We start from the raw sequence: 58,796 nt of genomic DNA, 5'->3' as shown, positions 1-58,796 counted from the left end.
AGCCTCATGCCAATGATGCCATTGTCACACTCAACTTCAAACATTAATATATACACCAATAATAGGCTTGGACCATTGTGATTCATCGAAAGCATTGTGTTGTGAGACCATACCCAACCATGATCAATTCATGTAAAACAGCCAAATGATATCAGTGCTTTCACTTTTGCTTCCCAAGTTCACTTCTTATAGCATGCTTGATGTGAAGTTACTTTTAAAAGACACAACAATAATGTGTTTTAAAAGATTAACTTTAAGCACGTTCTTGTTCATTTGGGTCAAATAAGGAAGTTTCTTCAATAATAAACGATCGAGATGGATCGCTATGGCTTTGTCGGTTGAGTAAATTCATGAGCCATTTTCAACAAAATATTAATTATTTAAATAATAAGTTTTCGATCATGATATTATCGAATCTAATAAACCAGTATGTGATTAATTTAAGTGAAACATGTTCAACTTTTTTTAAGTAATGTTTTATATTTGAATCATACATATGACAAAAAATAATTTATTGGAAAAAATATTGAATCTAGAGGATGAGAGAGAGCGCAATGTGCTCGTATTTTCATTAATTAGAAAAATTGAATGAAAAATTATAGAGTAACTCATATATCAATCCTTGATAATGATATAACTGTATAACAACAGTATAGTTGTTATAACTGACAAACTGGTCTTAATAAAAAATAATCACACGATACAATGAAACATTGAATGTTTTCAGGTCGAAACAAAAGTTATACCTTTCATGATATCTATAGTCTAATGCTAAAAGTTATATCAAATTTAATAAGACTAGACTCAATAAATTACTAATGATCAAGGTTTTTTCAAAATGTGGGTTCTTAAATGTTTACTGACAAAGGCATAGGTCAATCTTTGTGATTCCACCATCTTGATGGACAACAGAATGCTCACGTAGAATGTAAATTTTGTAATTTTTGCTTAACAAAAATAATAAATCATATATTTGCTGCAGTAAAAAAATCCAATATTTGTTGGAATTTTGATAAGCGTTGTTGATAGTTTTAAATAAAGACAAGATTTGGATACAATATAATAATAAAAAAATCATGTTATTTTCGGTCAAAATTAGAATTTTATTTCAATAATTTACTTAATAATAAAGAATGTAAGTTTTTTTTTTTGAGGGGATAAAGAATGTAAGTTATTGATATGAAACTTTAATTTTAATTAAATAACAATACATATCTATAATATTATATGTTTTATTCTTTCAAGAGAACTCGAACTTCCATAAGCATTTCTTGAAATCGTATATAAAAAAATAAATAAAGGTTTAATTAAGAATCTTAGCTGAAACTCATACTTAGCATCTCTAGCCAACAAAAAATTAAGCCCATTCTACATGCTTCAAATTGGACATGGCTTTAGAGTGGGCCAAGCCCTAAGCACTTACTCAACTATGTTTCATGATATATACACCTCCTCTTTTTTCTTTTTCTTTTTTTTTTCTTTCTTTTTTTTCTTCTTTTATAATTATACCTTCTTTTTTTAAAAATAATAATTAAATTTTAAAATATTCTTAATTTTGATAATTTTTAACCTTTTAATTTTACACCACAACATTTAATGTAACACTTTTTTCTCTTTTTTTTTTTCACACACCTCATTTCCTCTTTTTATCAATTTTTACATGCATCGCCTTATCTTTCTTCTCTCATACTTATTTTGGTAAGTAATTTTAATTTTTTTGATTTTACATTACTCTCTTCTGCCTCTTCTTTCAGTTTTCTCATTATTATGTTCTCCCCTCTCTCGCTTTTGGTTTTCACACGCACCCATAAAGTATAACTAGTTTTCGACAATATTATAGATGCGTGTGACTTTCTCAATAGCGTCAAAAGTGTCAAGTCAAATTACATTTTTTCTCTGAACACTTATCCCATTTATAGTTTAGAAAACACAACATCAAATAATTTTAGTATTTCAAAAAACATTTTTTGAAATAGTAAAATTAATGTTATCAAAAAGCATGTTTCGAAATTGAGTTTTTAACACATTTTCAAAAAGTACTTTCTGGAACACTAAATTTATTGTTTTGTAAAGTACTTTCTAGAATCTTGTAAAATAACATTTTTGAAAAGTACTTTTCGGAAAATTAATTTTACTATTCTAGAAAATACTTTACAAAAATGTGTTATTTTACATAATTTTGAAAAGTTCTTTCCAAAATAGTAAATTTAATGTACCAGAAAGTACTTTTGGGAATCATATAAAACAATATACTTCCATAAAGTATTTTTCGGAACACTAAATTTATTATTTCAAAAAATACTTTTTTGAAATATATAAAAAACACAATTCTAGAAAGTTTTTTTAACACTAATTTCACTATCCTGCACAATACTCCAGAATAGTAAAAATGTCTTATGTGTCTAATTCAGTAGAAACTGCCGAGAAAGTTACATATACCTACAATGCTGTCACATACTAGTTCTAGGGTCTGAGTGCATGTGAAAAAGTGAAAAAGGTGGGGAAAGAAAAGAATAATATAAAAATCGAAAGAATTAAAACTATCAACCGAAATAGATGAGAAATTGAAGAAAGGTAAGAAGATGCGCATGTGAAAACTGAAAGAAAGAATGAAAGGGGTGTGTGAAAAGGAAGAAGAAAATAATAAATTTAAAATTAGAGGTATAAAATTAAAAATAAAAAATAAAAAACTATGAATATTTAAAAAAATTCTTTTAAAAAAAATAAAAGAGATGTACTTATAAATAAATAAATAAATAAATATATATATATATATATATATATATATATATATATATATATATCACGAGTTACTAATTTTCTATAAGTATGACCCAATGGACAAAAAATAAAATATTGACCCAATAAAAATATCTCTACAGATTTGAGGCCGTGTCCATAGAAGTGTTGCTCCACTTCTATCGAGTCTCTTCTTTTTTGTCGGAAGTGTTTCAAAAGTTCAATATTTTAAAGTACAATGCGTAAAATAACCTAAATTATACTTTTGATTTTTATTTATTTTTATATTTATTTTTTATTGCTTAAAATGTTTAATTTAATCTTCTATCATTGATGTTTAGATGGATTTAACCTTTAAAAATAATTATTTTTTATTTTACAATATGATACTAATTTTATATGTGAAATTTATAACATTAGATTCACTTACATAAAAACTATAAAATTTAGTGGAGGTTCAAATTTAAAAGTTCTATAAATATAATAAAAATGTTATGAAAAATATTTCTTACAAACAATTAAAAATAATATTAATTTTTTTTTAAAAAATTTGTTTATTTTTTATACTTATTTTGTGCGAGTTTCATCTTATATAAGAAAATTTTGGTTTAAACTTCAATTGCGTTTAATAGATTTTATATAAATCAATATAATGAGACAAATTTAAAATCTTGAATCAGTTAATTATGATTCATAATTATATTTTAAAATTAAAAACATTCATTATTTCAAAAACACTAAATCAGCTCAAATTTAAAAGATAAAATTAAAATAAATATTTTAAAAGATAAAAAACCAAAATTAATTTTAAAAAGTAAAATAAATGACCAAAAATATACTTTGACCTTTAAGAAAAGAACCCTTAAAGAGTATAAGACTTAATATTAAAACTTTCATGCAAAAATTCAAGTTTGCAATGGATTTTCCTACCACTTGTTAAATATTTTGGATAGTCAATTAACTATACATAGATATCAAGTATCTATTGTCGAAAGTAGTAACTAATTCCACAAAGTCTGAATTCTAACTTTAGATAACTTAGTTAACAAAATGAATATTATTGTTCTCTCTATTTAGGCCAAAATTAGTCCAACACATCATTAAATATAAATCAAATCTTAAAGTGAATTTTTTTAAAATTATTAATAATATTTTTAATAAAAAAAAAAAAGTTTGAATATAAAACTTTAAAAAAATAATTATATTTATATATCTTTTACAACATAACATTTTAGAATGAATTTTTAAGAATATAATAAGTAACTTAAATTATAAGTATTAAAAAATTGTAAATATTAATAAAAAATAATAAATAAATAAGACTCAAAACAAGAGTTTTATTGACCTTGTGTTTGAGATGCACTTGACTCAAACTGTTGAGATACAAACAAGTCTCACATCGATAAAATAAGACAAGAAATAATAATTTATATAACACAAAATATACTTCAATGATTAAGAGACCTTTTGGGTGATAACTAAAAAGTAAAATTGTGAGAATTTAGGCCAAAAGCGGACAGGACAATATCTCATCATTGTAGAGTATATTTTTATAAAAATAACCCCCAACAGTGGTATTAGAGCTGTCTGGTTGGACGCGATAACAACCCTCGTAACCCCTCATAACATATAATGTGAGGTCCCTTGTTTGAAGGGAGGATAAAATAAGATAAGAAATAATAACTTATATAACACAAAACATACTTCAATGATTAAGAAGTCTTTTAAGTGATGACCAAAAACAAAACCGTGAGGGCTTATGCCCAAAGCGGACAATATCTCATCATTATGGAATACGCTTGTATAATAACCTTAAAAAAACAATCTTATAAAATATTCCCTCAAACAAATACCATACAATAACCCCAACACAAACTATATAACAAAATTGATAATTTGATCTTTGTATATTTGAGATATTCTTTTTGTTTTTGATAAGTAAAAATCGTTCTCATTAGACAAACTTTTATAAAAATAAATTATTACTCATGCTCAAAATGAATAGTCAAACCGTAATATTCTAAGGGGGTGTATTGGTTTAGGATTTCATAGGATTTTAAAAGACTTTTTTTTAGTAAAAAAGTTTATTGGTATTCAATCAAGACTTTATGTCACTTAAAAACAATCCAGTGGTATTTAATCAGGATTTTTAAGATTTTTTAAAGAGTCCATTAAAATTCATTGGTATATTTGAGACTTTTTACAACTTAAAAACAATCCATTGGTATTCAAAAATATAGGGATTTTAAAGGATTGTTGTATTAGAGGGATTTTGGTGGACTTTTTAGTGGTATCTATAAATACCAAATTCATAAAACAATCCCATCCAAACCCATAAGATTTTGGAGGATTGTTTGAAGTGACTTTTCAAGTGTTTCAAGAATTTTCAAGTGGGCTTTTCATCTATTTTTTTTTCTATGCTCATGTCTTCTCCATTTTTTTTCTCTTGTTAATAATACTGCACTACTACTTATATATAATACTGTATTACTGTTCTCATTCCATTCTCCTGTTTGATAAAATTTTTATACGTAAATGATAGTGTCATTAACTTGCTCTATTTTTCTCTCTATTCTCTTTAATTGACTTGCTCTATTTTGGTCTATTTAGATTATTCCTCAGTTATATAACACAAATAACACTTGAAATTTTAACTTTTAAGTAGTAATTTCTTTTATAACACGCGTCAAGAAAAAGGAAAGGTGAAAACTAAAATTGATATCATTATCTCTATAATCAACTATAGATCTTCATGACCTTGTAATCAATTTAGATTTATTAGAACAATATATATATATATATATATATATATATATATATATATATATATATATACATGTAAAAGATGAATTTGAGTTAGAGTTTTTGTAAATAGAATGAGATAAGAATGGATCTGAAGAACCTTCTCAACATAAAAACTATGATCTCTCTCCCTCTCTTGAATTTGTTATTGTTATCATTCCCCTTTTATGACTCAACAATTATTTTATTTCTTTTTTTTACTATGAATTTTTTTTATTTTTTATTTTTATATTATAAAATTAAGATTTTTATATTTTAAAAAAGAAAATTAACATAAGATATTGCAGTATCCTAGAATTCAATACTAAAAATATTTCTTCACGAGTAAATAATTGAAAGCAATTAAAAATTAAAAAAATTATTTTGTACCTGTAACAAATTTTAGATTTTTTTTTCTCCCAATTGATGTTTGTAAATTTCTACTTTAGTACTGATATAAAATGAAGGGACATATTTAGTTATAAGAGAGTAGGGTAGTTGTCCCACTATTTTTTTTAATCATTTATAAATAAAATATTTTAAATCATATTATAAAAAAAATTGAAATGTTGTTTAGAATAATTTTTAGCATGTGTGGGACTACATAACTTTCTTCGTAAAGAATGTCATTGTGATGAATTTTCAATTGAAGTGATGGACGAACCTTCATCTTTAACATTATTGGTTAATGAAAATCATAATTTTGAGCCTATTATTAAAACATAGGAGCAAGAGCAAAAAAATACTAATGTTTGGAGGACTAGTATAGCTATGAATATGTGAGTAAATTCTATTTAAAACGACATGATATTACAAAAAATTATTATTATTTATCCAAAAATTATTATTATTTTTATTTTTTATATTTGACTCTTTTTAAATTTGAATGTATGAAAAAAATCTTGAATTCTTATCTTATGTCAAAAATTTATGAAATTCTGCAAAGTCCCACAGAATCTATTAAAATCCTAACTTAAAAGTCTTCCATAATTCATTAAAATCCTGATTGAAAATCTTATGAAATCCTAAAAGTCATGAAAATCTTGCAAAGTCTTTTAAAATCTACAAGACTTTTATCAACTAAAAAAGTCCTTTAAAATCCTAATCCAATACACCCCCTAAAATATATATTCTTTTATAACTAAACCAATCCAAATATTTGATTGAATCCAATTCAAATCCATCCCAATCACAAAGTTTATTTAATGGATATCAATATAACACATTCATACCTATCATGATGATTACAACCTATTACATAGATGACCAAAAACACAATTATTGAATAGTATAATACAATGTTTTGGTTTCATCACAAGCATTGTTAATTTCCCCATACACGTGCACCTTTGAAACAAACTTCTAGATTTTATTCGTATAGATTCAGAGCCCCAATTAATGTGTGGAATTGGAAGACTGCTTTCCTTTAACCACCGTGACGGGGCAAGAAGCATTTGTCATGACATGCTTGCTTACACTGCCCAACAACACCCTGTTATAGAAAATATAAAGTATGAATAATATTCTCCTGTAATAATATATATAATATAGAGGGTGCTCGGTAACTAATGGTAATGGTACCTTTTAATGGGACCTAAACCCCTGCTTCCAACAACCAAAGAGTCGAGGTGAAGATCTTCCACAGCATTACACAATTTCTCCCTTGGATCTCCCCAGTACACCTTTGCCACTGCCTTTGCCTGTTCCAAACACACAAAGGTTCACCATTTTTATTATGCTAATTTCATTTACACCACACTTTATTCCCTTAGAAAAAATATCAGAAACAGCATAAATACCCCTTTAGTCCTGGAGGCAGTGTCTAGGATATCTATGACCTCAGGATCCCTAGCAATCCCATATTGCTTAGTGAAGTTCAACTCTCTCAATTCCTCCAAAGGCACCAAAGCTGCAAACCCATTAAGTATTAACCAATCAAACACAAAATGTCAACCACAAGCTTGGTGTGTGAATAATATGAATATATATATGATAGAGTATTTAGTTAATTTATTTGTAGTGGATATGTGGAACTTACGTGAACCAGTGTCCTCAAAAAGCTCCTTTCGGGTGTGATGAGATTGGGGAGGTTGAACGTTGATCAAGATGATTTGATCACCTCTGTTGATGAGATTATCAACGGCCCAACGAAGGGCTAATTTGCTGGTGGCAGAGAAGTCCACAGCTACGCCAACAGTGCGTGTCTTTCCCATATTTGATTGATGCTGCCAAAAATCTCAAGGTTGAGTTCCGTTTTATAGTTAGTGTGTGTTTGGTATTCAGGGGGTTTAGTTAGTTTGTTGATTAAGCTCCTGGTTTTGAAAAGTACTACATAAGAGAAGAATGTTCCTGAAAGCGCTGGAATAAGATGGGGTGTGCTTTGTTCCTTAAAGATAAGTGTTGTGTTATTGACAAATTAAGATGGTGTGGAATATGGCATAAAGGTGACATGCACTCAGACAGTGAATTCTTGTTTTCCCACACACAAGTCCACAGAAAAACACAAGCTTCTGCCATATGTCGTATCTTATTCTGCCAATTCAACTATGGTTGTCTTTTACTTAATTAATTGACCGATTAAAAAGACATTACTAGAAAACAGCATTGAAAATGAATGTGCTTAATATATATCACTATTCTTTTCTAGCTTAAAAAGGAAACTGGAATAACGAATAAAAGGAGGAGATAGGATCCTTATGCCTCTGAAATCTACTTTGTAAAAGATTTTGCTACTATAAATAAAGAAGCCAGAAAAATCTATTTACAACTTGCCTGCCTATTACACTTGTTCAAAATCTTTAGATTTTAAAGATAACTCACAATTATATATATATATATATATATATATATATATATATATATATATATATTAATAAATAATTAAAATGATATTTTATATAAGTAAAAAAGTTTCAAGAGGATGAATGATTTGTTGTGAAGTTAATTGGAATAAGTTTAGATAATTTATGTATATAATCGTGTATGCCTTCTTATTAAAAAAAAAGTCTAGACAATTTAATAGCATTGTTTATGTGGCTATTTACTTATAATGTATATGTATAATCACTCTCAACAGTAAAATATGTGTTTTAATATAAAAAATAAAAAGTTTGTTAATTTTTTTAAACTTCAATTATATTCAACTCAACTAATTTTTAAACATACTTATAATTGTGTATTCGGTAACATCTTTGTACTTATAACAGAGAAGTATTACATTATACTGTAGAGATGGCGCAAATAAAGTTCTAATAAATTTGTGAAAACCAAGAAATTTATATTATTAGATTAATATGTTATATACTAATAGTTATTGTGCAAATAAGTTAAATGCGATCAGCTAAATATAGTTTATTGTGAAAAAGATAATACTGTAAATTTGGCGTAAGTTGAATTTTAAAAGTGATCTTGATTCTACACACAAAGGTGAGGTGGAATTCCAGAAGGGTATGACCAACGCAATGCCAATGGATAGTCAAAACTAAATAAAGAATGGATTTGAGTATGGGTGTTAGCCAAGGAGATATATAAATGAAGGAGAATTTTAAAGATGAAGGTGGATCATGTATAACTCTAATTTAGTTTTTTTAAAATAAGTTATTTTATTGTAATTTAGTGTTTTACATTTTTTTTTTTGTATTAACTTTTTTTAAAAAAAATCTCTGAAATTTAAACATTTCAATTTTAGTTTTTTTTTGTTATAATAATAATAACTTACTGACCTCATCATGTATCATGTTATTAAAAAAATGACATCATCACTTGTGATGTCAGGATAAATTTTTTTCTTTTAGTTACTACATAAATATGGCATGTTATATTGTCATGACATTAATAATATGAAACTATATTAAATGCGACATAAATGATATGTTATTAAATTGACATGATACATGATGATATCATTAAGACATCAATAAATTAATATTTTTATAATGATGTTTTTAAAAATAATAATTAAAAATGAGATATTTTGTATTATTATAATTGGTCTAATGGTAGAGAATTAGAATAGTATATTAAGAGTTTTAAATTTAAACCTTAATAATGTTATTGTAATTCGATAATTCATAGAAGAAGAAAAAAAGAGACATTTTGATATTATAGGAATTATTTCAATATATATATATATATATATATATATATATATATATATATATATATATATATATATATATATATATATGAGAAAAAAAATTATAAATTTACATGGATCAAAATCATATTTAAATTTATGATATTATATGATGAGAAGGAAACATTATATTTGTTAGTGATTTTTTTGGTTTGCATTGGTGTTAATGATTTGCAAAAGTATCAAATTCACAAGTAATGAGTTCAACAAATCGTATCCGTAAATACTTATGCAATAATTAATCAATTAAAATTCAAAGCTAATTAAGAAAATATGAATTTTAGTATTTAGTTAGATAAAAAAAAATTGGTTTCTCATGATTTCAATTTCAGAAAGCAATTTAAGAATATTTGTAATTTGAATATTAAAAATGTTACAAATTAATTTCACTGAATTTTTTCACATGTATTATCCAACAGTAAATTAAAGTCTTAATTCTTATTAACCTAACAACCAACAATTGTATTTTAATATAATTTCATAGGTAAGAAATTTTAAATTCCTTAATTAAAATTTAATTCTTTAACAAAATTAGTTAAACAATTTATATTAAGATATGAGGTTTTAACCTTGACTAATAAATCTTATATTATTTCTAGTAATAAGTTTTATTAGAATTATTTTTTAGATCATAATTGTAAGAGTATTTTTTAATAATATTTAATTCTATGAATTTATGTAATGAGTGATCCAGTCAAAATAAATATTAAGTGATTAAAAAAATAATTAACTAAATTAAAACATTTTAATAAATAATATGAAAGAGTACATGAATTTAGGGTTAATTCCCAAAAATATTTTTAAAATTAATGAATTTTATGACTTTTTTTGTATTTAAGTCATTTTAAGAGATCGTTTGATTTAAATGATGGGAAATTTTTATTAGACATTTTGTTTAATTAAAAAGAGGGGAGGATAAGTGATACAACAAAGTGATAAAATATTCTTAGCTTATCTAACAATGGATTACCATATTAGTTAGACTGATATTTCCTTTAAAAATAACGATCTCAATTTTTTTAAAATTTAATTATGTATATCATTTTTTCAGTTTTAACTGTTAAATTATATTGTAATCTTATTATCTATTAACTTGTAATATATACTATGTAAAATAAACGCTATAAATATTTATTTAACATAATTAAAATTTATAATAAATAAATATTTTTAATATATATGATATTATAATTAAAATTTATAATAAAATATTTTTGAATATATAAACTATATTTTAACTTTATAATAAATAATTTACATTATAATACAAGGTTATTTTTAATTATTGATAATTTCAAAAAGAATAAATTTAAAGCAAAGATAAATTTAAAGAGAGACTAAGATAGAAAAAAAAATCCTAATCTCTAGTTAAAGATTAAATTGTGAAATCGTTTTATCAAAAGTTCGTTAGTCTGGTTAGTTTATACAAGACGAGTGTGTGAATTTTAGAGGTTAAACTAATTCATTTGAGTTGCAAAAAGAGAGAGTCACACTCCCATCTTACTCAATAGCTTTTCTTCTAATTTTCTCACCTCCATGGATCATGATCAGTTGGACATTGGAGCCACTCACACAGAGCCTGCACTTGGTACTGTGTGTTATATAATAATAAGTGTATTTTCATTTTTAATATTCTTCTGCTTCTTTCGTTAATTCTACTCTGTGGTATTAACATGCTTAATTATGCCTACTGCAGAATCTTTGATTGATCAGTATGATACATCTAAATCTAATGGCTATCTTGGAGATGTCATCGTACTCGCATGCATTAGACCAAAGTTATCATCATCCTCTCAATACCAAAATAAGGTTATATTAATTATATGCACACGCTCTCTATATGTAATTTGCTTGTGTTATTCTCAGCACAAGTTGTAATCCACAAATTCTTGTTACTAAATTGGGATTGCTCCTGAATTGATTTGAATCTGTTTAATTTGAAGTATCAAATCTTATTCAATTCAAGAAAATAAAATTATTGTGAGTTGGAGATTTTTAATTCTTTCAACTGTTATAAAAATAAAGTAAAATTTTTAATCACAGATTCATACAACTCTTGTAAAAATAAAGTAATATTTTCAATAGCATTCCAGTGTTTCATAAAAGAATACAAATAACAAATTATTTGCTTCAATAACCTTTTTTTGATATTGGCATGTAATATTTTGTATCTATATATATTTAATTACGAGTAGAAGCATAATGAAATGTATCATTTTTAATAAAATGAGTTGCTTAATTAATTTTTTATTAAATATGTGTATATTATAGAATACTCGCATATAAATCGTCTTTATTTATTATTTCAATTTGACACTACAAATTATCAAATAAGTCTAAGTTGGTCCAATTTTCAATACCATCCGTAGAAAATTGATTTGAACCAATTGCTTATAAAAGAAATGGTAAAAAAAAAAAAATCAGTTTTAACAGTTTTTCAATTTTCTTATTAGTTTGCGATTTTTATTTGGATTGAATTTTAATATTATTTAAATGATTAGGTTGATGAATTTCCAAGATTTTCCACAACAGCTCAACCCCTTCATGGTATGCCTTATCTTTTTCAATCTATGTTCAACAATTCCATTGTCAATATGTTCATGCTCATCGATTTGTGCTTGTGTTTTGCTTTTCCTTAATAGTTTGATGCAAATTCTGTAGCCATAAACATGTATAAAGCTTGTGATCGAGTATGGAATTGTATCAAGTCATAGTAATTGAAATGAAACACCCACCACACCATTGACACTGTTACATATTTTGGCATTATATTATATTAATATATAACTAATGCAACTCCCCACCAATCACCACCTTTGTGTAGATAATGGCTTTACACAACAAAATATGCTCATCTCTACAAACCTATCACCATCACCTCAAGTTGGCTCACATGAAGCTGCAATCACACATGCTCCTGCTCAGAATAGCAATGCATTTGGTGAGTCAATTGAAAATGATGCCCTGGTTTCAGAATAGCATGAGCACATGAACTTAATATTTTCATTATTAGTTCCACAGATCAATTTGTTTCCAAAGTTAGTGGTCCCTCACAGTGTCTTTTTTGTTTCTTTTCTTATGATGCTATAAAGAAGGACAATGGAAGAAAGTTGCTTCCCCGGTTGAGTGTGTGAAGTCTGGAGGATTTGAAGAGGAAACAACCCTCAATAACCAGATTCCAATTCTCACCACCCCATCAACATCAAAGCCTCCTTCTCCTGTGGAAGATTCTGTGACTCATGCATGGAAATTAGCCTCAGCAAGTCTTGGTTTGTCAGGTAGAGTTTCTATATATTACCATTATTAAAACCAAAGATTAAAGAGAAGTATTCCTCTTTGATATATTAAAGTTATTTTTATTTTGATAATTTTTTTATAAAATAATAACACACATACAATAATATATATAATATTTTTCTGTCAATATCACTTCATATAAATGATATTATAAAGAAAAATAAACACAAAAATAATATTCTACATTATTGTACAAGTATCATTTGTCTTTTTATATTTAAAACTGAATGTTTTATGGACCGGCATGTTGCATGTTTGGCCAGCATTCAGCGAAAGTGAGTTGGGTCAACAAAATTTTAGTCTTCACTAAATCCAACTCAACTCAGTAACGGACAATTCAAATGGGTCAAGATACTCGATTAACAACATTAAGAGATCATACTATGTTGCAAACACATATTTTAATTTTTTGCAAACACATACATTTTAATTTTAGGTGTGGGTACATATAAACAGTTGAACAACATTAGCTAAAAGGTGAAATTTTGAAAGTATCTAAAATGGCAAGTTTTTATTGAGAAAGATGTTGTCTATTTTTTGTTTGTTTGTACTCTATGAAATAATTACTATCTTTTCGTATAAAAACCTATCATTTTTAAATGTTTAAAATCAACCCTAAAAATTAATGCTAACATTTTTCTTATAAAAAAGGGTAACTCCGACTCAGTTTAAGAGACTTATTTATTTTGAGATTAGTTAATAATAATCTATATGTATCTTGGAATTAAAAAACTTGTAAGTGTTATAAATTGTTTGTGTTTGTCTCTCTTTTCTTTACAAAATAACAAACTCAGTTTTTTAAAATTTAATTATGGATATTATCCTTTTCAGTTTTTTACAACAATACATTATTCTTATCCTCTTTTAAATTCTTCTTCTTGATTGTTGAAAAAAAGATACTATATATATCATATATGAATTTTAAAACCTAATTGAATTGACTTGTGCAGAAAGAGAAGGCTTTTCCGTTGAATTATTCTCAGACTTAAACAGTTTGTCTTCTAACAGCTCCATGGAATTGGACATAGGAGACACTCGTGCATATCAGACACTTGGTACGTGTGGTATATTATATTTGCCTCTTCATTTTTAATATTCTTTTCTACGCTTCCTTTGTTTCTTAGAATGCTAAATTATACTTGTTTGTGGTCTTAATTTGCTTATGCCTACACCAGATCCTTGGTTTCAGTCTGATGCATCCACTGGGTACCTTCAAGATGCCATTATAGGGAGGGACACTTGGTGTGAGGAACAAAGTTTACCATCATGCTCTAAAGATCAACAGGTTATATTAATTTGCTAAATTATGTTATTCCCACCCCAAGTTGTATTTGTCAAATTCTTATGACTGAAAATTCATTATTTGGATGATTAGGTAGATCAAATTCCAATACTTTCCACAGCAGCACAACCCCTTCATGGTATGCATTTGTATCTTTTTCTCAATATATGTTCAGCAACTCCATTCTCAATATGTTTGTGGTCAATGGTCATCAATTGCTCAGTGTTTTTCCTTTTCTTTTTAACTGTTTGATGCAAATTCTGTGGCCATAGAAGTGTATAAAGTTTGGTGATGGAATATGGAATTGTAATTGAAAAGAATCATACTCACCACACATTTACACTGTTATTTTGGCATTATATTAATATTTGGCTGATGCATCATCTCACCACATTTGTAGATTGGGGTATTACACACCAAAAGGAGTTCATCCCCACAAACCAATCATCATCACCACAAAGTGGCACACATGAAGCACTCCAACATGCAGATTGTGGTTTTACACCCGAAAAGAACTTCATCACTACAAACCAAAACCAATCATCATCACCACAAGGTGACACACATGAAGCACTCAAACATAAACATGTATATCGTGGGTCTACACACCAAAAGAAGTTCATCTCTACAAACCAATCATCAACACCACAAAGTGACATACATAAAGTAGTCAGACATTATCCTGCATCTGGTGAGTCTCTGATAAAGCTTTTGTTGAAACAGAAAAGGAGCCGTCTTTGATTTTGCATGGCCCTTTTCTCTTTTTTCTGCATGTTATTTATCTTATAGTCTTTTTAGATAAACTTCTCCGATAACACTTTTGAAATAAATAAAAATAAATAAACAAACTTTTCCATAAGTTAAAACTAATTTTTGTAAAAGTTAATTTGTAATATTTTGAAAAAGTTATATAAGAAAACTTTTATAAATTAACTTCTGCATCAACTAATTTTTGTTTACAGAAAAACTTATTTTATTTTTTCTTCTTACAATTTCTTGCTAGAAGTGCTTCTTGAAGAGTTTATCCCTCAATTTATTTTCAACGTTATAATGGTTCACTGACAAGTCCTTTTTGTTGCCTTTTTCATTGTGTTATTAAGGCAAACGGTCGAAAATTGCTTATCCGTTTGAAATTGTGAAGTCTGGAGGATTTGAAGGGGAAACAACTCTGAAGGATATCAACAACATGATATCTCTCACAACCCGATCAGCAGCAAAGCCTCCACGTCCTCCTCGTGGGAAAGATTCTGTGACTCTTCCACGCAAATTAGCCCCTGTTAAGTCAAAAAAACCAGCGACATCTCTTGCTAGGATTCCCACCGGGGGTAGAGGTTCTATTACCATTATTAAGACCACAGATTAAAGACAAGTACCTTCATTATTCATGTGTTACATATGTCAATGTCAGTGCTTTTTGCACAAACTAATACTCCTCCTAGTGATGTTTTCATAGTTTATACCAAATATGTTACAATGTCGTGACAAAAGAACTTCATGTTATTATAGTATAAAAGTTTCACTCATTATGAATGTTGACTATTGAACTAGAAGTTTTTAGGGTGGTAGGGATTTCAATAGGAATGAACAGAGCGTTTCACATCTTTTATCTTAAGCCAAACATGGAAATTTTCCAAATTCATATGCATGGCAATCAAAAGAAATTCAGTTTTCAATTGCAACTCTTTCATAAACTTCAATCAGATCCAGAGGTCATGCTATGTTGCAAATACATACATACTAGGTGTGGGTATAGGAACATTTATAAAAAGAAATATATTAACATTTTTCTTCCATCATCTAATGGGATCTAAAAGGATAGAGGAATGCAATGACTCTAAGTCTAAATAACTGATAGTAACTCTAAGTTTAAATCTTCCTGTTGAACAGAGTTACAGACATAGCTTAGTGTTCAAAATGGATAAATTGGAACTCTATTTTTTTGGTCCATGGGACTAGTCTACACTCCTGGGAGACGAGTTTTGTTGGTCAAAATTATTTTAATACCATAGACATTGAACTTGAACTCACTAATTCATCTCTTCATTTTTTAAGATAGACCTTATAATCACTAGATAAGAAACTTGGTTATGCAATGCTATAGCATTTTGCTAAGTTATAACTGATAACTGAATTTCAGAACTTCACTAAAAGCAACTTAGTTTACAATGAGAAGCCAAATAGTAGAAATAAATTGAGTAGTCTTCAAATCTTTTTAGACATTTTGTCTTTTCCAATACTGACTCACCCAAAACGTATATGAGAGAATCTTTGAAGGGGTTACGTATGTGGTATCCTAGTACTTCTCAAGCGTTGAAACATGCATTATTTGATCAAACACGATCCCGAAATCCGCTTCTATGTTTGATTGGAATCCATATCTATGCCTTATTTTTAGCTCTGAAGTCGTTATCAAGAAACAATCAATGACTGTGTTTGATGTCACAAATCACAATTGGCTACCACGAGAGACAGTTCCTAAAATATTGTAAGATGTGTTATGCGGAAATATATAATGTAATATACTTAGTTTTATTATTATCAAGGAAAAAAAATCAATTTTAACAAACCACTTTAATTATTACTAAGGATTCATAATGTAAAGTTGATATTTATTATTTAATCATGAGAAGACAATATTGTAGAAGAAGCAGCCGGCAATTGAGTTGATTATGAATGAGACTTATATTTAGAGGCTTTATAATTCAACCACCGATTAATAAACTGTTGTGAAGATATTTCGACTTTTGCCACTTTTATTTCATAAATCTTCTATATTAAAATGACACAAATTCTTTTGGAGAAAAACATCCTTGCAAACGTATTTTGAGAAAAATAAGTCAAGTCAGGTTTTGAGAATGTTCAAGTCGTTGTGACCCTGAACATGGTTCAAGGACGAAAGCTCCATTTTCAGAGGGACACAAAATAATATTCTAGTCAACATAAATATTAAAATAAAACATACATAATTAAATTACATAAAAAGTTGTTGAAAATAAATTAAATTAATTGATAACTGACATTTTCACTTCTCAATAAAAATATATCCACAATTTTATAAAAATCTAATCATAATTCTAGAAAAATAAATGTGTGATGTTAAATTTAAAAAGAAAAGTTTGAAGCTCCCTATTTATCTCTAATAAGGTAGCCTTGAACTTTCTCTTTTTTTTATTTATATTTAATATCTCTAATTCTCTCTATTCTTATTATTTGTCACGAACTTTGTGTGACTTATCACCATTACTAATTCTTTTTTTTTTTTTTACTATGCAGGGATCTTTAAAGATAGTTCATAGTTTCATATAGACATAATGTATATAATTATTTAAATATTACTTTTTGTCTTTATTTTAGCAAGTATGTTTATTGCTTAGTGTTGGGATATAAACAAGTCTCACATCGATAAAATAAGAGAAAAAATAACAACTTGTAAAGTACATACATACTCCAATGTTAGAGAGGTCTATTGGGTGATGACCAAAAACAAAACCGTGAGGGTTTAAGTCTAAAGCGGACAATATTTCATCATTGTGGAGTATGCTTGTGTAATAACCTTATAAAATAACACTTAAAAAATATCTCCTTAGACAAATACCATAAAATAACCTCATCACTTATAATATTGGATTTGGAAATTGAGAGTGATAAATAATATTTAAATAATTATAAAAGTGTTATTTTTTTCAATTTGTCTAGTACACCAAAAAAAAATCTCAAGAACAACCTTGATTTAAAGATACATCTTATCAAGACTTTAAGTATATTAATGAGTTTATCTTTAAGCATGTTAAGAGGTTTACACTTGGACCGCTTGCGTGTTGTGTTACAATTAAGTGAATTGAAGGTGAGGGCATAGTCCCTTGGGTGATATTGTAATTATATATATATATATATATATATATATATATATATATATATATATATATATATATATATATATATATATATATATATATATATATATAACCCTATTTCATTTTACAAAGATTGAAACAATTATTTTACTCTCAAAGATGTAGTTACATTTGCCAAACCTTTTATCATTAGAGTCAACTTAATAGTGGGATTGAAGTATCATACACAAAGTCATAAGTTCAAACTATGGTGTCATCAATGTAATTGTGATAAATTAAAAAAAATGTCAAATATTAAATTGTTATGAAGCAATAATCTTTTGTAATAATCAAGTGGTCCCTGAACATTTTAAATTTTTTTAATCAAATCTCTAAACAAAATTTTGTAGTTGACTTTTCATCTTTTATATTTTTTTGGTAATTGATTATGTGTAATTAATTTGTATCAATTTCACACCATCACAAAAGTAATAACTTTTGACAATTTTACTAACTCTAGAGATGCAATTACAAAAATTTTAAAAGATCAAGGACTCAAATACATTTTTTTTATATAGTTTTTGAATCTAATTAAAAAATTTAAAAATGTTTAGAGACTCATTGATGTATTAAACTTTTTTATTAAAATGTTTGTACTATTTATTATTCATTTCTCTCTCTCCATTTGATTTAGTTTATTAATTTTAAAATTATTTATACCTTAAAATTCGGAGATGGAAATTGACCCTGCCCCCTCATCGTGAATCCGAGCCACTTCTCAAAACCAAGTTGGTCCATTTCCACACACATACAAAAGGGTTGGTCCATGTCCAACACGACTCAACCAATTGGTCTCCAGAGTTTACAAACATGCACTTTAGTGGACAACCTTCAATTCAACATGTCAAACGCATTCCTCAACATTCTATTCTACAACGAGAAACACAGCAAAGTATTCATACTTTTATAGTTTTATCTACTTTTCTTGATAAAGATGTACTAGTATTTTTCCGTTGTGCATTATATCTTTTTTTCTTTCTTTTCATTGTGAATTTAATTTTAATGCATTACTAATGTGAACACAATATATTGGCATTTTATAAAGTATTGTTATATTCCCTTCAAAAAAAAACGTATTGTTATATGATTTTAATTTTTTTTTTTTTATAATATATGAAAATTTTGTTTGATGAAATACATCGTTAATAGCGCCGTATTTAATTAAATCCTTTTATTATATGCGTGCATAGTGGGAATTGTCAAATATACTCTTCATCAATCCAAAATGTAGAGCATTAATGTAAAATTACCTAACTCCACTCATTCACAAAGCAAGGGTGCCAAAGGCAAACATTTTTTTTATTTTGTACAAAAGTGAATTAAGCTTTTGAGTAAAAGGAAATTATTACATTACTCATATTTTCTTTAGACGTAAGGTGTTAAATATTGATTCGCTATTGATTATACTAAGATAAAAATAAATAAGTCTTCAAACGTTTATTCATGAAAATAAGAGTTAAAAAAAATGGTTATCGTAACATCCTCCATGAGCAAAAGATGGCAGCTAGCAATTTGTTATGAATACGAGGTAAAGATGGAGCGGTGAATTGAATTGTGATTGTCACCACAAGAAAAACGACGTTGTCTCGTGAAATAAATCAAAGGAGGAACCTTAATATTTATCAAATCGAAAAATGACATAAAAAAAAAGTGGACGGATATACATATGTTGTTGAAATCCAAGAGTGTGTTCGTGTTAGGCACGTATTTGTCATTATTCCACATTCACGACGATGATTCATTTTCAACTCCTTAGAAAACTATCATCATTCGTTGTTACCGTGTAAGAACAAGTGCCTGCAAATTCAAATCTTTTTAATATTATTCTTCATTTTTCTATTTTTTTCTTTGTTGAAGGAAGTAACGTGGTGATTCCCTCTTCTTCTCTCCCACTCTCATGCACTTATTTGGCTTATAAGTGCAAGAAGAAGCCATTGCACCACAGAGTCTCCCTTTGTTTCTCTCTCTCTCTCTTCAATGTATGAATGTATGGGAAAGTCAACGGCATGTTTGGTTGGTGCCATTGTGATCCTGTGGTGCTGCATAACCCATGTCACATCTGATGCATCGGATCACCGTTACAACAAAGGAGATTCCGTTCCCTTTTATGCCAACAAGGTGGGACCCTTTCACAATCCCAGGTCAGATTTTAAATCTCTGTCACTCCCACTTCCACCATTTCATATTCATGCTTCAGAACATTTCAGTCTCAATTTTCCTGTAAAGATGTTTAAAAAAATGTACTTTTTTTGTTGTTGTGTTAAATGGGGTTATCTTTTTGAGAATGAGATTTCCTTTGGAATTTGAGTGCCTTGCCTCTTTTATTCCGTAGTGTTCTAATTTATCTGTAATGAAGATCGAATTACCTCTTCATCTAGATTTCACTGTTTGAGTGGTGAACGGGATGAATTCTTCGAGATGAATGAGGAATAATTGAATGTGACTTAGAAACTTGATATTAGTTATGAATAGTTTCAATTTCCCTGTAGAAACTCCAAAGAGACATTAGTATCCTTTGTTCCAATGTCAAATTCAGAAATTGTAGGCAGTGTTGAATAGAAATTTAGAATGAATCCAAGTGATCAGGCTGGCAGAGTTGACCTTTAAATTGTTTTAATTAGACTTATCTTGGAAATCAAGTAATGTTCTAATGCATCCCCTCTGAATTTTTACCCCTACCCATACCATTTTATTTTATTCCTTTTATTTAAGTTTGATTATTCTATGGCCAAGAAAGAAAGTGCAAGAACTTTCTTAATGCCCGTATATAAAAATGGATATTAAGGATAATCTAATGCGAGCACTAATTTCTAAAGCATAGTTATCATATTCATAAATTTCATAATAGGATGACTGTGTTAACTCTTTCTGCTTTTCTCCTAACCACAGTGAGACATACAGATATTTTGATCTTCCATTTTGCTCACCAGGTTAGTTTGCTAATACCATTCTCTATTCCCTACTATTACCTTTGGTTTCTCCTATCCCCTATAATTCCAAAATTTGATGGTAGCAGCTAATGTGGAAGAAAAGAAGGAAGATCTTGGTGAAGTTTTGAATGGGGATCGATTAGTTGTTGCTCCATACAAACTGGACTTCCAAATTGACAGAGAACCTGAGAGTATCTGCAAAAAGAAGCTTACAAGAGAAGAGGCTGCTCAATTCAAACATGCTGTCTTGAAGGACTATTTCTACCAGATGTACTATGATGACTTGCCCATTTGGGGTTTCCTTGGAAAATTTGATAATGAAGACAAAGATGATCCAACTGGGGCCACAGTCTTTCTTTTCAAGCATGTCCATTTTGAGATTCTGTACAACAAGGATCGGATCATTGATGTTTTCGTTCGAAACGATCCACATGCAGTTGTGGACCTAACAGAAGAAAGTGAAGTGGATGTGGACTTCACATATTCTGCCAAATGGACTGAAACAGATATTCCATTTGAGAAGAGGCTAGAGAAATACTCACAGACATCCTTTCTGTCACATAACTTGGAAATCCATTGGTTTTCTGTCATCAACTCATGTGTAACTGTTCTCCTCTTGACTGGATTCCTGGCCATAATTCTCATGCGTGTGCTCAAGAATGATTTTGTTAAGTAAGAATCATTCTCATTTAGAGTGTATTTGAATACAGGTTAGAAGTACTTTTGAGAGTTTTTTTTACTAGAAAAAAGGTTTTTATTTTCAATAAAAAAAAGCTCTAGAAAACTCTTCTAAACTTGTATTCAAATAGGTTCTTAGTTATTTCAGCAGCATGTACTCTCGTGGATTTAAACCTTCCATTCAAGGAACTTATTGTATGAAACATGACAGGTTTACTCCTGATGAGGAAGCAGTTGATGACCAGGAGGAAAGTGGATGGAAGTATATCCATGGTGATGTGTTCAGGTATCCTAGATACAAGTCTTTGTTTGCAGCAGCACTTGGAACAGGAACTCAGCTATTTACACTGTGAGTGAGTTACCAGTTTAAGTACTTATCGTTCATGGTCTTGGCCTTAAGCTATTTTCTAACCATGAACATTTGCTCCTGCTTTCAGGGCAATCTTCATCTTTATGCTTGCTCTAGTTGGTGTATTCTATCCATACAACAGGGGAGCTTTGTTTACTGCGCTTGTCATCATATATGCACTAACATCTGGCATCGCAGGCTACTATGCAGTTTCCTTCTATTACACAATTGAAGGGAGAAACTGGGTACATTATTATTCCATAGGCATTTCATTGTCTCTGAGTAGCTAGTGAATTTGATTGATTTGAAGTTCTTGCTGAAAATACCTTTTAGATAACAGTTTATTGTGTAGTTTACTGGCTTTGAAATTTCATAACTCTACTCTTCGCATATATCAAACAGATTCTTGATTATAAACCTTTAGTTTGTTGTTGCTTTTATTTAATAGTCAATATTCAGTAATGAAAGGCCTATTATTAAACAATAATGTTTAACTACCTTTGTTTTAAACAATTGAAGTACACTGCAGCTTAAATGAAGTACACTAATGAGGTTTTGATGTGTTGTTTGACAGGGGAAAATTTTGGTGTTGACAGGAAGTTTGTTCTCTGGACCATTGTTTTTTACATTCTGCTTTCTTAACACTGTTGCACTTGCATATAACTCCACTGCGGCACTTCCATTTGGAACAATTGTAGTTATTTTCCTCATATGGACTCTTGTAACCTCACCTTTACTAGTACTTGGTGGCATTGCTGGTAAGAATAGCCAATCAGGGTTTCAGGCTCCTTGCCGCACCAACAAATATCCTAGGGACATTCCACAACTACCTTGGTATCGTAGAACTCTTGCTCAAATGGCTATGGCAGGATTTTTGCCTTTCAGTGCCATTTACATTGAACTCTACTACATATTTGCTAGTGTGTGGGGTCACCAAATTTACACCATATACAGCATATTGTTTATTGTTTTCATCATCCTCTTGATTGTCACTGCTTTTGTCACTGTGGCATTGACATACTTTCAGCTTGCTACTGAGGACCATAAATGGTGGTGGAGGTATGTAGACTGTAGCATCAAAGTGCTCTCGATATTTTCCTTGTTTACCAATGATGTGATGCATGTTCCTTCCTTCTCTAACTACATGGCTTTTTGCATGATTAGGTCTTTCCTTTGTGGTGGATCAACTGGCTTGTTCATATATGGCTACTGCTTGTATTACTATTATGCAAGATCAGATATGTCTGGCTTCATGCAAACCTCTTTCTTTTTTGGCTACATGGCTTGCATTTGCTATGGTTTCTTTCTCATGCTTGGAAGTGTGGGTTTCCGTGCTGCTTTGATCTTTGTTCGTCACATATATCATTCTATCAAGTGTGAATAATAGCTTACTGCCACCAACCATACGCTTTCTTTTCCCTTTGTTGTAAGTGATTGTAAGTGATACAGAAACTTTTCCTCTAATGTCCCCAGTTTTTGTAGCAAATGGTTTGCCAAAAATAGTGGGGGGATATCTTAAGATCCTCAAGTGCTTTACACAAATGACAAATCCTAGATCTCTACCGGTGCTTCATATAGTCTCAGAACATGTATGACAATAGTGTAACACACAATTCTTTATCTTGGAAATATAGAAGCTATTTATTTGCATTACTTGCAAGTGTAGAAAAAAGATTTCTACCATATATTCTCACATAACATGTAATGACAGTAGTGGAAAGCAAACAGATGCTTTTAAAATTTCCAAAAACTGTGTAATACCTTATCTCCTTTCTTGTAATGTGCCCTAGCATAAAAGCAATATGCATTAACATCTTCCTCAAACCCACCATCTGTTAGTTTCAATGAGGAACAAGCTGTCAGTAAGATAGAATCAGGAATGGAAGTGTTAGATAGCAAATGCTCTAAATCCTCAACAGAGATATGCAATATAAACACACAGCTTCATCCCACGGTATATGCAATGACCGAGAATATATCTAGATTTTTGAAAGTTTAATGTGACAAAATGATAGTGAGTGGTAATTTATCCCTACAACTAACTATAAATATGCCATGTAATATATGAAGGCAGAAGCCAATGTATCAGTCAATAAAATTTAATCAATTTTCAATAAAACTTGGCTTTCTTATTGTCGAAATATTTGAACTAAAGTATAACTCTTAAAATCAATTAGTCAAAATAAGTCTGTTGTAATCTCATTGATGTAAGTACAGGTCCAGGCAAGGAAAAGTTTTGTTGGTATAACTATCCAAAATTAAAATGAAGAAAATTAAGGATGTTTGCAGTCCATGAATATGCAGGAAAAGTTTCTAACCCAAACCCAAGCCTTAAATGTTAAAAACTGGGGCTTAAACAAGAGATCTTCCATCAAATTAAATGCATGAGATATGGATGTCACCTTGAAGTTTTTCCTTTACCTCATACAACAACCAAACAATCAGTATCTGCAAAACACAAAAACCTTATCCAAATAAATAGGCCTTTTCAGAGGCAAGTTCAACCATGCATACAATAATTTTAACAAAATAATTCAATTTGGTCCAATAACCAGTAAAAGATAATAAAAACTAATGGCTTTAGCGCATTGTCAAAAGTTAAATTACACAGAAGAATGCATATTGACAGCAACAGAGAGTTTTTTATCTTCCATAACACTCTATTGTCCATAAAGCAGATTTTGGAACTCTCAGAGGCCAACGTGCACAAGGCTATTAAACATGGAAGTTAGTTGATCCATGCACTTTAGTCACGGATTCCTTCCCTTACTCATTTGCCGTACTACAAGTATTTTTTTATTTTTTTATTAAAATTATAATTAAGACATGTATATATTACTTCAAACTCGGACCACTAGGTTATTGTAAGTGGGCTGAAAACAAATATTTGATATTTATCCAAAAAAAAAAGAAGAAAAACACAAGTTCAGATCAAATGCAAGAACAATATAAGGTCTGAATCGTCTGAATTGTTTACCGGAATGGAATCTTGATTTCCAAAATATTTTGATTTCATTTACTTTTTATTTGCTTGTATTTTAACTCGTTAATACAAATATGTATTTTACTATAATCAAATTGAGATCTTTCCCCCACAAACTAAGCATGTATTGCTAATTCATACTCGTGCTGGAATAAGACGAGTATTCGTCCATTATAAATAAGTTGAATCAAGTACTTGGACTTCAAATTTTGGCTTGTAAAAAAATTGACTTATATTTTTTAATTCACGTATTTTAACCTATGTATACTTTTTCTCTCTTTAATTTTAAATATTTATATTTAGTCCTCATAATTTCTCAATTGTTCAGATTAAACCTCTCACCTCGAAAACTTCGTCTCATAAGTAACAAGAATATATTTTAAAAAATAGTGTGATCAATCATTGAGTTTATAATTTCGCGAGTGAGTCATTTACTTGTAGTATCCAAATTCAAAGTTTATACAGATTTAATTAGTGTTAAAAAAAAAAAAGCCACTAACATTTCTAAACTGTATTACATTCAAATTTTAACCAAAAGAGTATTAAAGCTTTTCCACCAATGGCAACTGGACAGCAACTTGTCCCACACTACGTACAGCATATAAGCATCAGAGTAGATTTCTTATCAAACTTCCTCCAAAAGGCATATCAAATTACAGACATTATTCATAATTATTGAGAATAAACCTTCAATTTTATCACAAAATATCACTCTCTTAAATAGTCCTTAAACAAATGAAATTATATAAATAATCTTTAAAGTATTAAATACCCATCAATTTAGTCCCTATTTAATTTTACTAACATTGAAGAACTAATTTGAAGGGAAAAAAATATTTAAGTAACTATGTAGCAAGATTTCTAATACTTTAAAAATTGTTTAAACAATTTCAGTAATTTAAGAGCTATTTGAGAGTGGTACTTCAGGGTAAATTAATGGTTTATTAAATTATTGATATGTAAGGAAACGCAGTAAAATATCATGTTTCAACTATCAAGTAAGCATTGTAGTTCCGGACTACATAGAATTATCTTTAGTCTAAAACTTGCAATTACAAAGCATGAAATTCAGTGCACCAGGAATAAATTCTAGTATACATTATCTATAAATGCTAATATAGATAGCATTCATCAATCTAAAACATCTGTCAACCAAAAGACAAAGGTAACAAAAGGGCTAGACCCAATGTTTTTTTCTCCGTGAAAGTCATCCAACATCTGATACAAGCATTCCATGATAACTTTCAATACTTCCATGTAGAACCGCCAAGTCTAATAACCTCTTCTCCTCCACTATCCTTTCTAGGAATTCTTTCCATGTTGGCATCTCCTTTAGTATCCCCTAAATCACCATACATATCCTTAAGTTTAGCTAGATTACTGGATGCAGAAGTTCTCTTACTTCCATCTCTTTGAGGACTAGAACGCGGTTCATTGCGTGCAGTGCCAGCTTGCAGGCTCTGGCTTCTACTCCTGCTCCTACTTCTACTGCGACTTCTGCTTCTACGATAGTGCCTGCTACCATTGTCATAATCCCGGCTGCTTTCTCTCTCTGTGTACCTAGATCTCCTGTCATGATCATAACTCCTCTCTCTTTCCCGCTCCTTATCCCTCCTCATTCTGTCCCTCTCCAGATCTCTGTCCGAGTCACGATCCCTGTGTCTTTCCCGGTCTCGGTCTCGCTCCCACTCCCTGTTCCTATCTCGGTCACGATATCTGTCCCTATCACGGTCCCGATCCCGATCCCTGTCCCTATCGTGATCCCTATCCCTATCACGGTCACGTTCCCTGTCTCTGGACCGTGACCGTTCCCGGTCCCTATCCCTATCAGGATATTCACGGCTCTGGCTGCGTCGACTAGTTGGAGATCTTCGGATGTCATCACTGCCATTTCTTTCGTGAGAAGGTAATGTACGGCGAATAGGTGAAGAATCCCTTGTGGAGGCACGATGTGGAGCCCGCTGACCAAAAGAGACTGAAAGAGCAGCCTTAACAGAAGGTGGTCTACGAGCAGTATCATCAGAACCATGACGGGTGGATTCCCCGGTTGAACCAGAATGTGTAGTAGGGAGCTTCATCTTTTCAAGATGAGACACAACCTGCCGCAATACAGGAACAGGAATGCGAGGAAACAGTGTGTCGAAGTAATACTGCAACAGAAGAACAGACTCATCAATCCCTTAAAGTTAAATAATCTGGAGTTTAAAAGGTAAAATAAATTTGGGAACTGCAGCATTAAAGTTTGCCAATCTAGGCTTATTGTGTACCATGCACAACATTCCCATAATCAAAAAACATCAACAAACGTAACAATGACTACTACCGTGAAGAGGTAGTAACCACTTAACCCGAAGAAACATTAAACATTGATATAAATACTAAATGTTCATGAGAATGAAATAATAGGAAGACAAGATTAAACTAACGTGTTTCTCTCTAAAAGCATTCCATGCATTGAAAACATAATCAGATATTTCAGTTCTTGCACTTGTTCCTTCTTCATTGGAACCAAAAATTTCCACTAGTTTGAATCATTCAATTTCTAATCCTCAAGAAACCTTATAAGAAGACATTGAAAACCCTCCCACATTCTGGTGATGGGGTTCCAGAAACTCCCCCCCAGAAAAAAAAAAACAGTTATTTGGAGGAAATAAGGAGTTCCAGTTAACAAAATTACATTCTCCTTAGTGAAGTCATCATAAGAACCTGTAGCTATATTATACAAATTCCAAGTACCTCGTCACAATTTACAAAACCATGTATTGAGAAAGTAAATGCTAAGCGTTACAAAACACTCTTATACTCAGGGAAGCAAAAAACATAATATTTTTTATAGTTAACAATGACTTTCTAGCAGCATGGCTAATTAACACAAGTACATATCATCATAGCAGGATACATTCAGTCTTCTGGAAATATCAATTCAAAAACTCAAACTAAAAAGCTCAGGCTTCAGAATATTTATTTCTCCAAGAGTTTCAGTCATGCTAAAATGTTGGATTCTATATAATTCAAATTAATATTAAATTTTACACATACAAAGATTATTAATATACACTCAAAGCCAAAATGTCAAAATGCAATTGATAATTAGAACTGAAACAAACTTATAAATCCAACAAGCCAGAGCCCTTAAATAGAAACTCAAACACTCATTTACACCTCAGAACAAGAAACATATCAACAAGAGTAGAAAAGAACATGCAAAACTTGATGACTTTTGACACTGAACCCGCCAAGTTTCAGGGTGGATAACTACGTAGTATATAATACAAAATGGTGGTTAGTATATGACTACATGATAATATGACCAGTAACTGTTACCAAGTATTAAGTATTAGCTTAGAAAAATTCAAGACAAATTCCCAAACAGAACAGAAATTATTTAACAAATTTGCCTACATCTTTCTCTAGGACCTCAAAAGAAATTAAGATTCATAAAGGATAATCCTAAAAGACTGGAAGATAAATAGAAAAATGCAGACAGGGATTCATATAGCTCCATAAGATTTAAAAGTTGAAACATGTTCCATTGAGTACATAACCCAACTAGAGGTGGTGTAAAAAGTGAGAATTAAATATCCTATACTATCAGGAGTGTCAAACAACTGGTATATAAATATTTGCATGTGAAAAAAATTGAGAATTGAAGATGTGAAAAAGACAAGCATCAGCTAAACCTCAATAAAAAGAAGAAACAATGAGAAGTGAAGTGAGAAAATTCTTATTTTAGCCCCAGAAAAATACACCTGTTATTGATTTGCTCACTTGTATATAAATTTTATCAATTTAATCCCATGAGTTCAGATTTCCAATATTAGAGTACGTCCATCCAAATAATGAAGGTGAGTAATGTATTTCAAGGAGTCAAACTAATCTGTACGGGCTAAATTGATAACTTGCATGTCTTTCAGGCAAAGGTTCTACTCTACTACATGAAAAAGTACTCAATTTTTTTTTTTTACAGGTAGCCTCTGAATACAGTGGCTTTATAGATGAAAAATCAACCATCAAAGCATGCAAATCGAAAAAAAGAGGAAGATTTTTAGGAACTAATTCTTATCAGCAATTACTGGTAGGTATAAACATTTTATGTCCAAAGATACCGAAAGCACCTCATACTGTTACTCCAAATTATGGGATGATGAGGGACATATCTGCATTTGCAATCTTGTGATGCATCTGAATTCTGGTAGGTGAGCTCTGGAGAGAATTCTCAATTTAAATAGTCAATACTTGATTCAAATAATTTTTTTTCCAATGCCATTGTGTGGCATACATTTAAAAGTCTCAAAATCAAAGGGTCAGGGTATAGTTTGCCAATTATCAAGTAAATGCATTTCATTGTCTACAAGCAAAATGGAAACATGAGTCCAAAGAACCAGGAAGCATCCTCTTATGTTAAATATAGCCTGATATATTTAATGATAACGTACCTGTCCAAGAAGCAAATCACGGACATATACACCCATTGTAGTCATTCGACCATTAGATCCGGGAGAAAATTCCTGAAATACAGCATCATAATTTAAAACGAATAATAATTTATATATTACTTAAGGGAACACTTTAAATGATACCCTGATATCGAAGATAATTCGAGACAACAACCAAACAGGTAACTATCTTCCTAAGCAAAGGAATATATGGGCACAAAATATATCAATTACCAAAGATAGATTTGTTTAAAGGCAGATAATGAGAAAACTTGGCCAACAACATTTTTTATAAGACAAACCATTAGCATACGAATAGCATTGGTATAAACAGTGCTTAGACAAATGAAAAATTCAAAAACTAAAAAAGTGATATCTAGGCTTCAGCACTTTGATCAAACCTCTCACAGATAAAATCCAACAACGCATGAAGAAAGTACAAAAAAATGGGAAAAGGCAATAATCTATTAATTTTAAGTAAAAATTTACAGAAAAAGAAAGCATCAGAATATAGTGAGATCATAACCAAGTTATCATACCTCATCATCTTTAATATATGGCTCAAACCAATTCCACAGTGTCTTCGGATCAGCACAATATCTCAGATAGAGAAATCCAACCTATAAATAAAAGGAATCAACATCGGTCATAAGATAAATGGAGAGGGGAAAAACCACCAATCAGAATGTTTCCATACAAAACAGTCTCTATTTCGATGCCAAGCTGAATATAATCATACAATCCTTCAACTCATTAAACAAAACTTCAGATAAATAGAAAAGTATACAAGATGCAAGCTACTACATTATTTTACTAAGATAGTTTATACATCGAACTTTTCACAGAAATACTTGTACTGTGAAGTCACAACTAAGTTTATGCTGCAAATCATAATACAAAACACAAGTTTTTTACAACATAAAAAAATAAAATACTTATAACAGCCCAGCCAAAAGATTAAGGGCATGTTTGGTTTGTGAAAATGTTTTTTCCTTTTTTTCTTTTTTCACTAATAATTACATCACTGATCAATTTTTTTAGTTTCTCTATTTCCTATACAAATATATGAAAATAAGAAACAAACTAAAACAAGATGGAATATTTATAATTATTAGCTAAAACACAATGAAAATTGAAAACATCTCTACAAACCAAATGCACTAAATTATCAGGACATAAGCACAATCAGAGACACAAAGCTGAATATAATTGGCAAACCCAAGAAAAAAACAAATCAGCAAGCAGCCAAGCATCAACCCCAACCAGAAACAGGTGCATATATTGAAACAACAGGAAGCAATAAAGCAGTCAAACCACCAACCAACCACCCTCCCAGCTCAATCCAAACCACAATGTACCCTATCTCAAGTCTCTACCACTCCCCACAAGCCCAAACTTAAAGCAGCAGGGATCAAGGCTCAAAAACAGTGAACGAGATAGAGGGAAGTTCAAACATATGGAAAAAGAGGTTATAAGGCTTAGGGTCAGGCTTGCCCAAGATGATAGGATCATCCAATCCTACAATCAATCACAATTCACAGCAAAAAAACAGATATCTCACCAAGTCATTTTTTTTTTTGGGTGTGACTTAGCCGCAAGCATAAACGTGGAAGCATATAATCTTACAATCTAACATGCAATTTTGGCTACCTTACATTTGACAATCCAACACAGTGACACACTCAGACCAGGCTCTGTTATGATAATCAACAATTTAACATATATCGGGCTACAAACAAGTGATCCCCATACAATCAAAGTCTCACGTGCAAGCATCATCTTGACATACAAAAAAAAGTGGCTAACTATTCAAGCTAAGCATAAATTTTACCACTTTCTAAACTCGATTAGAAATGGTCAGCAAGGCATTCATGCACAAACTAACAAAACTTTCATATCATAATGAACAGAGAATGCTTTCACCACTTAAAATAAATGAGTAATGACCCATATACATTGCCAGGCACATCCACTCACCGCTCTAATGTAAGGAGAATCAGGATGTTTCAACAACCCATGCATCTGCTTGACAGTGAGCTTCATGGTAAAAAACTTGTAGAGAAGACAAAAGGCAGTTGAAGGACCGCGACAATTCCCCGTCATCCACGGCTCCACATGATCAACTTGATTGTAGATCTCATCAATAACTTCGTGATACGTTTTCAAGCGATAGAGCTCCTTGAAGTAATCAGAGGACAGAATATTCATGCAAAGCACCTTCTCTAGCAAGGAATCAATTGGCTTGCCACAAGTCTGTATCTCCATGATGTCACAAAATACAGAATATTGCTCCCACAGTTACAATTTCAAAATGTCAACTAGCAGCACGGGTATGAAGTCACAATCCCATTCTGAAGCACAAGGACAGGGATTAGAAGTGGGAGAAAGGTAGTTGTATTAAAATTTCAAAGAGAAGGAAGGGTCATTCGGTGCAGCAGAGGAATATATTCATGAAAATAGATCGAGCGGGGGAGAAGGAAAAGAAAAGAAATCGGGATTGAGAAAAGGGATTAGGGATTGGGGATTTGGAAAGAAAAGAGAAGTTGAAGAATTGGTACCAATTGGTGAGGGCGGAGGGAGAAAGGTGGGAGGTGCAGAACCCTAGCTTGTGAGGCTCAACACGTTTGGGAACCTCGGAACGCAACTTGTATTGTAATTTGTAAGAGAGAGAGAGAGAGAGAGAGAGAAAGAAGTATAATTCTGTCTCACACCCTATATGACATGTTAAAGCCCCAATATAACTGCTGAACCGAACCGAACCGGACTGAACCGCCTCTCGGACTTTTTTTTTATTTTCAGATACAAAAACTATACAATTGTCTTTCAAATATATATTATTTTAATAATTGATTATAAACTTGTGATATAATTAAAAATAAATAAATTTAAATTCTTTTTATAAAAATAACTTATTTCAAAAACTGAAAACTGTTTGCGAATTTAAAATATTATCTTAAATTTAAATTGTTTCTTTAAATGGTTATTATAAAAATAAAAAAAAAAGTTTTATTTTGGATTTTATTATTTTCTTTTAGTTCTTAGATTATAGATTAAACTTATTTTTATTATTATAATATGTAAAGAATTTATTTTAATCTTTACTAAATATTTTTTTAATACACTAGTTTAAATATAGACAATATATTATACTAAATAAAAGAATATATTGTAAAAACTAAAATAAAATAAGACAGACTAAAATAAAAGTTACAAGCATTATTTATAATAAAAAAGTTATAAGAACTAAAAATATATTTAAACTATTTTTTTTAAGTTTCACAAAAAAATAATTGGTTACTTTAATGAAAGAGTTAAAAATAAAACTTAGTTGTCTACGAATAGAAATTGGGATTAAACAAGCATATATCCTAGATTTAAATTCTATTATTGTTGTTATAATTTTAATGATGAAAAAAAGTTTTAAAAAAATAATAACTTTATTAAAAATTATTTTTTTATTTATGCAATAATAACAATTGTAAACTAATATTAATTAAATGATTAAAATATAATTTAAGAAATTAACAAAACTAAATACATGGCCTCTTGTTGTTCTTGACTAGAGCTCCATCGCCTATCCTGATTTGTTCTCATGTTCGTTACAATCATTACAATTCAACATAAGGAATGTAGGGTAAAATTAACAAATAAATATAAGACACATATGAAAACAACTTTTAGTCACATCACAATTTTTAATCCCATTGAAAACAACACAAAATTTTTGACAAAATGTAACTTACTACTTCATTCAACTTAACATGTTTCACATATATATCTACTTAGAGATCTCCAACATCTTGGAAAATAATTTATTCACACTTTTACTTCCAATAATTTATTCACATTTTTACTCCTATGAAGTGGACATTCTAACACAATAATCTTAACCTATATAAGGAGGTGTTTATTTTGCTTGATTTAAGTATATCCTCCCTAACTAATTGTTATTTTAAAGCTCATATTTATCAATAATTATTTTTAAATCAAATTGAAATTCCTCAATAGTGATAGGCACATACAATATTAATAATGATCAACATTAAAAAAAAAATCTTAATTACATTAGTGATATTAACACTTTGATAAGTAATAATAGTTTTAGGAGAAGCTTTAGATATTACTTGTAATCAAGGACTTAACAACCAAACAAAACTCTCATATGTTTCATCTCATAATTATTAATGATTAACTCATATGAATGGAACAAAAGTAATCTTGTATTTTTTTTCCAAATGTGTTGAATCAAAATTCACCATAGTACCAAAATATTTGTAAGTCATTTTAGATTTTCAATCAGCTCGAAAATAATTTGCTAATTATCATTTTGCATCCATTAAAAATACATGAAAAAATCAATTGACAATTCTTAAAATATGATAACAACAATTGCACATCCCTTTTTCCAGTTGTTTTTGTCTATTTACAGTTAAGTAATTGATAATATCTAAATTCAGCATTATCAATATTTCCACTTCAGGTACATCTAACATATGTTATTTTATTAGGGCTCAAACCATAATCACAAAGCTCATCAAGAAGTCTAGATTTCATTTTAGTTTTGTTTCTATGCACTCAAAGAAATTGTGAATTTATTGGAGAAAATAATTCATGATTAAGGTCTTTTAAAATTCTATAAATATAAATAATCCATCCATATTTAGTTTTCTTTACATGTAACATTGTCTTTCATCTTATCCTTCTTCCATCATGCACCCCAAGGTTATCATTTCTCCTTTTTTTTTCTCAAAACCCCACTTTTTGAACAAAAAAATCTTTTGACCAATCATCGTGCCATTTGTTCTTAATTTCATAATAGGTCTTGTGCCAAAACTAAAACCCTTATTATTTGCGTGCCTTGTGTAGTAATTTGTTGCATCTTTAATTGATGTAAACTTCATTCCTTTAGACATCTCCAATGGAGGCTTGGTAATTCATTATTAAGGATCTACATCAAGAGCACCTTCAAGTATACTTTTAGAGTTGACCAACTTATAAATTTTGTACACTTATTATATATAGTTCGTTATAGTAGTAAAGATATTGTTAACCTGTATCTTAGATTTAACTAATAACAACTTGTATCATTACTGTACAATCATGAATTAGTCAAAGCTAAATTCATTCGATCACTACAAAACAAGTAATGAAAAAGTTAAGTATTTTAAACTTAATTTTAGATAATTAAGTGTAAATCAAAAAGTTAAATTTGAATTAATATTAATGACATTTAAATGTATTGGATAGGTAAAGGTCATGAAAAGATAAGTATTTTAAAATGAAGAATAATGTGTTGTTATGAAAGTGACAGAACTTTTCTACATATGTAACTCAAATTCATAAAATAAAGTTTTTTCTCACATGATTTTAAAATTTTTATGGGGTCAAATTCGAACCTAAGCTTATACAAAACTAAAATCAAACCTCAAATTTAATAAACATGAACTATTCGAGTTAATTTTGGACTTAATATTATAAGGTCAATATTGAACTTAGACCTAAAATACATCATAACTAAATTAAGGTTAGTCATTTATAAATATTTTAAGCTCTTTTGTTTTTCCAAAGCTCAAAGTTTGAGGCTTGTGTATTGTCCAAGAATGTATGTAACCACTATCTATCCAATAAGTAACTGCTCATTTGATAGGTAATTGTCTATCCTACCAATATAAAACATAAATATTATAAAAAAAGGAGTACGATATAGTGTAGGCTAACTTCGGTTCTTTATCACTTTCCTTTAATTAATCACTCATTAACTTGATCATTAAAATCATCTTTACATATAGTTCCTTTTTTTGTGATTTTGAAACTAGAAGATCATATTCAGACAAAGATCAATTAAGTTGTGAGAAGATTGGAAATCCTTTGTTTACTTAAAGAGAAGTACTTTTTTTGTAAGTATAGGTTGATTTAGTCATTTTAAAATCATGACTATTTTCAATTTTGATACATGATTTTGAATTATTTTTTAACTGATTTAAGACATAAAACTTATCTTATTAAATTTACTTGCATAAAAATTGTTAAATACAACTGAAATGTGAATCAAAAGGGTCTCATGAAAGGTGAAAATCATGTAAAAAATAGTCATAGGAATAATAAAAAAAATTAAAATGACTTAATTATGTTTTTAGTCCCTTAAATTTGAAGTAAATTTATTTTTGGTTCCTCAAAATTAAAATTGATCTTTTTAGTCATGTAATTTAAAAAAAAAACATTACTTTAATCTCTCAAGTCATAAGTAATATATGTGATAATAACAAATTTAAATAATTATGCAAGCATCAAGTTGAGTTTAATATAATATTTTTACTAACAAAAATATAAGTAGGTGAACTTTGTATAACACAATGATTCACAAATTCACTAATAAAATTTAAAAATAAAAAATATTATTTTTTTTCAAATTATAAACACTAAAAAGATCAACTTTAAATTTAAGAGATTAAAAATAATTTTATTACAAAATTGAAAAATAAAAAATATATATAAGAAAAACATTATTTAGAAAAATCCAATTGATCTAATTTAAAAGGCTAAAAGTCTATTTTAGTCCCTTATAATAATTATTTGTTTCAATTTAGTCTCACTTTTATTTTTAGTCTCAATTTGATCCCTAATAAATTAATTAATTGCAATGTCGGACTTCCGTCCAAATTATTTAGACGGAATTAACTGTTGGTCACATGGATACTACGTGGATGCCACGTGGAAGCCACGTGGATATCAAATTTTTGTCATGCATCTGGAATCAAAACGGGCCGTCGTTTAGATGCATGAAAAAAATAAAAGTCGTTTAGATGCATGAAAAAAATAAAAGTAAATAATTTGATATCAATTAAATTAAGCCCGTTTTGATTCCAGATGCATGACAAAAATTTGATATCCACGTGGCATCCACGTAGTATCCATGTGACCAACAGTTAATTCCGTCTAAATAATTTGGACGGAAGTCCGACATTTAATTAATTTATTAGGGATCAAATTGAGACTAAAAATAAAAGTGGGACTAAATTGAAACAAATAATTATTATAAGAGACTAAAATACTATTTTAGCCAATTTAAAATGATAAAGTAAATATTTAAAAAGATAAAATAAAAACTTAAAATAAAATAAAAGATTAAAAAATGACTTACCCTTTATTTTATCATATCTCATCCTAAGTCCTAACTAGTATCTATTCGTGCAGCTTCTTTTTGATACAACTGGAGTGAAAAGACATATATATCCCCATGTATATCCAGAATGTTCTAGGCAAGGCATGACGCATGACGCATGATGTATCCTTCTTTCCCTTTGAATCTATAATACTAGAGTCCAGAGAAGAACACTCTACCGGTGTCACTGCGAATCTGAATCAACATCAACATCAACATCGAATTGCATCGAATTCTCAACATGTTCGGAGTAGTTTTCCCCAACCGGAGCTTCCCCATGGACATCTCAACCTTCGCTCAAATCGACACCTTCCACTGGCTCCTCGACATGAACACTTTCGTAGGTAACATTAACCCTAATCTCAAAACCCTATTTCCCTGCGCACATTAGCTTTCCATTCCCCTAACTCTCTAACGTGCGCAGGCGAGGCGTACGACCAGGTTCGCGAGCTCTGCATCTTCCTCCTCAACGGCCTCACCCTCCCGCCGGAGAAGGCCCTCGCCGTCTACATCCAGTCGCCGGGCTCGCCCTTCGTCTTCTGCGGCGCCGTCACGGTGGCGCGCCCCTCCGCCGTCCTTCCCCTCGCGTGGCCGGAGCCCGGCGCCGCCGGACCGCTGCAGCTGACGGCGGACGCGCAGCCGCTGTCGGCGAAGATCGGCGTGTCGGTGGAGGATCTGGCGTCGCTGCCGTCGCTCGACGCCATGGCGGAGAAGCGAATCGAAGGGTTGGCGATGAAGGTCGGAGAGAACCTCTTCAATTTCATGCAATCGTTCTGTGGTGTTGATGGGTCCAAGTTGGTTGTTCCCATGGATATATTGGACCGCTGGTTCAAGAAGTTTCAGGAACGGGCCAAGCGTGACCCTGAATACTTGAAGGGTTTCGCTTTGTGAGCCGAATATTTTTTATATATTTAATTTTAACGGTGTAAGATGATAATGATAGAAATAGAAATAGGAGCTTATCTTGTGTTGTGATTCTAATTTCAAAAAGTGTATTTCTGTGAAAAAACCTGCTTCAGTTCATGATTTTGTGTTTTGAGAGGAGATTTTGTTATTTAGGAGAGTGGGAGGAATTGAAGTTGAAGTGTTTAATTGATGAAAATTAAGGATTCATCATGGTTTAGGGCCTGGAAGTGTGATCTGTGTTTGAATTTTGAAGGTTCTAACAATTTTGTTGTGTGTTTGGTTTATAATTGTCACAACTTTCAAGACACTTCAAGTAGAAGTTTGTGTCTTGTTGCCATGAGTCAAATTGATTTTTGAGCATACTCTGGTTGTGTTTGAACTTTGAAGGTTCTAACAATGTTGTTGTGTAGATGATGACGATGGCAGAGGGGTGGTATGAAGGTTAATAATTTTTAATATTTGTTGATACTAGTGAATTTATTATGGTTTTTTCTTGGGGGGAAAGGATGATTTTGGTAGTAGTACTGAAACATAGAATGGGTTAAGTTAAATGGCTCGGGCGACATTGCTATCATTGGACTCCTCATGGTGGGTGCTAGTTCTGTCTTGTAAGTTTTTTTCTGAAATCATCTTCATATGATTTGGTGAAAGCAAAATCATGAATGTGTGCAATATGCTCCTGCATCCTTGGGAGGCATATGGGAGAGTCCTATCCTAGCATAAATAAATCATCAATTGACTTCCTTACGTATCATCCTTTCTCATATTTAGCCTCTAAAGTAATAGATTTATTTAAGGAATTCTTCAAGTATGTTTTACTTACATTCAGGATATATTTGATGGATTTTCAATATTTGGGAGCCTATTTATTATAGTTTAGCCAGATTCAATCTGTGATTCTATCCCAATTTTGTTCTACAATTGAAGTTTTAAGGGATGAACTAGTTAGGTTGGCTGATTTTCAGTTGGTCATGCCTATGATTCTTTTGGCTCATCGCTTAGAAAAATATCATATTATGCAAGCTTAAGATGATCTCAAAAAATGGGTGGCTTGTTCATATCCTAATGAGTAATGACAAACAAATCTGTTTACATAGGATCATGGATGCATTTGGGTGTATAACCGAACTAAACAAGCAGCGCGTGGTTTAACATGAATATCTTTACTACAAAAAAAATAGAAGCATAAATTAAGGTTCGGCTTCTAAATTAATTATGGGATTGCTTAAATTTGGAAAGTTAGCTAAAATTAACATTTTAGCATCTGCATTTTATAGGTTAAGTGTTTATTTTATAGGTTAAGTGTTTATTTTATAATTAAAATATATAATAAATTACATATACAAAAATGAATATCATGTAGAAATAAATAGTATATCTGATCTTAAAATTTGTATAAATAAATATTTGTAAACATGAGTTATATTTTATATTTAAGATAAATAATTTATATTATGTCACAATTATATGAACTATATTTTAAATTTAAAATAAATAATTTATGTTGTGATATAGTTATTTCTATTTATTGATAAGCTTTTTTTTAAATATTATGATTTAATTAGAAAATAAGTATAAAATTATACTTTCGTATAAAATAATCGTTCATATTTAATATATATATATATATATATATATATGTGATTCAGCGATAGGGGTTCATCCACGCTTAAGCAAGGTCAGGGGTTCGAATCCTACCTTGTGTATGCAGTCGTGTTAAATTTTGGGGCCAGCTATCCCACTCTTTGAGGTGTCTCCAACGTAGCGAGAAGATTAGTCACTGCTATCGTCCCTGGATGCTCCAGGGACGAACTAAAAAAAAAATAGATTAAACAAAATAAATTGAAGTTGAATATTTAACTTTGATAAGTTAGGGTTTGATGGGATGTTTTCAGTTTTAACTTTTAATAATTATTATTAATTTTAGTTTTAAAAATTATAGCTAATGTTTAAATTAATAAAATTTACAAAAAAAAATTTAGTTTTTAAAAATTAGTTTTATTATTTAGTATTTTAATTTTAAAATAAGTTCATTTTGAAAGATTTATCTTAAATTATTTATTAAGAGAATATTTATGTATAATAATAATAATAGTGTTAATTATGATAATGATATCATAAAACAAAAGTGTGTTTATGTGATGAAGTTTATTACTATGTGTTGATTATGATGGTGATGAGGTGAGAATATTTATTAATATAAGAACATAAAAATAATTAATAATAAATTTTAGATTTTATAATTTTTTTAGAGAGAATAAATGCGTTAAATTAAATAATTGTAAATTAAATTATTACATATCATGGTTGTTATAATTTTCTTGATTATTATTGTTATTATAGTTATTATAACTATCACCATTATTATTGTTATTATATAACTTGTCAAATAGGATTTTATTATAATGAATAGATAAAAAATAAATGAGAGTAATGTGTACATCTAGACAAATCATAAATGTGAAATACAAACTATTCATTTTCTTTTTTCTTTTATACTTAGAGTTCAAATTTGGATAAGACAAAAAAAAAAAATTCAATCTTAATAAACAGAAGTGAAAAATCTTAATCAGCTATGTCACTCTTGCAGAATGCATTAATTTTCTTAACTGTGGAGATTATTTAATATACTTTTATGCACTTTAAAAGAGTCAATTTTTTTTAATATTGAAAATTATTAATTAAATTTATTATAAGTGAGGATTATGAAATAGAAGCAATTGGAGGTCCAGATATTCAGCCATTTGTGCATGACCGTAGTACTAAATTAGGGAAGAGATAGAGATAGCAGGTCCATTAGGCCTGTTCTATGTCGTTCCCGATTGAGCCTATTAATATGGATCCCTAAGTCATACGTTATTGGGTTGATTCTAAGGGCAGGTCCATCACTTCAAGTCCATTTTTCATCACTTGGGCTATTCTGATTTATCACTGGACCAAGAAAAAACATGTTCTGATTTGTGTTGGCAGAAAAAAGGGGAAAAGATAAAGAGAGCACACTTTATTGTTTATACCACATTTTACACGTGTTTGCAATAACATAAAAGAGAAATGATATTAACATATTTTGTTAAATATTCTTTTGAATATAGTGTTTATTATTGATTGAAATGAGTTAAAATTTATAATTTTTAAGATCTAATTTATTATTTATCGAGTCTCTCCTAATTTTTAAGATTTTAAATAAATTTTAACCAACAATAAAGTCATAATAAAAAGAGAATAGTGAACTTTTTTTAATATTAAATACACATACATAAAAAAAACTAAAATTTAAGATTATTATAATCTTAATTAATTTAATATGAATTTATTAACTTTTAAAATCTGATTTTTTACATAATTATCAATATATAAAGATAAAGCGCCTTAGTTTTAACAGAATTCTTGGTCATTTTTTTTTAGTAAATTCATTTCAATAATTTTAATTTTTTTTATGAATCTTCAAAGTATCATGTCTTTAATTAATTAAGTCTTAATCAATATAATAATATATTCAAATTGTTAATAAATTTTTATCTAATTTAGAAAATAACTGTACACATTTCATTTCTTAAATAAATTATTTATTGAAATTTAAATTATACAATGTATCAAAAACTGGATAGTTATTGCGACAATTAACTTGTTCATTTGATTAATTGTTATCGGCAATTGAAATAACAATTAATCATAAAAAGAATTTCAAATTATTAAAAGAGGAGTGATAGTATAAAAGAACTTTATGGACATTCCATCTAACACATTTCCTATTACCGACTGAAATTGATTGGAACCCACGAAAAAAATTCATCAAAATAAAAAGTGAGTCTTACAGAAAAAAGTTGTTATTATCTATAAAAGTGAGTTATGTAGAGTGTGTTAAAAATGTTACTAGTATTTTCTCCTATAAAAGTGCTTGAGACATGTTGCAACTAAAAAATAAACTTCAAATACTTTTTTTGTCGTTATGATTTCATGATATATAGTTTTGGTTCTTAATTTTTTATATATATTATAAATTTGATCTTCATAGATATCAAAATTAAACAATATTGATTCACTATTAATATTTTATTCAAAATTAAACAAAAAAAATTGTTGATTTATCTATATGACTAATATTACTTAATAGTCATTTATTCATTTTAATTTTCATGTAAGGAACAACACTTTTTTTTTATTACAAATATGTTGTATTTTTAATTAAACTTCATTATCTATTAAAATAATGTTATTTTTAATTTTTAAATATTAAATATTGCCTTACGTGACTAATTAATTACAAACAGTATAACTTCCAACTTACAAACACTTGTTAATGTTTTTTGTTTAATTTTGAATAAAAAGTTAAAAACGAATCAATTTTACATTGTTTAATTTTAAAAATTAAGGAGCCAAATTTGTAATAAAAATTTCTTGAGACTAAAAATACACATTTGCAAAACTATAAAGAGTAAAAGTAGATTTAAGAGAAACAAATATAAAGTGGTAAATTTCCAAAAGGAAAAGAAGACCAAAAATTATGAATTATATAAACTATAAAAGTGAGAAGGACTAAACAAGATGATTCTTTATGAGGCAAAGTCATAGCTAGTTATAGGGTTTCAATGAGGACCATTTGTAGGGGTACACCGTAGCCCCCAAAGTCCATGTTAAAAAGATGTTAAAGAGGCAAAGTCAATTGTCTCATTCCTTATCCCATTCTCTTTTGTTCAATATTGTTTCTTCCTTTAACCTCGTGGTAGAGATTAGTCATTATTGACATTAAATTTTCCAACAACCTGATGGTAATGTCACTATGAAAGCATGTAGGTACTTAGTCCTTAACTAATAGTACACATACCATTGTCAAAAGCAAATCTCACTCCATTTATATTAACAAGACCCCGCAATGTAGAAAGTAATAGATGAGTAAACTCTTTGGTTCAAGCACTTGGGGGAGGCCTTCTAATAATTGTTGGGTCGACTAGGCCACCCCATGTGTTCTCTACCACCTTCTTGGCCATCAAAATTATATATTATTATATATTAAGACAAGTAACTATGTTTTGGATTGAGTATGTGAAAGTTAAGAGTATAGAAGCTTGGTGGGTGACGTGGAAGGTTATTGGTTGGGAAAAAGGAAGTGATAAATGAAGAAAGTGGAAAAGAAATGAGAGTATAGCAATGGCAATGTGTAGAATGAAAGAGTTGGAGACTACGGAAACAGAGCGCGCTTTAAATGCGGGGCAGACAACAGAGTCAGCGACTTTCGTGAAAGACAATGTCAGGGCCATGATGTGAAAGCTCACTCCCACACACACACATGCATGCACACGCTTATCAGTTATATATGCCATCCATTTTATTTCTAATTATCTAATAAACTCAATTAGTACATAATCCAACCCTTGAATATTACAAATCCACACTTTCACAAAACTTACCCATGATCACAATTTTTTACTATATGTTATATCATTAGATCATGAAAGAAACTCATTGAGAGTGTATTTGATAGCCAAAAAAAATATAGAAATAAAGTTAATAAAAACACAAATAATGTAGACTTTTTAATCGCTAGTAAAATAACTGCTGCAAAATGTGTCAATAACAGCTCTTCTCATAGCATTTTTGCACTTTTCAATGTTGAAATGAAAAGGTGTGGTGGGTTCCCACTTTTTTTATTTTTCACCTAACAAATCTCTTTGCGACTAAATAACCTTCATCTTTTTGTTTCTAACTCATTTCATCCCCCTTTATTCTATTTTTTCACCAGTTATCCTGTACTAAATGAGATGCAAGATTCACCATTTTGTAATTTTTAATAAATGATAAAAAAATACTATAAATAAAGAACTATGATGAATTCACATACTAAAATTTATCAGCATTCTAATTGAAGCCGTCAAATGGGCGAGGTTTGAATTAGTAACTAGTTTGTATGTAGGTGTTACCTGCGTAATGTAATGCTGAGAGTGTAGTGCATTAAATAAAAAATTAATGAAGGTATGTAATGTATGCATATTGTTGATGATAACCTCATAATTAATACTTGTTCTCTACTCGGAACAGTTTTGTCAGTATAAAAAGTAAAAGTTAAAATAAAGAGGTCTTCAAAGGGACTTTTTACTAGCATACTTTTTTTTCTCTCTCGCTGTCAACTGCATACTTTTTGAATGCTCATCAATCATAAAGCAATCGATTACAAAATCATTTTCTCACCTCTCACATCAGGACCCTCTTTTCTGTTCTGCCAAAAAAGTACTGTTTTCTCTCTGACCCTATGCATTTATTATTCTCCTTTCGAACAACGAGCCATGATAGGGTTACAACCTACAACTCATGCACTCATGCTCAATGCTCATCACCACCGCCATTACCACCGATTCTCCTCTCTCACATATACACATCTATCAACTTCATTCCACCTATCAACCCTATAAATTTATCATGCCTATCACTTTTTTCTTTTAACACTAAACTACAATTTTCTCATTATTTTAATTTCTTCTTACATTTTTTTTTTTAAAAAAATCAACTTTATCATTTAATGTGTTTTTGTTAGTGAAATTGTTTTTCCCCTCAATTTTTGACTAACAATGTTGATTTTAGTTAACATAACATTCTATATAGTTGACTAAATTAATGTGACGAAAAGGTCAATTTGATCTAATACAAACACTTTAAAAGACCTCTTTATATATATATATAATCTTAAAGAATCAAGTTAAAATAAAAAATAAAGGGATTAAAATTTATTTTAATTTTAAAAAATATGTAAAAAGATCAAGATGAATTGAACTTCTCAAAAACATGTTCATTCATGAGTGTAAGAGGCACTCAAACCCAAAATACAAGATACAAACATATAGAGTTCTGTGTGTTCAACAAAATTACAGCTTCTCTTTCAGACCGTGATTGACAAAATTGTTAAGAATTTGTTGATTTAGCCAATTCTTCATTGCAGCTAATTTTATATATAATAATTATAATATGGACGTGTTATATTATACATGTAGTGTAGAGGAGCAAAGAGGTAGATGACGAAGATCTGTGATTGATGGGAGAGTGGGTGGTTAGGTTGGGTATGTAAGAGGTGGACACTGCAATGCAAGGTACAATTAATCTCTGGGTGGTGCCCTTTCACCTTCAATATATTCGCTTGCAATGGGGGTGGAAATTTGGACCCATTTCCTTTTTTCTTCAATTCCTAACATCTCACAACAAAAGTGGACTTTGACATGTCTTTCTCATGCTTTCTTTTCTCCTTCTCTCTATATTCAAATTTTAATAAATGAACCTATTGCTGCTAGATGTACAATATATATAGCACCTATGTTGCTAGAATGCTAGGGTAAGACTAAATTTGTTCAGTGTTCAATGAAGCTGGGAATGCTTTGGGAATTATATACAACAGTTGCGAATTGAAATACAGGAAAGGAATCTACTTAATTAACTATTCTAGAAACATGTGGTATATATAAATTCTAGCTACCTCATGTACTTGTGATAAAAACTTGGGGATTTGTAGTTTATGAAGGGGGTCATATATCAGGAGTGAGATGTTTCTTGATAGCATATATATGGAGTGGGTCGAATGCTTGAAAAAGATATATAATACACTTTTGTGGCCTTAATTTTTATATGAATCTAAGAGAAAGGACCACTTTATGTGTTCTTATTTTCTTTTGTGTTACAAAAAGGATAATGGTCCATCTGTTACACATTTACATCGATTGATATGACAATTTGAATCACAGGTTCATGGAATATTATTGGACATATGGCCCTAATTCAAGGCTTATGAACAACCATTTTGGAGGAGACTGTTTTTTTTAACCCAACAGTTAGCCAATTGAGGCAATTTTGCATGTTTCATTATTGAACATGCTATTCCAATTAAAAGTTGAATTCTCTTATTGCAGAAGGACACCAAAGATGAAGTGTTTCTAACTAAAAAAGTTGGCAATTAAAAATCAAATGTATGTGTTCATGGGCATGTGTGAGTGTAAGAGCAGTTCTTGTCATAGCCAAAATTTCAGGTCAATACTTAGTTATATTTGATTCAGAATGTAGCCCTTTTTACAATATTCTTTCTTGCCAAAGTATAGCATATATACACATTACTAAATCCTTCAGCAGTATATATTTCTTAACTTTCTCATATGTCATAATAAAACATTCATCTCACTTGATATATATATATATATATATATATATATATATATATATATATATATATTTTTTTTTTTTTTTATATATTAATTTCTTAAGTAAACTAAAAAATGTACTATCTCTATTTTCTTTACTTGTACATTTTTGAAAGAAAAATTATTTCTATTTATTTATCCATTCAGAAGTTTGAGATAAATTAATTACTATTTTTTTTAATTGTGCTCATGTCTAGTTATTTTTTTAAAAAGTTTGCATGCATGTCTATTACAAATGAGAAAGAAATAACAGTGAAGATAATATTAACAAGTTACATTTTTAATATAAACATGGATATAAATTACTTTTCTTATTTTGTGTTATCAATTCTAAATAGACATAAAATACAAAAGAAGTAATTATTTTCCAAAAGTAATTATTTGCTAAACATGAAAGGAGTAAAGCGACGACATGCATCAGCTAAAGCAAGGCTAGTACTACTAGGCCACAAATTTTATAGGTTTGTGCCAAATAATATTTAGGGACAAAATTTTACAACTATCAACATGTTTGACTTTGCAAATCACGCTTGGCTCGACATTGATAATTATATATAATTCCATGTTCACCCTTTATATGAAGTTATCTTTATTTTAATTAATTTCAAGCAATATTTATTATTATTGATAAGTATCTGATCAACTAATAAAATATTGTTCCAGTATAGCAGGTTGTTTTAAATTTGAGTCTCAAATGTACGGTTGTAATTTAATATAAATTTATTATAAGAAATATTATATATAATGACATAAAAAAAAATGTCACTATAAATATAATATATATAAATATAAATTTATTTGATATATAATTAGTTACATATAATTTTAGTATTGATTTTGAATGAGATTCAATAATATATATTATATGTCTTTGTATTCTATATTTGTACATTTTAATAATATAATAACATATATTGTATTTATAATATAGGTAAAAGTAATTTTTAATGATAAATATTATGTTATTATAAACTATATGTTAGTACATGACAATTTTTTTTTAATAATTATTGTACCTTGATGTAAATTTTGTCAAAGTTATATAGAAACATTTCAAAATATCCATCGAGTCAAATTCATTCTATCACCTCTAGCATAATGCTAGACTTTATCTAATTTGCTTATTAAAAAGTAATAAAAAAAACTAAAAAATATAATTTAATACAGATATTATTAAATATTATTTATTATATCATTTACTTAATATAATGTTATGATTAATACTATAATTTTAATTGTTAATTAATAAACATTTAATATTTGAATATAATTGTAGATTTTATAAAATTAAGATATTAAAATTATAGCACAAATTATTTATACAGTGGACTTCAAGTATAATTTAAATTTTTTCTTGTACGTTAGAGAAATACATTTTTTTAAAGTGAAAGCTAGCCAAAACGTTAATTTTAATTGTTAAATATCCTCTACATTTGGATTACCGAAATGATTTACTAAATGTTCTCATTTTAATTTAAAAAACATAGGTCCAATCCATGTTTGTTACCTAGAAAGACGTAGAACAAAGCATTGCTCTTCACCAGAAACTTTAAATATGTGACGTTGTGATCGATCAAGTCAATGGCTTCTGTAGTTTTCAATTTGCCAAATTTATTCACCAGAATTAAGTCTATGTAACTGCTGCTGCTAAATTATTTAATAGTCAATTTGTGTGTGTGTGGTGTGTGAATGGCTAATTTGGAATTTGATGTAGATGTTTATTGCATTCCCCACATGATATTGTACATTAATTTCTCGAAACAGTGAATTGTACTCACTTCCCTGCGTAGATAAATTATTGTCGAGAGAGTAAGCAAGTAGTCGTGCAATTATACGGAAAATATGCTTCAAAAGTTGAAGAACAAATAATTTATTAAGCTAATGGGGATGATTATTAGACTAAAAGAATTAAAATAAAAGAATATATCTGTTGACCCAAAATTAAAAATAAGAAAAATATTTATATGATTTATTGGATATAAATTTTATAATTTAGTGAATTGGTACACTCTGAATACTCACATATTATGATATGATACATTTAATGAAGAATTTTGTGCAAAATTCTTTTTGTCAATTAGAATCAGTGTTAAGAGTGAGATTAACCTCGAACTCAGTACAGAGAAGGTATTCTTGACAGAAAAATCAGAGAGGCATGTTTAGTTTCTTGCTTTACGAACTCCAATGGAAGAAAAGACAGATCGGAAAAATTTTCACATAAACAAAAAGATTAAAAAGGAGATAATAAATGAATATATATGTCAGTTTAGGAGAGGGAATTGCCATAGTTTTAATGGTGTTGCTGACTGCTGAGGTGAACTTTGGTGAAAACAGGAGTATTTTTACAAGTTACCAGACCAGACAGGAAAAGAACAAGGACCTTCCAATATTGATCTTTTTGATTTTCGGAATCACCAAAGTTTTTTTGTTTTTTGTTCTTTCTATCACAAATAACAGATCTATTATTTAGATTTTGTTTTCTTAAACATTTATAAAAAAGTTAAAATAAGAAGTTAATTTTTTTTAATTTAAATTAATTTATACATTTTAACTTTTTTAAAGGTTCTTCAATCTAATTTCTTAAAAAAAAATTAAAGTGGATAAGTTGATTTTAATTTATAAAAAAAATTTGTTCATTTTATTTTTTTATGCTCTTCTCCTATAGTATTTATGAAAAAAATTATCCAAACACAATTAATTAAGGAGATACATCTATATTTACCTATTATAAAAGGAGATATGTTTCAATAATCACTTTTTATTTTATTTTATTTTAGATCCTATATTTTTATCCTTAAATAAGACATTTTTTTTTAAATCACCCGCTCTTCATAATAAAGTGAAATAACCACTCACTTGTTATATGATTACCTATTTTCAAATTTTAATATTTTTTTGTATAATCATATCTCTCAAAAATAAATATAAAAAAATATGATGTGTCCCTTTTTCTACTAGTATTATACAAAGAAGATGAAGAAACTCACAAATGTTGTATTTTTTTAAGGTATAAAAAGATATTCTTAAGAAAGTGAACTTAAAAATATTATGTTTTTCATGTTTTGTATGAATTTTTAAAAATATTTTTTTAATATTGTTGATTTTCAAGTATATAAAATATTTATATTTAACTACTATTTCCATGACGAAAGGTAAGTGAATATAAAGAAGGTTGGTTGGTACAAATGGTCAGAGATCTGGTATGAACTTGCGTTTTTCATGACTTGAGTTCAATTTGAAGCTATTAAAATCTTACTTAGTGGACATACCTCCTCAAATAGATCCCTTGACACCAATGACAGAAATTAAATCCTCTAATGAGCCTTTATTAATCCTTAGTTCAATAAGTAAAATCTTGAGTTAAATTGTGACTTCAACTTCCCACAAAAAGTGGGTAGTAGTACTTGGTTTGAGGATCCTAACATGCTATTAGCTCCATGCTCGATAGTCAAGGGGATCTATCCCCTTTATTGATTTTTGTACAAGAATTGAAACTAAGAATTAAGAGTGTAAATAAGTTAGGTTAGACAAGACTTTAAATATATAAAGGAAACTTGTTTTATAAAATTAAAGTTTAAACTTAACCTATTATCTATTATAATTTTTTTATAGGTTTGATCTAGTCCTTTTAACAGTCTGATTTAACTTATTAATTTATTTAAAAATCTATTTTACATTAACAATATTAAATAAATTAATAAACTTAATTTTACATAAGTCAACAGTTTGTTTTTAAATATGCATGTAAGTTAATTTTTTTAATTTGCATGATAAGAAAATAGGTCATTGAATTATTATTAAAATATAAAATTTAAAATAAAAATTAACATAAGAAGGACAACTCATATATATTTATGTACACTAATGTATACTCACATACATGTGTGATGAAAGAAAATAATCTTATCCAATAAAAACTTTCTAAATATTTCCTATATTTCATTTAGAATATAATCTAAATAAATTATCATGAAAATGAGGAAAAAGAGTGGGCAAAATTATGACTACTAAATTTTTTTTTATTTTCTATTTTTTTTAATTTTGTATGAATAGAAAATGTAAAACATAAGAGTAGTAGAAATACAAAAAAATATTTATAATTCAATATTTTGTATTATAAATTTTTTTACTTAATTATATTATTTATAAAGTGATATATATATATATATATATATATATTATATCATATATCTAACAAGTTTTTTTTATATAAATAAATATGATTTTTTTAAAAGTTAATTAAAATTGACCTTTATATATCAAACTAAATTTTTAAATACATTGGACCATAAAAAGGTAAGTTTTAAATTTTAAAAAAATCATATTTATTTTAAAAAAACTGAGTTTTGTTAGACCTACGATATAATAAAAAAATACACATATTATTTTATTCACAATATAATTAAAATAAATTCATGATATAAAAAATTAAATTATTAATATTTTTTTATGTTTCTATTACACTTTCGTTTTACGTTTTTTATTTATACAAAATTAATAAATAAAAAATAAAAAATTTAACAATCATAAATGAACATTAATTATATATATATATATATATATATATATATATATATATATATATTATGGAAATGCAGATACTCACTATGATTTGACCTATTATCATTCTTACTAGGTAGGCTGTGTTTTTTATAAAAATAAAAATTATTTTCTATAATAGTTATCTCTTTTCACTTCATTATTATATTTTTTCTTCTATTTTAATTTATAAATTTTTTAAATAAATAATTCCCGGAAAAACTAATTGTTTTCATGAGAATAATATTCCTAAACACAATATTTTTGAAAATATAGCTCCTTAAAATATAATATTATACTTTGAAATTGAAGCACATCTCCTCAAATAATTTCCAAAGTTATGTCAAGATACGAGTCAGAAGTGGGTCCAAAGGAAAAAGCTAATGTAAATCACGTAGAGATGGGAATTGGGACAGCTATGTGTTGGAGACCGTATTCATGATACATGTGCGCATTTGGATCCACTAGAAGCATGTTTTGAAAAAATTGAGTTTGGAGATAGAGACCGTGCTTTGAAAAAAAAAAAAATTGATTTTGAATGTGTTCCCCAAAGTACTGTTTCAATTATTTATTTATTTATTAAAATTATGTTACAAAATTTTATTCATACAAAATCAGTCTAGACTAAAATTGAGATCATTGACATGATAAGAAAATTACACACTGCATTGATTTACTTTGCTTGAATGATGGGTCGAATATCTATCTCTTATATATTATATGTTAGTTTGGAATTGAAAGAGTCAAAAGGTAGGGTCCAGCAGAATCACCGGAGACTTTCATTCCCCAATATATTCTCTCTCTCATCCTTGAGAAGTAACGTACACACACATGACACTACACATCAAAATATTCTCCAGATATATCTATCTACTAAAGTTTTCATTTCTTAAATTGAAAAATAATATGTCAAACTTACACATAATTTTATATTTTAAAATAGTTGTTGAAAGATTAATGGGAATAATATGACATGAGTTAAGTTACTTAAGTATATGGTATGGAACATTTATTTATTTTTGTGTCATTCAAATCGAGGTTAATATAATAAGAATGACACTGAAATAAGTTAAATCATATTTAAGGTGACATTGAAAAAGAAATATTTGAGACTAAATTAATATTTCAATCAAACACTTCACACAAAAAAATTTATAGTTTTAAGTTAGTATTAGTTTAAAGAAGCACACTAAGCAGGAAATGATTTAACAATCCATTTTTAACACAATCTGGGTATCATGTTAATCACTGTACATATCAATCTTTTTCTACTCTCTCTGTCTCACACACGACCTCCTCGAATCTAGCTTTTCATAAGTATTAAAAAGAAAATCTATATAAATCCTTTCTCCTCCTTCCATTGGGATTCCTTATTTAATTTTATAATAAACATAATACAACCTAAAAAGCACTAAGAACTTTGTCCTCTTAGTTATCTTTATATTGGTCTCACATAATTCCTATCCTCCCGACACATATCTTTATTCCTCCATCTCTACCAAATCACATCACAACAATTCCATCTTTTTTGACTCTTATTTTCTATCATCACACCAATTATTGCTGTAAAGTTCTAAAATACCTTCAGTAAGGGACAACATGGCAGGTGGGCATTGTTCTTCAATATATCTCTCCCTATTAAACACACAGTAAGCCAGCATTCATGTTATCTTTCTGCCTTGCTTTTGTTCCCTTTATTTCCTTTTACATAATGTTTCCATTGGCACTTTCATGTAGCAGTTATTTTTCTTATGTGCTTCAAACAATTCATAGCAAAAGCTAAGTCCTTTCTTTAATTTGGACAATTGTGCTTGTCACACATTTCTTTCTTTCAACATCACAGTGCCTCGTATGAGGGGACCAACATTAATTTTGGGCTGCTTTTTATTTCTATTTTGTTCATCTTTCTCAGACTGTGTTTCTCTGTATAATCTCTGAGATGGAGAAAGTCAATTTCTTGTACAATCAACATGTATGGCTTCATTCACTCAACCGTAGCTTTCCATCAGTACCTTCTTCATAAATGAGAAAATATATAGTTCCTGTAGCATTGAGAAATAACACTCACTCCATAAGTACTTTTAAAGTTACTTTTATTAGATTTAATTGTTAAATATGTAACTAGACTGCTTAGGATGCTCAGAGGAATACAAGAATAGAGGGTGTTTATGTCGCTTTGCTTACTGCAGCAGATTTACCAATCAATCAGTACCAAATTCATGTTGTTGTATAAAAACTAATTATGTCTCTCTGAGAACCAAAATTAACTAGTGTTTAAAGTAATATAGACAATAGTTATCCATGATATATATTTAAGTTTTTAAATTAATGAATTCTATTTATCTCTCTAGTTACAATGTAGCATTGGCTATATTTTTCCTTCTAATTTTTTGCTATTGGTCTGTAGGTGCTTAATTGTATGTTGGTTGTACTGGTTGGTCAATACCTCTTATACTCAAAAGTAATTATATATTTCTGTTATTCATAAGGGGACCAAAACCAAAAAATATTACAAAACTTCGTAAAATTTTTGTGAATAATGCATCAAAAGTTTAGTCTTTTTTTTTTTGTTAAATTAATCAAGCTTGTATTTATCGTGCATACAACTTCCCAAAACCACTAAAAAATATGTACTTAGTTTTAAATTTGAATCTGGTGTTGTCATTAGGATTTTAATTTTCAAAACTTAAAAAAGTTTTTAGGGTTACACATGAATATGGTTGGAAGTTGAGATAACAAATCGTATAGCTTCACTCATCTTGAGGCTCCACTCTTGAGAAATTTGGTGGGTCTCATGACAGATCTTTAAGAAGAATCCAAGATTGAAGAATTAAATTCCCTCGTTATAGTATAGTGTATCAATGATGTGGTATATTAGTAATGCCAAAGAACAATTCATTAAGACTATAGTGAGATAATATTTTTTTTTTCTTTTAAGAAAAATGTGGAAATATAATACTTATAAGCATATACTACAAGAAATGTTACACATAGTAATATACAAAAAGTGTCACTATAAGTACAATATATGTAGGTATATGTCTATTTAACATATAGTTACACACAATTTTAGTGTTGATTTTGAATGAGATTTAACAACATATTTTGTGTGTCACTATAGTCTATACCCACACTTTTTAATAATATACCAACATATATTATAGTTATTGTGTGAGTAAAAGTAATTTTTAGTGACATGTATAATGTTACTATAGGGTGTGTGTCACTATATGACAATTTTCTAAGGTCTAAATTAATATTGGGGAAATAATGTTACACTGCTGTACTTGATGATTTTGAGGTAAAAGATATTCAGGATATATATAATCGTCACATTGTTCTATAAGTATTAAAAAATTGAATACAACATGTCAATGAGGCAACATGTGCATTTTGTGATGCATGAAGCTTTAGTGTCATTTCAACTTTAGATCTCTTTCATCCGTTCATGCATATATAGTGTAGTGACTGTCATCAATTAAGGCTTCTCAATATCGCCACAGGAGTTGGGACCCTTCGCAGTATAATTCCCTCTCAGAGAAGGAAATGTCTTCCACCTAACGTCCCTAACGTGGATTTGGACTAATCTTTCTAGTACAACATTTCATTAGGAACATGAAGCAAATGTCACGACTATCAAATTATATAACTTTTGCACCCAAAGTCCTAACCATTATCAATATCCTTTTAAAAGGACAAATATTATAGGATGTTTGTTTTCCTTTTCTTTTTATTTCATTAATCTCACGTCAACTTGACTAATAGTATTATTAAAATAATATATTTAACTGTTAACAATATTTATTCAAAAAATAAAATATCGAAGTTGAGTAAAGTTTAAATTTAAATTTTAAAATAATTTTAGAATATTATTTTAATACTTATTGTTGAAATTATTAGGTTATTATTATTGGATTATTAATGATCCTACTACTAATTACAAAGTCTATTTTTTTTAGTGACGTGTTGTGGATTTTAAAAGATTCAAACTAATCAACGATATGATCCAAAAGTGGGACGACTTTCACTCTCTTTAAGTTAATGTTGTCTGAATTTAAATCATATGTGTTTAATAATTAATCATAATTTGAAAAAGATAGAGATAAAGTTAAAAGGTGAAATAATCAGTCATCTTTAAGGTTTTATAAATTAATATGTAATATTATTTGTTATATTTATTAAATATATATTTATAATATAATATAATATAATGTATTATAATAATATAATATAATTTATGACGTGTACTGTACAAGTCTTAGAGTCAAGATATTGTTGGTCTCCAATCCTAGAAGGACATCAAATAACGATTTATAAGGTCGAGAAGTATTCGATCTGGCCAAACACCTCGTCACAATCATAACAAAGAGTAACACTTGACCATTGCAAGGATATAAAGGGTTTTGAATGCATTTAAATGACCAAGTCCTCAATGATAACATCCTTTTATCTATAAATATACCTATATTTCACTTTTACAAGCTACATAACTTTATGTACAACATCGAAACACTCTCATAACTCACTAGCTTTAGCATTAGAGTCCTTTTTGTAAGTACAATTACCACTTGCAATTTTGAGGACCTAGGACTTTTTTTTGAAGATTCTTTATCAAGCATTTCTTTACAAATACATTTGACATCCATCATGGGACCGTAGTAAACTTTTTTCTACGATCTCTACTGGTTAGAAGACGATGGCTGGAGAAGAAGGTTCACTAAGCAAGAATCAAAAACCACCTGGATAATACTCGAATGTTGACAAATTTGTAGAGAGAACTACAACAATGGAGGGAATAGAGTGAGTGACAACAAAAGCTACGCGAGGAAGAGATGACTCTCCTCCAACAACAAAATTTTGAATTGTGACAATTAATTGAATGGTAAAAAAAGAAGAAAAAAAATCGACACTAACCCACTAGGCAACTGAACTCTTATGATTCCTAGGGGGATTCCATTTTCCTTTTGGGTATGTTATTCACTCAGGTGGCACACTTTGGAGAATTTAGCTTACTCAAACATCTAGACAAATCAGAGCTTCAATGCTCTTTTCTTGACAGGATGAGACATCAGCACCTCATTTTTTCGCTATGTTAGAATAGTTTCGAAAGCACCCATTCATTGATGACATCATGGAGGTTCCCCTTCCAAGGGGATGGAAGAATTTGGGACTTGATAAGTATGATGAGACCTTTGATCTCGATAATCATGTTAACTTGTATATTTTTCAAGTTAGCACGTTCACCAATATGGATGTCGTCATGTGTAGACTATTATCTACCTCTCTAAAAGGAGTGATGCTAAGGTGGTTCACTTGTTTACCACTCTAGTCGATTAATTCCTTCTAAGTGCTTGTCTCTTAGTTTACCATACAATTTGGCACTCGCTAACCTCATTTTATGACCTTGGTTTCCTTTATCAGCGTCAAACAAGATAAGGATGAATCTCTTAGAGCCTTCCTAGATAGGTTTGGGAGGGTAAATTTCAAAATTCCTAATCTAGTTAAGGAGGTCACCTTACATGAGATGCTAATAGCTTTGAGGTTTGGTCCCTTCTTGGATAGTTTTTATAAAAGGTCGACACTATCTATGGGGAACTTTGAAGAAGGGCGACAAAGTATTTGCAAATGGAGGAGTTGGTTGTGTTTTGAGAACATTTCGACAAGGAATGAAGCAAGGAAAAAGTCAAAACTCAAGAGGATAAGAGAGAGAGAAATATCAATCTAGATGTGCACAATAACACAAACATCCTCGATATTCTCAATACACCCCATTGAATGATAGTTGTTCTAAAATCTTGGACAAAGCCATGAGTAGTGATTTGATACCACCCATCAAGTGAGTCCTTATGCATGAGAAGGGAGACCACAACAAGCATTGTTAGTATCATCATAACTTTGATCATACAACTGAAGAGCGTGCAACTTTGAAGGACAAGATTGAAGAATTAATTCAAGTTAGGGACTTATTAAAGTTTGTACAAAAAGCTTATACCCGGTCTTATAAGATTGAGATAAGAGAAATGAACGTTGTGAGAGATGATGTGAAAGAACTAATAGAACTCGGATGAGTTTCGAGTAGGCTCTTCAACAAGAGGATCATCCAAGTTATTAGCTATATGGGGTTATCAACACCATTACTAATGAATTTGCTAGTGGAAGGTCAACTAACTCGGTCAAGAAGTGACATATTCACTCAGTCAACTAACTTAGTCAGGAAGTGACATATTCTTGGGAGATCCTGTCTATCATCTTCATCAATAAGGACTTAAAGGGTTTGGATCCTTGTTAGGACGATCCTATGGTGATCAATATAGGGATGACAAACTTCGTGATGATGAAGACGCTAGTAGACCAAGGTAGCTCTACTAATATCTTATACATGTCCACTTTTCGACAACTTCAAATTCCCATGTCAAGCATTAAGTCTTATAACAACTAGCTCATCAGCTTCTTAGGGGATTGAATTGATACCAAGAGGGATGTTGATTAGTTAACTACTTTTGATGATAGTGAGAAGACAAGAAGGATAATCAATATATGTTATATATTGGACAATGCCACCAGTTTGAAGATTACACCTATGGTTAGTTAAGTTGAAATTGACACCTTACCTACCTGAGTTGATGAACCCTCCTTGTCAACAGGTAAAAAATAGGTAAACTTAGTAAAATTGGATCTAAGGGTGATCGATGAAGGTCGACTAAAGCTAGTGGAGGAGACTAAGGATTTTAGTTGGGAAGTGAAAAAGGCTTGTGTACTAGCATTGATACATAATTCAACTTAGAAAATAAAGTTTCGCTAGTCAACACTTTGAAGGAGAATGTTAGGTTATTCGCGTGGTCGACATCTAACATGTCGGGCATCGATCCAACTTTTCATTGCACACACTTGTCCATTTGCCAAGAAGCCTGGCCAATTTCCCAAAACAAGAGGAAAATGGGTGAAGAACGAAAAATAGTGATGAAGACTGAGGTGTCTAAGTTGCTAACAACCAATTTCATACAAGAGGTGCAATACACCACTTGGCTAGTCAATGTGGTTCTGGTTAAGAAAAGCACTACAAGGAAAATGATAAATTGCGACGGACAAATTGCGACGGTTATCTAGAAACCGTCGTCGCTTTGATATTGCGACCCTTCATACGACAATTTTTCAAAACCGTCGCAAAATTTGTAGAACATTGCGACGGTTTATCATAAACCGTCGCAAAATTGTTCAACATTGCGACGGTTTATCGTAAACCGTCGCAAAATTTGTTGAAGATTGCGACAGTTAGTCATAAACCGTCGCAAATTTTTTTTAACATTGCGACAGTTAGTCATAAGCCGTCGCAAAATTTTCAGCATTGCGACGGTTTACTATAAACCGTCGCAATCTACAAGACAATTTTTTTTATTAAAATTAATTTTTTTTAAGTATTATGTATATTATCTTAATAAACTTATATTTTATTAACAATTTTATATATACTTCCTTTAACATGAGGTACACGATTTCTTTTCTATATATAATTTCAAAATCGTGACTAGAATATAAATTTATCTTTCAACAAACTTATGAATTTATTTTGTATGTAAGATGTGTTAGAGTATATAAATAAATATAATTATCATTTTATAACTTAATTTTTGAGTTATCAGATCACATATTATTGAATAATTTACAATGTTAAATTTTATAAATTTTATTTTAAATTCCATCTTTATAACACTATTAAAAATATAAAAATAAATATGTTAAATTTTATAAAAATTCAGTTTAATTTATTTATGATATAAATATGTTTTTAATATCTAATATATATTTTTAGGTGATAATTTATTTTAAAATATATCTTATAATAACAATTCTAAATGGAACATAAATCTTCAAATTTTTCTTATTTTGATTTTTTTAATTAATATATACAATTTTACTATTTTGATTTTTTCAATCAACGTATACAATAAATAAAAAACACAAAAGATAAACATGCATGGACAAATTTTATTTTATCAAAAAATTATTTAATATATTACATTATATATGTGAATATTAAGACATATATATATATATATATATATATATATATATATCAATATATATATTATAATTAAACTTTTTTAAAAATTAATTCATTATTAAGAAAATTTTTTTATCACATGAGAATTAATTTCTTTCAAAAATTTGACAGATATCAAATAAAAAAATATTTTTTTTTCAGAATCTATATTTTATTTTATTATAATATTTTTAGTTTTAAAATATATTATTTTTTAGATAAAAAATTATGTATATGTCAAATAGTAGTGGGGGAAAGTGCCCTACTATTCCAAACGTGCATCCGTCCCTATATATATATATATATATATATATATATATATATAATATAGGGGGTTATAATTATACCGGTGTAACTTTCACTAAGTATTATGACGCTCAATAATTTTATATTAAATGTGAATTTTGTAAATCCAACCGTTAAATTGAAAGTTCATATCACTTTATAAGTGTATATCAAATTTTGTTAAAA

The 58,796-nt window shown here is 29.2% G+C and overlaps 5 protein-coding genes and 1 long non-coding RNA gene across 12 annotated transcripts; 3 read left to right on the top strand and 3 right to left on the bottom strand.

The window, feature by feature from the left end:
• Positions 1-6,699: 6,699 nt before the first annotated feature.
• Positions 6,700-7,792, bottom strand: LOC109814186 (Adenine nucleotide alpha hydrolases-like superfamily protein). The gene is made up of 4 exons (XM_020378559.3): positions 7,559-7,792; positions 7,320-7,429; positions 7,102-7,220; positions 6,700-7,012 (listed from the first exon to the last, which is right to left on the bottom strand). Exons 1-4 carry the CDS (start codon positions 7,731-7,733, stop codon positions 6,916-6,918), a joined length of 501 nt encoding a protein of 166 aa, XP_020234148.1. The 5' UTR covers positions 7,734-7,792; the 3' UTR covers positions 6,700-6,915.
• A 3,228-nt stretch (positions 7,793-11,020) lies between these two features.
• Positions 11,021-15,764, top strand: LOC114916890 (uncharacterized). The gene is made up of 10 exons (XM_029274528.2): positions 11,021-11,243; positions 11,352-11,464; positions 12,157-12,202; positions 12,480-12,596; positions 12,748-12,933; positions 13,903-14,007; positions 14,128-14,237; positions 14,328-14,373; positions 14,635-14,925; positions 15,335-15,764. Exons 1-10 carry the CDS (start codon positions 11,192-11,194, stop codon positions 15,595-15,597), a joined length of 1,329 nt encoding a protein of 442 aa, XP_029130361.2. The 5' UTR covers positions 11,021-11,191; the 3' UTR covers positions 15,598-15,764.
• Positions 15,765-19,726: 3,962 nt separating this feature from the next.
• On the top strand, positions 19,727-23,737 carry LOC109814179 (Endomembrane protein 70 protein family). 4 transcript variants are annotated; one of them, XM_083064059.1, is made up of 8 exons: positions 19,727-19,910; positions 19,989-20,268; positions 21,017-21,057; positions 21,141-21,729; positions 21,947-22,084; positions 22,173-22,329; positions 22,659-23,143; positions 23,249-23,737. In XM_083064059.1, the coding sequence occupies exons 2-8, from the start codon at positions 20,105-20,107 to the stop codon at positions 23,466-23,468; spliced, it is 1,794 nt and encodes a 597-aa protein (XP_082920185.1). In that variant the 5' UTR covers positions 19,727-19,910; positions 19,989-20,104; the 3' UTR covers positions 23,469-23,737. The 4 variants fall into 4 exon arrangements, with proteins under 4 accessions (XP_082920185.1, XP_029130360.1, XP_029130359.1 ...); XM_029274527.2 differs by having other exon boundaries at positions 19,985-20,268; XM_029274526.2 differs by having other exon boundaries at positions 19,727-20,268.
• A 67-nt stretch (positions 23,738-23,804) lies between these two features.
• LOC145951886 (uncharacterized) lies at positions 23,805-24,839 on the bottom strand. The gene is made up of 3 exons (XR_014429822.1): positions 24,692-24,839; positions 24,487-24,532; positions 23,805-23,916 (listed from the first exon to the last, which is right to left on the bottom strand). It is a non-coding gene; the product is annotated as an uncharacterized LOC145951886 (long non-coding RNA).
• A 1,201-nt stretch (positions 24,840-26,040) lies between these two features.
• Positions 26,041-32,225, bottom strand: ATSRL1 (PRP38 family protein). 3 transcript variants are annotated; one of them, XR_014429821.1, is made up of 7 exons: positions 32,062-32,225; positions 31,481-31,854; positions 30,043-30,123; positions 29,504-29,575; positions 29,183-29,270; positions 28,269-28,322; positions 27,103-27,217 (listed from the first exon to the last, which is right to left on the bottom strand). XR_014429821.1 is itself a non-coding variant. In XM_020378522.3 (6 exons), the coding sequence occupies exons 2-5, from the start codon at positions 31,766-31,768 to the stop codon at positions 29,202-29,204; spliced, it is 510 nt and encodes a 169-aa protein (XP_020234111.1). In that variant the 5' UTR covers positions 31,769-31,854; positions 32,062-32,225; the 3' UTR covers positions 27,103-27,217; positions 29,183-29,201. The 3 variants fall into 3 exon arrangements, 2 of the variants coding, with proteins under 2 accessions (XP_020234109.1, XP_020234111.1); XM_020378522.3 differs by lacking the exon at positions 28,269-28,322; XM_020378520.3 differs by lacking the exons at positions 28,269-28,322; positions 29,183-29,270 and having other exon boundaries at positions 26,041-27,217; positions 32,062-32,224.
• Positions 32,226-36,761: 4,536 nt separating this feature from the next.
• On the top strand, positions 36,762-37,933 carry LOC109814178 (hikeshi-like protein). 2 transcript variants are annotated; one of them, XM_020378546.3, is made up of 2 exons: positions 36,762-37,005; positions 37,090-37,933. In XM_020378546.3, the coding sequence occupies exons 1-2, from the start codon at positions 36,777-36,779 to the stop codon at positions 37,554-37,556; spliced, it is 696 nt and encodes a 231-aa protein (XP_020234135.1). In that variant the 5' UTR covers positions 36,762-36,776; the 3' UTR covers positions 37,557-37,933. The 2 variants fall into 2 exon arrangements, with proteins under 2 accessions (XP_020234135.1, XP_020234136.1); XM_020378547.3 differs by having other exon boundaries at positions 36,786-37,009.
• The last annotated feature ends 20,863 nt before the right edge of the window (positions 37,934-58,796 follow it).

The sequence above is a fragment of the Cajanus cajan genome, chromosome 9 (genome assembly GCF_000230855.2).
Source record: "Cajanus cajan strain Asha chromosome 9, NIPB_CcT2T_4, whole genome shotgun sequence".
NCBI classification, from domain to species: Eukaryota; Viridiplantae; Streptophyta; class Magnoliopsida; order Fabales; family Fabaceae; genus Cajanus; species Cajanus cajan.
The sequence above is the reverse complement of the archived record's forward strand: the minus strand, read 5'-3'. Positions and strand labels throughout refer to the sequence as shown.

Coding starts and splice junctions, on each gene's coding strand:
- ATSRL1 (XM_020378520.3), bottom strand. CDS start 31,768: ATGGAGATACAGACTTGTGGCAAGCCAATTGATTCCTTGCTAGAGAAG. Junction 30,124..31,480: donor ATTCTCCTTACATTAGAGCG/GTGAGTGGATGT, acceptor TTTTATTTATAG/GTTGGATTTCTCTATCTGAG. Junction 27,218..29,503: donor GTGATTTGCTTCTTGGACAG/GTACGTTATCAT, acceptor CTTCTGTTGCAG/TATTACTTCGACACACTGTT.
- LOC109814186 (XM_020378559.3), bottom strand. CDS start 7,733: ATGGGAAAGACACGCACTGTTGGCGTAGCTGTGGACTTCTCTGCCACC. Junction 7,430..7,558: donor TTTTGAGGACACTGGTTCAC/GTAAGTTCCACA, acceptor ATGGGTTTGCAG/CTTTGGTGCCTTTGGAGGAA. Junction 7,221..7,319: donor CTGCCTCCAGGACTAAAGGG/GTATTTATGCTG, acceptor TGTTTGGAACAG/GCAAAGGCAGTGGCAAAGGT.
- LOC109814178 (XM_020378546.3), top strand. CDS start 36,777: ATGACGCATGATGTATCCTTCTTTCCCTTTGAATCTATAATACTAGAG. Junction 37,006..37,089: donor TCCTCGACATGAACACTTTC/GTAGGTAACATT, acceptor TAACGTGCGCAG/GCGAGGCGTACGACCAGGTT.
- LOC114916890 (XM_029274528.2), top strand. CDS start 11,192: ATGGATCATGATCAGTTGGACATTGGAGCCACTCACACAGAGCCTGCA. Junction 11,465..12,156: donor CCTCTCAATACCAAAATAAG/GTTATATTAATT, acceptor TTAAATGATTAG/GTTGATGAATTTCCAAGATT. Junction 14,008..14,127: donor TCGTGCATATCAGACACTTG/GTACGTGTGGTA, acceptor TGCCTACACCAG/ATCCTTGGTTTCAGTCTGAT.
- LOC109814179 (XM_083064059.1), top strand. CDS start 20,105: ATGTATGAATGTATGGGAAAGTCAACGGCATGTTTGGTTGGTGCCATT. Junction 20,269..21,016: donor GGACCCTTTCACAATCCCAG/GTCAGATTTTAA, acceptor TCCTAACCACAG/TGAGACATACAGATATTTTG. Junction 21,058..21,140: donor TCTTCCATTTTGCTCACCAG/GTTAGTTTGCTA, acceptor ATTTGATGGTAG/CAGCTAATGTGGAAGAAAAG.